This window comes from Mobula birostris, chromosome 4, assembly GCF_030028105.1.
Source record: "Mobula birostris isolate sMobBir1 chromosome 4, sMobBir1.hap1, whole genome shotgun sequence".
NCBI classification, from domain to species: domain Eukaryota; kingdom Metazoa; phylum Chordata; class Chondrichthyes; order Myliobatiformes; family Myliobatidae; genus Mobula; species Mobula birostris.
The window spans coordinates 102068435-102140523 of NC_092373.1; positions in this window are offsets into that span (position 1 = coordinate 102068435).

Below are 72089 nucleotides of genomic sequence, written 5' to 3' on the forward strand. Positions count from 1 at the left end.
AAGAAGGCCCACCAGCGCCTTTACTTCCTAAGAAAGCTGAAGAAATTAGGCTTGTTCCCTAAAACGCTCACTAATTTTTATAGATGCAGCATAGAGAGCATTCTTCTAGGGTGCATCACAACCTGGTATGGAAGTTATCCTGTCCAAGACCAGAAGAAGCTGCAGAAGATCGTGAACACAGCGCAGCGCATCACACAAACCAATCTTCCGTCCGTGGACTCACTTTACACCGCACGCTGTCGGAGCAGTGCTGCCAGGATAATCAAGGACACGACCCACCCAGCCAACACACTGTTCGTCCCTCTTCCCTCCAGGAGAATGTTCAGGAGCTTGAAGACTCGTACGGCCAGATTTGGGAACAGCTTCTTTCCAACTGTGATAAGACTGCTGAACGGATCCTGACGCGGATCTGGGACGTACACTCCAAATATCCGGACCTGCCTCTCGGTTTTTTGTACTACCTTACTTTCCCTTGTCTATTTTCTATTTATGATTTATAATTAAAATTTTTATATTTACTATCGATTTGTACTCCAGGGAGTGTGAAGCGCAAAATCAAATATCACTGTGATAATTGTACGTTCTAGTATCAATTGTTTGGTGACAATAAAGTATAAAGTAAAGTAAGTAAGTATGTTCAGGGGATATTTGTGTGGAATTCTGCATAGGTACGTACCAATGAGACAGGGAAGTTATGGTAGGGTACAGGAACCATGGTGGACAAAGGCTGCAATAAATCTAGTCAAAAAGAGAAGAAAAGTTTACAAAAGGCTCAAAGAGCTAGGTAATGTTAGAGATCTAAAAGATTATAAGGCTAACAGGAAGGAGCTTAAAAAGGAAATTAGGAGAGCCAGAAGGGGCCATAAGAAGGCCTTGGCGGGCAGGATTAAGGAAAACCCCAAGGTATTCTACAAGTATGTGAAGAGCAAGAGGATAAGACGTGAAAGAATAGGACCTATCAAGTGTGACAGTGGGAAAGTGTGTATGGAACCGCAGGAAATAGCAGAGCTACTTAATGAATACTTTACTTCAGTATTCACTATGGAAAAGGACCTTGGTGACTGTAGTGATGACTTGCAGCAGACTGAAAAGCTTGAGCATGTAGATATTAAGAAAGAGGATGTGTTGGAGCTTTTGGAAAGCATCAAGTTGGATAAGTCGCTGGGACTGGATGAGATGTACCCCAGGCTACTGTGGGAGGTGAGGGAGGAAATTACTGAGCCTCTGGCGATAATTTTTGAATCATCAATGGGGACGGGAGAAGTTCCGGAGGATTGGAGGGTTGCGAATGTTGTTCCTTTATTCAAGAAAGGGAATAGAGATTGCCCAGGAAAATATCGACCAGTGAGTCTTACTTCAGTGGTTGGTAAGTTGATGGAGAAGATTCTGAGAGGCAGGATTTATGAACATTTGGAGAGGTATAATATGATTAGGAATAGTCAGCATAGCTTTGTCAAGGGCAGGTAGTGCCTTACGAGCCTGATTAAATTTTTTGAAGATGTGACTAAACACATTGATGAGGGTAGAGCGGTAGATGGAGTGTATATGGATTTCAGCAAGGCATTTGATAAGGTACCCCATGCAAGGCTTATTAAGAAAGTAAGGTAGCATGGGATCCAAGGGAAAGTTGCTTTTTGGATCCAGAACTGACTTGCCCATAGAAGACAAAGAGCGGTTGTAGATGGGTCATATTCTGCATGGAGGTTGGTGACCAGTGGTGTGCCTCAGGGATCTGTTCTGGGACCCTTACTCTTTGTGATTTTTATAAATGACCTGGATGAGGAAGTGGAGGGATGGGTTAGTAAGTTTGCTGATGACACACAGGTTAGAGGTGTTGTGGATAGTGTGGAGGGGTGTCAGAGGTTACAGTGGAACATTGATAGGATGCAAAACAGGGCTGAGAAGTGGCAGATGGAGTTCAACCCAGATAAGTGTGAGGTGGTTCATTTTGGTAGGTCAAATATGATGGCAAAATGTAGTATTAATGGTAAGACTCTTGGCAGTGTGGAGGATCAGAGGGATCTTGGGGTCTGAGTCCACAGGACGCTCAAAGCAGCTGCACAGGTTGACTCTGATGTTAAGAAGGCATACGGCATATTGGCATTCATCAATCGTGGAATGGTATTTCGGAGCCAAGAGGTAATGTTGCAGCTATATAGGACCCTGGTCAGACCCCAGCTGCAGTACTGTGCTCAGTTCAGGTCGCCTCACTGCAGGAAGAATATGGAAGCCATAGAAGGGGTGCAGAGGAGATTTACTCTTTCAATATTTTTATTAATATTATAAATTGCATGAATACAAATACAAAATGCATAAGGATACAAGTAATACAAATTACATTACTTTTAAATGACAGTAATATGATCACAGTATCCCATATTCCAAATCAATCATGTAGAAAAAAGATTGAATTATGAAATGAAATAAAATAAAATAATTATATTTTATTTTAAAAAATCTACCCCCACAACCAAAATGAGCTGGCTGGTTAAAAAAATGAGAAGAAAAAAAAATACCTTACCTTATAATATTATAATAATAATAGCTCAGATCCATACTTTCATAACAGTTCAAACCTTATTTCAAATTCATATTATTAACAGAAGAAAAAATTGATCAAATAAGAAATATAACAGTTTTAGATTTCAGCCTTCAGAAACTTTTTTGCGTCTTCAACCAGCTTTATTCTTTTTTGCAATCTGTTCTTCAAAACAATACTCAGACGGGCGGGAAACTGAAGGGATGGTTTAAATCCTTTATTGTAAAGTTCCAACATAACTTCTTTTATATTTCATACGATCAGCCATAACTTCAGGCGAATCGTCCTCCACAAATCTGACCTTGTAACCATGGAAAGCGATCATTCCTTGTCGACGAGTATGGCGAATTAAAAGGTCCTTATTACGAAATTCATGAAAACTTAAATTGACCGACTTGGGTCTTGCTGCCGACGACAATGGCTTAAAAGTCGGCAAGTGATATGCTTGATCGAGCTTCGGCTCAGAAGTGAATGAAACAGGGAATAGCTGCTTCATAAAGTTTGCAAAGAACTTTGTAGGGTCAGTGCCTTCAATTGATTCTTCAAGACCCAGAATTCACAAATTATTTCTCCTATTTCTATTTTCTAGATTGATAATCCTTTTCATCATTTTTTGATTGGATACAGATTACTCTTTGCAGAGTTTAATTGTATCTTCAACATCCTCTTCAAGTGTCACCAGCTTTGCAGTATTTTCCTGAATTTGGTTCTCATGCTCAGTTAAAGTTTGTTGGATTATATCCAATTTGCCATTAAGTCGTTGAAACCCCTCCGAAAATTCTGATTTTTGCCGTATAAGGAAGTCACTGATTGAATCCAAAGTGACTGGGGATTCATCTTCTGTTTCCCTTTTTTTTGCAGAAGCTTTTGTTCTTTTCCCAGCCATAGTAGAGCAGTATTAAAGTATTATAATAAAGTTGCAAAAAAAAACTGGTAGGAGACAATAAAGTAAATAGGGTAGGAGCAATCTAAAATGATGTTACCCCATCAGCTGCCAACAGAGCTCTGCAGAGGAGATTTACAAGGATGTTGCCTGGATTGGGGAGCATGCCTTATGAAAGCAGGTTGAGTGAACGCGGCCTTTTCTCCTTGGAGCGACCGAGGATGAGAGGTGACCTGATCGAGGTGTATAAGATGATGAGAGGCATTGATTGTGTGGAAGTCAGAGGCTTTTTTCCAGGGTTGAAATGGTTGCCACAAGAGGACACAGGTTTAAGGTGCTGGGGAGTAGGTACAGAGGAGATGTCAGGGGTAGGTTTTTTACGCAGAGAGTGGTGAGTGCGTGGAATGGGCTGCAGGCAATGGTGGTGGAGGCGGATATGACAGGTTTTTTCAAGAGACTTTTGGATAGGTACATGGAACTTAGAAAAATAGAGGGATATGGGTAAGCCTAGTAATTTCTAAGATAGGGACGTGTTCGGTACAACTTTGTGGGCCAAAGGGCCTGTATTGTGCTGCAGGTTTTCTATGTTTCTTACGAAAGGTTCAAAAAATTAGGTAATGATAGAGATCTAGAAGATTTTCAGGCTAGCAGGAAGGAACATAAGAATGAAATTAGGAGAGCTTGAAGGCGCCATGAGAAGACCTTGGTGGACGGGATTAAGGAAAACCCCAAGGCATTCTACAAGTACGTGAAGTGCAAGAGGATCAGACGAGAGAGAATAGGACCTATCAAGTATGACAGCAGAAAAGTGTGTATGGAACCGGAGGAGATAGCACAGGTACTTAATGAATGCTTTGCTTCAGTACTCACTACAGAAGAGGACCTTGGTGATTCTAGGGACTCTGGCTGACAAACGCAACGGGCCTCAATCCGGAGCCCTGATCCTGAAACAGGATGCCCCTTAAACCCTCTCAGCTGGCATCGTGTGCAGTACATACGGCAATCGGGGGTCAGCAAAAGCCAGCACCGGCACCTGGGTCAGCGACTTAAAGGCCTCCTTACATTTTGCATCCCACCTCAGTCCAAAGGGCTCCGACGGGCTAAGATACTCTCCACCCTCCTGTCCTTCTCTCCCCATCCCTTTCTTCCCTAAGGGAGTGTAACCGCACAGAAGCTGATTCAGCAGGTGACTTACTTCCACGTTTTCTTTCACAAACCTCCGATAGTAACCATAGAACCTGAGGAATGAGCGCAGAACTCTCACAGTCTGGGGTCTTGGCCAAGTGGTAACTGTCTCGATCTTAGCTGGATCTGTACCTACTCCCCCCATGAGACTATGTGCCTAACATAGCTAACAAACCCTTGGCAAAACTGGCACTTGTCCAGGGAAAGTTTTAACTCTTCAGCTTTCAGGTGGCCCAGTACCTTTAGCAGCCTTGCTTCATGTTCGTTCAAGGAGGATCCAAATACTATGAGGTGATCCAGATAAACCAATACCTCAAGCAAGTTCATATCCCCGACCGTCTTCTCCATGACCCACTGGAAGGTTGCAGGAGCTCCCGAGATGCTCTGGGGCATCCTTTCAAACTGGAAAAGTCTCAGGGGACATATAAATGCCATTTTCTCTTTGTCGGGCTCACTCATGGGGATCTGGTAATATCCACTCCTCAAGTCCAGCACACTGAACCACTGCACCACTCAGGCACCAGCGCGTCTTCAATCCTCGGGACAGAATACTGGTCAGGGATTGTGCGCCTTTTCAGAGTCCTATAGTCCATACACTTCTGTACCTTCCCATTCTTCTATCAGGCCACTATTATTGGGGATGCATCGGGGCTTCTGGACTCAGTAATGATCCCTGCTTCCTTCAACTTACACAAGTGCTGCTGAACATCCTCCACTTCTGCAGAGGCCAGTCGCCGCAACCTTTCTCTGAACCGGGTATCCTCAATCACCCAGATAGTGTGACGAGCGCTCTTGGAACAACCCACATCAAACTTGTCAATGGAAAAGACTTCTTCCAGCGTCAACATCTTCTCTACCAAACTCCTCTTCCAACCCGCAGGAACCGGGGAGTCCCCAAAGTTGAATGACTCAGCAGTCAATTTTCCCCTTTTTCCAATAGTTTCTCCCCGGCGTGTCTCACAGGAGCACAAGACATTACTGTCACTGGGAACAAATGTGCCAGGGGCATACCCTGCTTGAAGGTGACCTCCCTCTTCGTAGTGTTCCTGACAATCACTGCCATCCTGCATTCCTGTACAACCAACGGCTTCTGCAATTCGGGCCTCACCGGTACCCCAGCAGGAAATCCCAACTCCCCCTCGTGTTCTTCTGGAGTGTCCACTAAGAGGACTTTGGCCTCAGGCAGTCCAGGAAATTTGGGTGTTCCCATCACTCTTGCTACTTCCCCAGACCGTACCACCATTTGCTTCGATTGGGTGAACTACATAGTCCCTCGTCTAAAGTCAGTATCCAGCCCAATGCAGCCACACACTTCCTCAAAAGCAACTCGAAACCCCGGGTGCAAGGACAATCTTCCCAGAAAGCACTCGCCAGCCTTCTCCTTGCAGGTCCCCACAGGCCTCTTCACAGGAGGGGTGTTGGTCCCCACCAGAATTGAAACGCCGCCCTTCTCAACGGGGTCTGGACAAACCAGCACTAATGTATCAAGGACCTCAGACACTCCCACATCGGCTTTCGCGAACTCCAACTTCACTGACAGATAAGCGTTGTATGGATAATCACCAGCACTGAGACCCCAAATCTCCAGAGCCCTGAATGGGGTCAAGGGTAAATGCTTCAGATACCAATTGTAAAACAAACGGTACAACAACGTGACCTGCAACACGGTGTCGAGTATGGCTTTAGCATAAATACCCTCTCACCGTAGCAACACACTGGAGCATGGTCCCACTAAGCCTTCAGGAATTGGGCCTTTCGCTTTTGGGGGTTCCTTGGTACCTTGCTGGGAATGTGTTCCCCCAGTGACACCAGGGCGTTCCCCCACTGGGTCTCCTCTAAGCTTCCACAGCATCTCTCTCTGCTTAGGTACCCGGGGGCTCAATTTCCTTCTGGCCTGACACCTGCTGCCAGCAGCCCTCCACATTGTTTGTCCCCTTGGGGGATCTGCCCCCCCCCATCAGCTCCATCATATGTGGGGGGGTTACACCCGCTGATAATAGTCAACATATCTCCATTCTCAACTCTGCTACAATCTCCTCTACTGCTCCCCGGGGGTAGGCTATCTGTAGTCATTTCACTGCAGGGGACTACCACCGAGGACTGTACCCTGCTGACGGAAGCCTCCTGCGTCTCCGCCGCGTTCTCCTCTTCCCGCACCTCTCTGTCCAGATCGACAAAAAATGGAGGGGACTGTGTCTTACGAGACTGTTGGAGACCCCAAGCAATCAGGTCCTGGGACTGGATGCTGCTGGCTATCTGGTCCATCCTTAACTGATCCACCTCAGTTGCCTGAATGACCCCCCTGTGCTGCAACCAATTCACCTGCCTCTCTAGCCAAAAAATATTAGCAGAAAGCTTCTGCCCCTTCTCCTGACGCATGTTCTGAAACCCCACCATCAGCTCCAGTGGGCTTCCTGTCAGCCCAAGAGCATTGTCCAGTGCTTGCATGTAATTGATAGCTGTCGCTACGGGATACCGCAACCTGACGGCTCTCATGTCAACAGCCCGCCCATTCAAACTCTCAACCAATCTCTGTCACTTTATGTCATCAGAGCACTGCCACTCATCTAACCACTGAGAGCTCTGCTCCACCCAAGTCTCATACTCCTCTTCCCCATTAGGGGTGGGTGTTATACCAGTGAATAGGCGGAGCCTGCCATAACTGGGACTTTGAATCTGATTTTTCCATTTATTCGCCAGAGAAGTAAGGGCGGATACTAACTCAGAATTCTTCCTCTTCACCGGGGGACAGGGACTAATTAGACATTTCAAAGCTGACCACTCCTTCCCCTCTCTCCTCAGAAACGATAGAACCCTGTCTTTGAAATCTCACCACCCCCCACCCCCGCCAGCTACCTCTACGTCAATGCTGGCTTGCATTAAAACGAGAGCTGTGCCCGCCACTTAAGCAAACCTCTGCCCATAATCTCAACTTGAACAGTTCTTAACAGGTGAACTGACAATTCATCCGGAGTACAAAGATCTGCCCCACTCAGGGGAATCACACAGCATCCAACAGAATCAATCCCGAACGCAGCCCCCACAATTATAACTCTCGCTTCGGCTAGCGGCTTAATATAGGGGGTGATAGCCCTCCCCCCCCAGCCTGGCCAAACTTAAGAAATCTTGTTTGGGTGGATACTACGCGATGTGTCCCCTGTTACAAATCAGTACCCCGAAATAACAAACGGTACACAATATACGATTGAGTTTTATAATTCTTAATTTGACTGTATGGTTAGTAAAAAAAAACAAAAAAAGGGAAAAGGGCCCATTCTCGTGAAATAGTCTATTGCACAATGTTGGAGCTCACTGATAAGGCTGATCGTCCACCATCGACCTCCTCCGATCGTCGCTGACCTTCGCACCCTCGCTCCAAGTCCACTCTGTCCGCCGGTCTACCAACTCTCTCCATTCGCGTCTTCTCTCTTCATCTCTCCCCAGCAAATCTAGTTTAAACCCTCCCCAATAGCATTAGCAAACCTCCCCACCAGGATATTGGTCCTCCTCGGATTCAAGTGTAACCTGTCCTTTTTGTACAGATCACACCTGCCCCAGAAGAGGTCCCAATGATCCAGAAATCTGAATCCCTGTCCCATGCTCCAATCCCTCAGCCACACATTTATCCTCCACTCACTCTATTCCTATACTCACTGGCACGTGGCACAGGCAGTAATCCCAAGATTACTACCTTTGAAGTCTTGCTTCTCAGCTTCATTCCTAACCCCCTGTAGTCTGCTTTCAGGACCTCTTCCCTTTTCCTACCTATGTCGTTGGTATCAATATGTACCACAACTTCTGGCTGTTTGCCCTCCCACTGCAGGATATTATGTATGCATTCAGAAACATCACAAACCCTGTCACCTGGGAGGGAAACTACCATGTGTGTTTCTTTTTCGTGCCCACAGAATCACCTGTCTGACTCCCTAACTATAGAGTCCCCTATCACTGCTGCCATCGTCTTACATTCTCTACCCTTCTGAGTCACAGGGACAGACTCAGTGCCAGAGACACGGCCACTGTCGCTTCCCCCAGGTAGGTCGTCGCCTCCCCCAACAGTACTCAAACAGGAGTACTTATTGTTCAGGGGGACAGCCACAGGGGTGCTCTCCGCTACCTGATGCCCTCCCTTCCCTCTCCTGACTGTTATCTGTCTCCTGTGGCCCCAGGGTGACTACCTGTCTGTAGCTCCTGTTTGTCACATCCTGACTATCCCAAACAAGCTGCAGGACATTGAGCTGCAGCTCCAGTTCCCTAGCCCAGTCTGTAAGGAGCTGCAGCCTGATGCACCTGGTGCAGATTTAGCCATCAGGGAGGCTGGAAGTCTCCCGGACATCCCACTTCTGACACCCAGAACAGAAAACTAGCCTCACAGTTACAAACACTATTCTTGTTGGAGGGGGGAACAAGTAACTTACCTCGCCTAGGCCCTGTCCTCACTGAAGCCCCAATGAACTAAAGCCCTACTACTCTGAGTTGCGCTACTCCGATGCCTGCCCTGCAGTGTCTTTCTTTTATTTCAGAGCTTTCTAAGCGTCCTTGTGCAATGATGAGCTACTGCGTCTGCACCCTTCTCCTCAACCTGTGCGAAGCTGACTTTCTCTTCAAATCGACTGGTCTGCCGCCAATGCGCCAAGCTCCACGAAACTCTCCTTTTTAAACTGTTCTCCCTGACCTGTGCGAAGCAGAATCTCCCTTTCAATTGATCGGTCCACTGTTAATGTGTGTAAGCAATACATTCACTGAAACTATCGCATGTTTTCATGTAATAACCTCAAGTGGTTTTCATTGATGTTAAATCAGGATAATGACACTTGGAGATCTGAACACCCTGGGCATGGTAAGGACCCTGTCTAAACTCCGAGGGTAGTCAATCGCCATCTGCCAACTTGGCCTGTGGGGGAAGTGTGCTCATAAGGGTGTTACAGTCCACGGGTAAATTGCCAAAACTCTGACATCTTCAATACATTGGCAGTGTTGAATTGCCAGGTTTGTAGGCCACTGAAAGTTATTCCTATGAATGCTCCTTCAGACACAGAATTCCATTTTTTTTCAGATGTTACACAGTTTTAGAATACAATTGCTCATGAGTCTAGTGAAGTAAAAGTGTGCTCAGGAACTAGGGCTTGAGTGAGTTGAAAAGGATGTGTATGCGTGTGTATGTGTGTGTGTATGTGTGTGTGTATGTGTGAGAGAGTGTGTGTATATATGAGAGTGTGCATGTCTGTGTGAGTGTGGGTGTGTATGTGTGTGTGTGCAATAGAGAGAGAGAGAGAGGGGGAGAGAGAAAGAGACTATTGGAATAATAGTAATTGCTAGCTGGGAATGTTGCTTGTCTGAGTTTGAAGCATTGAAGGTGTATTTTATCGACCAATGTGCCGGTGTACTTGTGCATTTGCTGGTCGATGAATGATCTGTTTAATGACCTTATCCATATATGTCAATATATGGATAATATATGTAAGGTCAATATAATATTGTGATGCTCTGGGGGGGGCGTGGTCGACAGCCCACCCCTGCATTTCTAATGACCAGCACTGTTTATTGTTCTTGTGTTAAAATGCTTTATGGGATTATGGTGGGAAGTTCCAGTTCATTTATGGTTACATTTTAGTTTGGGTTATACAGTTATTCGCTTGTGTATTTGTGGGTCACCCTGTTGGTAACCGGGATGTGTAATGGTCACCTCCCTGTCGGTGTGAGACTGGTTGGGTTCACTCTCCGGGTCATGGTGCCCGGTCTGTTTTGTGTTTATCACAATAAAACGGTTGTTGAGTTAACGAGCTTCATCGTCTGTCATTATGGACCAAAAGCTCGCCACATTGGTGTCAGAACTGGGATACGAGATCGACGGCGAGATTGAAGAGCTACGACGTCGGATAGAATGCCTTGAGACCCGGGGAATAAGACGAGGGACAGAGCAGTATGTCACCCCGCACCCACGGGCAGGGCTCGGGAAGACGGGATCCGGAGTGAGGGCCTGGGAACCGAGCATCGTGCCTTCCCAGGGAGCCCCGACGGAGCGAGCGTACCCCGGCTCCCCAACCCGGGGGACAGAGCGGAGCGCATCACTCGCCTCCGTCGCGACCCGCACCGGGGAACCCGAGACGCCGTAGCCACGGGAGGACAGACACCATGGCAGACGCTGCCGGAGCGAGAGGAAGATCAAAGGTTCTCGACGATTTACGCCTCAAGGTCTACCCTGAAGCTCCCCAGATACGACGGTACCGGCCGCCTGGAGCCTTACCTGGCGTAAGTCCGACTTGCCGAATGGCACAACGGGTGCAGCCCCACCGAGACGGCGGTGCACCTTCACCGGAGGGAGATGCCCTGCGGGCTCTCCTCGACCTAATACCGGTGATGCAGCGTGACTACAGGGCGCTCGTGGTGGCGCTGGAGCGGCGTTTCGAGCAGGGGCAATGAGGGAAGAATTGTGCAGCAGACGGCGCCATTTGGGAGAAAGTCTGGGGGCAATGGCTGCGGATCTCCGCCACTGTGTTCGGCGTGGCCACCCCCAGTTCCCTCCCGCGGCCCAGGAAGAGCTTGTCTCCACGCCTTTGTAAAGGCGCTGACGCCAGAGCGCCTTCGGCAGCATGTTCGCCTGTCGTCACCATCATCGCTGGCCGAGGCGGAGAGGGCAGAAGCGATCTTAGCCCCCAGGGTGTACAGCATCGCCCCGCATGCCGCGAGTCCGGGTGAGTGGAAGAGAGCCAGATCCTGAACGATCAGTTTTTCCTGATAGACAGAGGATCATACCCCTCAGCTGCCGTGCTGGAGCACCCTAACACATTAGTTTGATTTGATATATATTTGCGGTAGTTTAAGATTGTGCCCATTCTCCACTTCTTATGTGTTGCTGAGACTTAAATGAAATTCTGCGCCTTTGATTTAAGTAAAATGGTGGAGTGAAATATTCGGAAATTTCCACTGAGAGTTCATTTAACATTAATTTCTTCTTGTGCATATTGGACCTTTGACTTAAAGTCATAAATATTTCACCCTGTAAGTATAGACACTGAATGTGAAAGCTGTAGTAACTGGCACTTTCCTTTGAATCTCCCCCATTTCATGGCTGCCCCAGAAGCCCATCTTGTATGTCTCATCAGTGTATGGTTTCGAGCTGAAACCTGCTCAGTGGGAAATTGATGGCAGCAGGTGTCTCCTGGTTTAACAGCCATCCTAATTTTCCACCCTTGGGCTATTGCTCTCACCTGCCACCCTCACCACCTGTTTCATAGCTTTGCTTAGTCATTTCATCTAAGCCATTACTAGGGGACCACCTCCATATCAGGCTACTTGTGGCATTCATTTTGAATCCCTGATGCTTCTGACCTCACTTTTCATCTTAAGAAAGGGTTTTCTGTATGAGTGTGAGGGCAGTTTGTTGTTCTCGGTGCTGGATGTGGGAGGCCCTGGAGTCTCCAAGCCTCCTGGACGTCCACATCTGTACCAGGTGCGCCGAGATGCAACTCTTAAGGGACCGGGTTAGGGAGTTGGAGCTGCAGCTCGATGACCTTCGTCTGGTCAAGGAGAGTGAGGAGTTGATACTGAGGAGTTACAGGCAGGTGGTCACACTGGGGCCACGGGAGGCAGACCAGTGGGTCACGGTTAGAAGGGGGAAGGGGAAGAGTCAGGTAATAGAGAGTACCCTGGTGGCTGTGCCCCTTGACAATAGGTACTCCTGTTTGAGTACTGTTGGGGGGGACAGCTTACCCGGGGGAAGCGACAGTGGCCGTGCCTCCGGCACAGAGTCTGGCCCTGTAGCTCAGAAGGGTAGGGAAAGGAAGAGGAGGGCAGTTGTGATAGGGACTCGATAGTAAGGGGGTCAGATAGGCGATTCTGTGGACACAGTCCAGAGACCCAGATGGTAGTTTGCCTCCCTGGTGCCAGGATCCGGGATATTTCTGATTGTGTCCAAGATATCCTGAAGTGGGAGGGTGAGGAGCCAGAGGTCGTGGTACCAATGACATAGGTAGGAAAAGGGAAGAGGTCCTGAAAGGAGAATATAGGGAGCTAGGAAGGGAGTTGAGAAAAAGGACTGCAAAGGTAGTAATCTCGGGATTACTGCCTGTGCCACGCGACAGTGAGAGTAGGAATGCAATGAGGTGGAGGATAAATGCGTGGCTGAGGGATTGGAGCAGGGGGCAGGGATTCAAGTTTTTGGATCATTGGGACCTCTTTTGGCACAGGCGTGACCTGTACAAAAAAGACGGGTTACACTTGAATTCTAGGGGGACCAATATCCTGGCAGGGAGATTAGCGAGGGCTACTGAGGTGACTTTAAACTAGAATGGTTGGGGAGTGGGAATCAAATTAACGAGGCTAGGCGAGAGGAGGTTAGTTCACAACAGGGGGATGGGAACCAGTACAGAGAGACAGAGGGGTGTAAAATGAGGGTAGAAGCAAAAAGTAGTAAGGTGAAAAGTAAAAGTGGCAGGCCGACAAATCCAGGGCAAGCATCAGAAAGGGCCATTTTTCAAAATAATTGTATAAGGGCTGAGAGAGTTGTAAAAGTGCGTCTGAAGGCTTTGTGTGTCAATTAAAAGTGCAGATTGTTATTAATGAATATGATATAGTTGGGATCACAGAGACTTGGCTCCAGGGTGACCAAGGATGGGAGCTCAACATTCAGGGATATTCAATATTCAGGAGGGATAGACATGAAAGAAAAGGAGGTGGGGTGGCGTTGCTGGTTAAAGATGAGTTTAACGCCATAGAAAGGAAGGACATAAGCTGGGAGGATGTGGACTCGAAATGGGTAGAGCTGCATAACACTAAGGGGCAGAAAACGCTGGTGGGAGTTGTGTACAGGCCACCTAACAGTAGTAGTGAGGTTGGGGATGGTATTAAACAGGAAATTAGAAATGTGTGCAATAAAGGAACAGCAGTTATAATGGGTGACTTCAATCTACATGTAGATTGGGTGAACCAAATTGGTAAGGGTGCTGAGGAAGAGGATTTCTTGGAATGTATGTGGGATGGTTTTTTGAACCAACATGTCGAGGAACCAACTAGAGAGCAGGCTACTCTAGACTGGGTATTGAGCAATGAGGAAGGGTTAATTAGCAATCTTGTCGTGAGAGGCCCCTTGGGTAAGAGTGACCATAATATGGTGGAATTCTTCATTAAGATGGAGAGTGACATAGTTAATTCAGAAACAAAGGTTCTGAACTTAAAGAAGGGTAACTTTGAAGGTATGAGTCGTGAATTAGCTAAGATAGACTGGTAAATGGTGGATATGCAATGGCAAGCATTTAAAAATCGCATGGATGAACTACAACAATTGTTCATCCCAGTTTGGCAAAAGAATAAATCAAGGACGGTAGTGCACCCGTGACTGACAAGGGAAATTAGGGATAGTATCAATTCCAAAGAAGAAGCATACAAATTAGCCAGAAAAAGTGGCTCACCTGAGGACTGGGAGTAATTCAGAGTTCAGCAGAGGACGACAAAGGGCTTAATTAGGAAGGGTAAAAAAGATTATGAGAGAAAACTGGCAGGGAACATAAAAACTGACTGTAAAAGCTTTTATAGATATGTGAAAAGAAAACGATTGGTTCAGACAAATGTAGGTCCCCTACAGACAGAAACAGATGAATTGATTACGGGGAGCAAGGATATGGCAGACCAATTGAATAATTACTTTGGTTCTGTCTTCACTAAGGAGGACATAAGTAATCTTGCGGAAATAGTAGGGGACAGAGGGTCCAGTGAGATGGAGGAACTGAGGGAAATACATGTTAGTAGGGAAGGGGTGTTAGGTAAATTGAAGGGATTAAAGGCAGATAAATCCCTAGGGCCAGATGGTTTGCATCCCAGAGTGCTTAAGGAAGTAGCCCAAGAAATAGTGGATGCAGTAGTGATAATTTTTCAAAACTCGTTAGATTCTGGACTAGTTCCTGAGGATTGGAGGGTGGCTAATGTAACCCCACTTTTTGAAAAAGGAGGGAGAGAGAAAGCGGGGAATTATAGACCGGTTAGCCTAACGTCGGTGGTGGGGAAACTGCTACAGTCAGTTATCAAAGATGTGATAACAGCACATTTGGAAAGCGGTGAAAACATCGGATAAAGTCAGCATGGATTTGTGAAAGGAAAATCATGTCTGACGAATCTCATAGAATTTTTTTTAGGATGTAACTAGTAGAGTGGATAGGGGAGAACCAGTGGATGTGGTATATTTGGATTTTCGAAAGGCTTTTGACAAGGTCCCACACAGGAGATTAGTGTGCAAACTTAAAGCACATGGTATTGCGGGTAAGGTATTGATGTCGATAGAGTATTGGTTAGCAGACAGGAAGCAAAGAGTGGGAATAAACGGGACCTTTTCAGAATGGCAGGCGGTGACTAGTGGGGAACCGCAAGGCTCAGTGCTGGGACCCCAGTTGTTTACAATATATATTAATGACTTGGATGAGGGAATTAAATGCAGCATCTCCAAGTTTGCAGATGACAGGAAGCTGGGCGGCAGTGTTAGCTGTGAGGAGGATGCTAGGAGGATGCAGGGTGACTTGGATAGGTTAGGTGAGTGGGCAAATTCATGACAGATGCAATTTAATGTGGATAAATGTGAAGTTATCCACTTTGGTGGCAAAAATAGGAAAACAGATTATTATCTGAATGGTGGCCGATTAGGAAAAGGGGAGGTGCACCAAGACCTGAGAGTCATTATACAGCAGTCATTGAAACTGGGCATGCAGGTACAGCAGGCGGTGAAAAAGGCGAATGGTATGCTGACATTTATAGCAAGAGGATTCGAGTACAGGAGCAGGGAGGTACTACTGCAGTTGTACAAGGCCTTGGTGAGACCACACCTGGAGTATTGTGTGCAGTCTTGGTCCCCTAATCTGAGGAAAGACATCCTTGCCATAGAGGGAGTACAAAGAAGGTTCACCAGATTGATTCCTGGGATGGCAGGACTTTCATATGATGAAAGACTGGATGAACTAGGCTTATACTCGTTGGAATTTAGAAGATTGAGGGGGGATCTGATTGAAACGTATAAAATTCTAAAGGGATTGGACAGGCTAGATGCAGGAAGATTGTTCTCGATGTTGGGGAAGTCCAGAACGAGGGGTCACAGTTTGAGGATAAAGGGGAAGCCTTTTAGGACCCAGATGAGGTAAAACTTCTTCACACAGAGAGTGGTGAATCTGTGGAAGTCTCTGCCACAGGAAACAGTTGAGGCCAGTTCACTGGCTATATTTAAGAGGGAGTTAGATATGGCCCTTGTGGCTACGGGGATCAGGGGGTATGGAGGGAAGGCTGGTACAGGGTTCTGAGTTGGATGATCAGCCATGATCATACTGAATGGTGGTGCAGGCTCAAAGGGCCGAATGGCCTACTCCTGCACCTACTTTCTATGTTTCTATCTCCTTATTGATTATTCTCTCCCAGCAGGCTTATGCAACATTGTATGCTTTAGTACGAAGGGAAATAAAAGAGTGAGATATTGAGGCAGATTGGGGATGAGGATATTATCATCATCAATAGCTACACTTTGCAGACTTTTTAGGAAATTGCCTCTGGATACAGGGTGCATAAATCAATGAGAAGGACGTGAGAGCAACAGTGAGAGCACAGAGCAGATTTACCAGCATGTTGCTTGAATGGAGAGCTGGCGTTACTCTAGAAGGAGTATTGGGACTATTTCTTCTCATCTTGCATGTCAACAGCTTCTGACGGAATCGATGCTTTTGTACCTAAGCTTGCAGACAATAGAAAGACAGGTGGAGCGGCAGGGAGTCTGCAGAAGGACTTGGACAGATTTGGAAAATGGGTAAAAGGAATTCAGTGTAGGGAAGCAGAAGGAGTTCAGTGTAGGGAAGGGTATGGCCATGCACTATGGTAGAAGGAATAAAAGCATGGATTATTTTCCAAACGGGAAGAAAATTCAAAAGTCAGAGGTGCAAAGTGACTTGGGAGTCTTTGTGCAGGACTCCAAAATAGGTAACTTTTAGGTTGAGTTGGTGTATCGAAGGCAAATGCAATGCTAGCATTCATTTTGGGAAGATTTGAATATAAGAGCAAGGATGTGATGCTGAGGCTTTCCATTATAAGGCATTGGTCAGACCACACTTGGAGTAGTCATGAAAGGGCCCCTTATCTAAGAAAAGATCTGCAAACATTGGATAGGGGCCAGAGGAGGTTCACGAGAATGATTTCAGGAATGAAAGAGTTAAAGTCTGAGAAACGTTTCATGACTCTGGGCCTGTACTCGGTGGAGTTTAAAAGAATGAGAGGGGATACATTGAATGCTATTGAGTATTGAAAGACCGAGACAGAGTAAATATGGAGAGAATGTTTTGCATAGTGGATGTCCATTTAGAACAGAACGTGATAAATCTGTGAAATTCATTGCCATGGATGGCTGAGTAGGCCAAGTCAATGAGTATATTTAAGGAGAAAGTTGATTGGCAGGGTGTCAAAGGTTACAAGGAGAAGACAGGACAATGGGGTTGAGAAGGATAGTGAATCTGCCATGATGGAATGGTGGAGTAAACTTGATGTGCTGAGTGATTTAATTGTGCTCCTTTGTCTTATGGGCTTTGGATAGGCTGGGTTATTCTAACTGAAACATAGGAGGCTGAAGGATAACCTTACAGGGGATAATAACATTATGAGAGACTTAAATAGGAATGTTAGAATATTTTTCCCAGGACAGGGAAGCTGAGAAAGAAATGTTTAAGGTGAGAGGGGAGATTTTTTTTAATCGATCTGGGGAATAAGGTTATCAGATGGTGGTGGTTAACTGGACTGACCAGCCAGAGGAGCAGTAGAGACAGACATAACTGCAATGTCTGAAAGAAATTTGGATAGGTACTTGTTTAGGAAAGTCATGGAAGCAAGCAAATGAGATTAATATTTTTTGATAGGAATTATGGTTAGGATGGTTGAAGTGGGATGAAAGAGTCTGTTTTTGTTCTGTACAATTCTGTGATTCCTTGGCTCCAGTCCTGTCTGTCAAAACAAATGTCCTTCCCTTCAGGACCAAAAGCCATCGGATACAAACTTATCTCTCATGGGTTTGGTGCTGATGGACACCAAAAGAGAATGAACTGAGTGCTATGCTAAGGTGTCTGGATGAAATACCTGCCATGTTACGCCAGCTGGAGTTGTGGGTGTGAGGTGTGATTCTTGGAGTCGTGCTAACTGTGTGATGCTGTCCATGAATAGTGATAGAGATTGTCGCTTGGAGAATGAAGCATGTTGTGAAGCTGCTGATTCAGAAATGAAATTCTTAGATATATTAAAGTGACATTAACCTCAAGGTGAGGTCATTATCCTCTCGGTATTGCTACTTGTGGTGTTATTCCTGGCATTGACCTTATGTCTGACCTTCTCTTACTTATTCCTGAGTCAAGTCAAATTTATTGTCACATGCACAAGTACGGTGAGATACGGGTACAATGAAAAACTTGTAGCAGCATCACAGGCACACAGGTTTGTAATAAGGACTACTTCTTCATAATAGAGAGCAGTTAGGCACAGAGGTTATTGTCATTTACTGACAAGTATCTTTGTTGTCTCAACTAAAAAATGTGAATTTTCACAACTGAATACCTCTGTTACACATCAACTAAGCTTTCCTGACCCTCCATGAATAGTCAAAGAATAGAAAAGGTCAAGGAGAGGAGTCTCTGCTGGCCAGGTGTTCCTTGGTCCCAATCTCATCTCCATGTGCCCAACATGGGGTCCACCACATCTGCGATGGTAGGTCTCCAGAGAATTGTCACTGCCTGTGCTTCCAAAATCTTTCATTTTCATTCCTTTCCTTATCAGACTCTGATGTGTGAGTTTTGTTGGCTCAAGGTCATCTGACTGACCTGCATCAAGTTTCCAATGGATGTAGCCCAGAAACAATGAGCTGTATTGTTTCATGGTCTTCACCTTCAACTGAACCTAACAAGATCACAGAGTGTTTCTTCAAGCTTGTTGTTTTACACAATAAAGAGTTTACCTGAGAATAGTCTCAGGTTTAACAGATCATTAGCAGAAACTCCTTGTGTCCACATTCAATTGCTCTGATTAAGTTATTGCAGAGCAGGAATCACTTCATCAAAGAGTTCACAAAATGGTGGTTGCAAGGACAGGCTCACGAAATGGCCGCCTCCATTCCTTCTCACAGATTGTCGTTCTTTTTGGACAACAGGTTTCAACAACACGTAGAACATAACTTGTATGTAAATTGTTCAGCAATTTTAAAGGACTGTGGAGAAAAAGGCTATGCTAAACAAGATGTTAGTGTAAAAAGAAAACAAGAGATGTCCATGGTAATGCAAAATCTGGTACATAATGCTTCTTTGCTGAGGTAAAATTATTTTTATGCAGATCAGTTCAGGAACCCGATGTTTGTAAAAAAAAAAAAAAGTAGCTATTCCTGAACCTGGTAGTGTTAGACTTCAGGCTTCTGTTGCTCCTGTCTGACATTAACAGTGAGAAACGGGCATGGCCCGGAGGGTGAGGGGGTTCACGGGGATGTTCCTTAATGATAAATGCTACTTTTTTGAGGCAGTACCTCACTTAGCTGCTTTAGATGGTGGGTAGGGCTGTGCCATGACGGACCAGGCTGAAAACACTACACTCTGCAGCTTCTTGAATACTCGTACCAAGCCATGATGGGACCTGTAAGAATACTGCCTATCGTGCATCTGTTGCGATTTGTTGGAGTATTTTGTGACATGGCAAATTTTCTGCTTCTTGAGCTCCTTCACAAGGAGGCCTTTCTCCCTTCCCTACCTTCAGACCTAGGAAATAACTCCCAGCAAATGAAGTTACAGGGAATAAGATGCTCTAAACTGGCCTTCAATCGTCACCAGTTGATACTGCTCCATCTCACAGTCATACTGTGGATATCTGCTAAGATTAACAACTGCAAAGTTATAGCTGTCCAATTGGTGGGACAATGTGAGCTGTAACTTTGTATGCAGCCTGCACCTTGTTAAATGACTCGGGCTAATGACCTTTTCCAATCGCAGCACACATTTTCTAGCACAGTCCAGTCAAGACTTTCTGATGTTTAATTACATGTAGGCAAAAGGCAAGCAACTTGACATGATACTGCCTGCTATCAGGATTTTTGGTGTTTATATGGGCAATTATTTGGCTTCTTCTGAGTCTTATTACAAACTTTCTGTACATTAAATGTTGATTTTGGTCCTTGGCTTTCAAATGTTCTTTGTTCTCAATTAATCATTACTCAGATTACTCTGGAAAGGTGTTTCTGGACTGAGGTCACATTGAACTTAATAGAAATGAATACCAGGAGGTTTGAAGAACAGATTTCTAAAGCAAAAAAAAAACAACATAAAGGTTCCTTGAGCCACTAAATAAACAATGTTATTGACAAAGCTGCAAAATTGCACTGTTATTCAGCTAGGCTGAAGGAAGAGGTCAGAATTTTTGTACATATGCAGACACTTGCACCTTAGGGCATCAATGGAAGAGTCAAAGAGGATGTTTCCTAAAGATAAGTAGGTTGAAAGTGCAACGCATATTATTTGCAATAACCAGACAAATATGATATCCAAAATCCATCCTTTCTTAAGTTGATAGATGCACCAAACCTAATTTATAATTGGAATGAAATGCTAATCCTTCACTGTGAAGTGTTTCCCATAATCTGGGCATTAATATAATCTTTTGATAAGTATGAAGTTCCCAAAACTCCATTTGATATGTCTGTTTCTTAATGTTACATTTATTATGGTGCCAATTCTAACCCAACCCATCTGGCAGAAACCACACAACCCAAATTACTTGCTCAAGCACCAGCTGCCAACGCCTCACAGTCTGAAATATTAAGCTGTGCTCCCAAAGGGCAAAAGCAACAGCTGCCAGGAAGATCAAGTTAGATCTCAATGACATTATCACAAACATATGTACTTGAAAAGTATCTGACTACCCTCAGTTTGCCATCTGAATTTATTCACAGTCCTTGGTGTGCTTCAAATCTGCCATAAAAGCTGAGTGAAGAGGAATCAAATGAGTTGGAAGAGATATGGTCAACAGTTAGAATTGCACAGTTCTTGCTGAAGACCTGAATATTGTTTCTTACATGTTATTATGCCAATATTATTAAGTCCTGGGTATGACGCTAAACTGCAACCAGTGATGAGGCTCTGATTGGGAACTTTCAGAGCTTTGGGGAAAGTGGAGTTACCCCTTAGTCATTCATTGCTCCTAGGGCTGCTCTGACCCAGAACAGTAGCACTTGCAAGGGTTTCTGCTCAGGACACGAGCAAAGGCCAATGGCAGATCCAGCAGGTTCGGTAACTGAATTTATGACAGAGAAGGCGGATGAGCTAGGACCTCAAATATCAATGGCTATAGTACAGGCAGATGAACATTTGGGAAGAGAAATGGCGATTTCTTTAGTTTGCCCAATGGAAGGCAATAGCAAACCACCGTTGCTAGATACTAGGTTTCCTAGAATCTATTTGCTAAGAAAACCATGGTCAAATTCTCAAAATGTATCACACAACAGCAGCGTCAAGAGGATTTTCAAGACAATTCTGAAGATGTTTCGCTCACTAGGGTTGATTCTGGCCAGCAGGGGATCCCCGACCGTCATCAAGCTACTGCTCATAAAATTCAAGTAACACGAAAGAAAATTATTGCCACTTGGAATGTAAGAACCCTATATCAAGCAGGAAGATTGGAAAATGTGATAAATGAAATGGAAAGACTAAAGATTAACATCATGGGAATTAGCGAAGTTCATTGGATAGGTGCTGGAACACGTCAGAATAGAAATAAAACACTAATTTATTCTTGTGGAACATCCCATATTAATGGTGTAGGAATTCTTATGAATGAAAACATGACAAAAAGTGTTTTAGGACATTGGGCAATATCAGAAAGAGTGCTCCTTGTTAGATTCAGAGGACAACCATTTGATTTAGCAATTATACAGGTATATGCACCAACAACAGATGGAACAAATGAGGATATAGATAAATTCTACGAAGAGCTTGAACAAGCAAAGAATGGATGCAAATCTCAAGATATTGTTACTGTCATAGGAGATCTAAGTGCTAAAGTAGGACAAGGTGCTGATGGAAATACCATAGGAAAATTTGGACTAGGGGAAAGAAATGAAAGAGGTGAGAAATGGTGCAAGATGAATAATCAGGTCATTATGAATACCTACTTTGAAAACCACCCAAGACGCTTGTGAACCTGGAAAAGTCCAAGTGATAACACTAGAAATCAAATTGACTTTATTACTATAAACCAAAGATTTAGAAACTCAGTCACTCAATGCAAAACCTATCTAGGTGCAGACTGTAATCATGACCATAACCCAGTAGTAAGTCATGTAAAAGTAAAACTTAAACTAAAGAAGCAAAAACCTGAACAATCCCTTGACTACTCACAAATAATTAAAGAAGAAAACTTAAGACAAAAATTTACAATTGAAGTAAGGAATAGATTTCAAAGTCTAGAAATAGAATCTGTTGAAGATGATAGCAATCATATAGAAATGAAGTTTAACTCTCTAAAGGATGCCTTGGTAGAATCAGCAAAGTCAGTGATTCCTAAAAAAGAAAAAAGCACAAAGAATAAATGGATGACAGATGAAATAAAAAATCTAATGGAAGAAAGCAAGTCCTTTGATAAAAAAGTTAGAAGCTTATGTCAAAAAGCCAAAGAAGAATGGTTAAACCAGGAATGTGAGCAAATGGAAAGAATCCCTATTACTGATCAACAAATCAGGAATATCACTGGTAAGAAGCTCCTTTGTTCTTCAGGTGGATGTTTGGAAGCAAAGGACGGTACCAGTATCTTGGAAAAAGATGAGATTATGAACAGATGGACTGAGTATATTCAGGGATTGTTTGAAGACGATCGAGACGAAAAACCAGAAATTAAGAAGAACATTGAAGGTCCACGTATTTTAAAATCTGAAGTTTGTAATGTAGTAAATAAGATGAAGAAAGGAAAGGCAGCAGGTCCTGATGAATTAGTAATAGAACAAATTATCGCCCTTGAAGATTATGGAATTGAAAAACTTACTGATTTAATCAATGACATTTACGAGACTGGAATAATACCAGAAGAGATGAAAAAAATCCGTATTTATCACTCTTCCTGAGAAACCTGGAGCAATAGAATGTGAATTACATAGGACCAGAAGTTTAATGAGTCATATCACCAAGATACTTCTAAGAATTTTGATGACAAGAGCTAAAAGTAAGATACAAGCTGAAATAGGCAAAGAACAATGTGGTTTTGTGAAAGACAAAGGTACAAGAAACACAATATTGATGTTAAGGATACTATCAGAACGAGCAATTCAAGTGCAAAAAGATTTGTTTGTTTTATCGACTACACAAAAGCATTTGATAAGGTGAAGCACAATAAGTTACTTGAAATATTACAGGAAATTCTAGATCTAGATTCAAAAGACCTCCACCTAATCAGAAATCCGTACTGGGAGCAAATTGCCGCTGTAAGAATAGATGAAGAAGTGAGTCAATATACGAAAATCAAGAGAGGCGTTAGACAAGGGTGTGTTTTCTCCCCTGATTTATTTAATGTGTACAGTGAAACAATATTACAAAATATAAGAGACATCTTGGGAATCAAAGTTGGCGATGAAACCATCAATAATTTCAGATATTCAGATGCACTGTGTTATTTGCAAGTACGGAGGAAGAACTACAAAACTTAATTGATATAGTTGTTGAAGAAAGTGCAAAAATGGGTCTATCTATCAATTGCAAAGAGACAGAATGTATGGTGATATCCAAAAAGAAGGAGAATCCTATCTGCAGGCTGAGAGTAAACAGGAAAGACATAAAACAAGTAAAGAACTTTTACTACTTAGGAAGCTGGATGATATCAGATGGCAGGTGCGACATGGACATCAAAAGAAGAATAGAGATGGCAAAAGACACCTCTATGAGAATGAAGAGTATACTGACCAATACTAAACTAGGCATGACAATCTGCCTCAGAGTACTGAAATGTTGCGTTTATCCAGTTATGTTATATGGCTCAGAAAGTTGGACAATATCTAGTAACATGAAGAAATGTGTTGAAGCAACAGAAATGTGGTTTTTGAGGAGGATGCAAAGAATATCATGGACAAAACGAATATCTAACGAGGATATCATGAACAGAGCAAACAGAAAAAGAGAAATAATGTATGAGATTATGAAAAGGCAAAAATAACTTCATTGGAGATGTGAATAGGAAAGAGGATTTTGAATGCACAGTAATTATGGGAAAGATTGGAGGGAAGAAAGCAAGAGGAAGACAAAGACAAATGATGATGGAGGCAGCAGCCAGAGAACTGGAAATGAATACCAATGAACTGATCCACTTGACCTGAAACAGGAGTGTGTGGGCCATGGCAGTCAAAACTCAAACTGGGCAGGGCACCTGATGATGAAGATGATGCCAATGTTGCTAAAAGTCAATATATTGAGCCTTTAATGGTGTTACTTGACAGTGAGGTTGCACCCAGCCCAACTAACCTTGTAAAGATCCTTCCCTAAAAACATCTTGGGACTAGGGAGTAAATTGGGAGAGCAATAGTCAAGTGAGAGCCTGAGGAAGTTTTATTTACAGAATAAGTTCTGTGTTCCACCTCTGACCTAGGTGTTGAAGTCCATCGGGAATAATTGCCAGACCAGTTCTGTGGCAGGTACAAACTGAACCAACAAGGAGATTGCCAATTAATGTCTCTGCCCCGATCTCAACATGAAGATTTCAATGAGTACCAGATAATACGAGCATCTATCTATTGTTTTCCCCTGCATGGTTAGTATGTCTCACGTGCAATAATTGGTTTTGATGGCCTTACAGTATCAGCAGGGTTGAATTGTGAGCAGATATTTCTTGAAGACTGGTTATTTTAATTAATATCTGTTGTACATATAATATCATAATCCTAGAATAATCTCTAACAGGATCAAACCTAAATTAGAGTTATATGATACTCCCCTGGGGAGACAAGTCACAAGGCTTGATATTACACCTCAGCTTCATGTTTGGATTGAAGAAGGAGTTACAAGTCCCTCTCCAGACACAAAAGGATTTACAGTAAAACCTCCTTCATAAGCAGCCACTCTCTAAACCTGATGATAGTATCAGTGAAGCACAATTTATAATTGGACCAGAAACTAATTGAAACAAAAAGTGTCAATGACATAAACACAAGAGATTCTGCAGAAGCCTGTGATCCTGAGACATACAAGGCATCAATGATTATCCTTCAGATAAAAATAGTAGCAAAATGTGTTGTTTAAATGACTAAGTGTTGGCATCTTGGTATTAGGGCAGGATCCTTTTTCTAGAGATCAGAGCACATCCCTCTTAAATCATTCAGGCTGAAGAGGAAACAACAAGAGGGAGGCTGCTGCTCTGCTGATTAATCAAGCTTCCCCAGTGTCCTGTAGTTTGGAAATAATCTTCTTCCAGGCCTGTATTTATACAGTAGCTGCAGTCATGGAGATTTGAATTCAGCAGAAAATACATATAGTGCTTTTAATGTTCTGCCTATCTTAGAGTTTTATTTCAACTCTTTGGCTCTCGGCATAAGAGTGGTCCTGCTTTTCATATCTACATATAATTTAGAGTGGTTGTGCATTTGGTGGACTTTGATAATAAAGACAATGGTCTATAGGATGAGAAAAATAACAATTTATCACAACGCTGTTTAGGAAACTTGCCACTTGAAAAGGTTTGTGAGCATTTTGGGCAGTGGCAGCTTGTAGCCAGCAGTTTGTGAACATAAACTACAATATTTTATAATCCATTTCATAGGAAAATGGGTTGTCCAGCAAACACACATCATAAGCATGAGAATATCTGCAGATCCTGGAAATCCAAGCAACAGACACAAAATGCTGGAGGAACACAGAAGGCCAGGCAGAATCTATGGAAAAGTAAACAATTAACTTTTCGGGTCGAACCCCTTCTTCAGGACTGGAAAAGAAGGGGAGAAGACAGAGTAAGAATGTAGGGGGAGGGGAGGAAGAAATACAAGGTGGCAGGTGACAAGTGAAATTGGGTGGGGGGGGTGACTGATTGATCATAAGACCATAAGATATAGGAACAGAAGTAGGCCATTTAGCCCATCGAGTCTGCTCCACTATTGAATGATGGACCGATCCACTTCATCCAGTCATCCCCACTCACCTGCTTTCACCCTGTACCCTTTGATGCCCTGGCTAATGAAGAACCTATCTATCTCTGCCTTAAATGCACCCAATGACTTGGCCTCCACAGCCGCTGGTGGCAACAAATTCCACAGATTTATCACCCTCTGACTAAAGTAATTTCTCCACATCTCAGTTCTAAAAGGACGTCCTTCAATCCTGAAGTCGTGCTTTCTTGTCCTAGAATCCCCTATCATGGGAAATGACTTTGCAATATGTAAACTGTTCAGGCCTTTTAACATTCGGAATGTTTCTATGAGATCCCTCCCTCATTCTTCTGAACTCCAGGGAATACAGCCCAAGAACTGCCAGACATTCCTCAGACAGTAACCCAGCTCCTATATTCTATACCTCTAGAAATTAAGGTCAACATTGCATTCGCCTTCTTCACCACCAACTCAACTTGCAGGTTAACCATTAGGGTATCTTGCACAAGGACTCCCAAGTCTCTTTGCATCTCTGCATTTTGAATTCACTCCCCATCTAAATATTGGTGAAAGAGGTGAAGAGCTGGAGAAGGGGAAATCTGATAGGAGAGGACAGAAGACTATGGAAGAAAGGGAGGGGGAAGGAGCCCCAGAGGGAGATGATGGGCAGGAAAGGGGGGAATTACCAGAGGTTCGAGAAATTGCTGTTCATGCCATCAAGTTGGGGGCTACCCAGACGGAGTTGCTCCTCCAACCTGAGTGTGGCCTCATCGTGGCAGTAGAGGAGGCTACGGATGGGCATGTTGGAATGGGAATGGAAGTGGAATTAAAATGGGTGGTTACAGGGAGCCCCACTTCATCTGGTGGAGGGAGCATAGCTGCTTGCGAAACTGTCTCCTCATCAACACCGGATCTCACCGATATACCGGAGGCCACACTGGGAGCACCAGATACAGTAGGTGATCCTGTATTTCGGTGACATAGATTGGACATGGGGAGGATGTTTCCAATAGTAGGGGATCTTGGGACTAGAGGGCACAGTCCTAGAATACAAGGACATCCCTTAGAACAGAGCTGAGGAAGAATTAGAGTGTGGTGAATCTGTGGAATTCATTGCCACAGACAGCTGTGAAGATGTTTGGCACAGCTTTGTGGACCGAAGGACCTGTATTGTACTGTAGGTTTTCTATGTTTCTATGATCCTGTTTACAGTCACTGATAGATTTGCTAAGTATGGCACAGAAACAGAATCTCAGGGTTGTATGTGGTGAGATGTATATACTCTGATAATAAATTTTACTTTGAACTTTGAACAAACAGCCAATATGTAAAAGTTCAAGACCTTGCAGTACAGGTTCAGGAACTGTACCCCACTAACTTCTGGACGTGCAACAAGAGAAAGGGACAGTGAGGGACCAGGGAGTAAAGCTCTGCACTCTTGCTGTTGAGATAGGGTGGAACAAGAGGTCCCTCATCACTGCTTTCCAATGTGGGCTGTACACAGGAGTCAGCAAGAGATTGCAGTGGGTGATGAATAGGACAGCTTGGATGATGAATCTAGCCATTCAAATATTCATTCAGGAAGTTGAGTAGCACAGAGTGAGAACGGCCCAAGCCTTCCACTCATTCGATCACCACCTGTCCTTGTCATTGAGGACCCAGGACCATGGGCTTCAGGCATTTATTGACTCTAGGACAGCTGGGAACCTCATGGATATTGCTCAGACTCAAAGATGGGGAGTCCCCACTCAAGAATTGAGAGAGAATTGATGTCACGGCTCTGGGTGGTCAGCCTCTGGGCACCGACAGGATCCACCTTTCCACAGAACCCCTTCAACTTGTGCTCGAAGGCAACTATTGGGAACAGCTCTCCTTCTGTCTTGTTGACTCAACTGATCTGCTGCTGACCCTTGGCCTTCCCTGGCTATCTCAATACAATCCATGGATCAGTTGGTCCCTAAAGGCACTCCAAGAGTGGGGACTGGCATGCCTGTGTCCAGCTCAAACCCCTGTCAGTGTACCCCCTTCTGGGTCAACTGCTAGTTTGGACATCTCTGGTGTTCCAGCAGAATATGCAGAACTTCATGAGATCTTCAGTATGATGGCCACCTCCCTGCTCCGCACCAGCCGCACAATTTCCCCGTTGACCTCTTACCCAGTTCTAATCCACCCTGGGACCAGCTCTTTTCTCTCTCTCTCATCCGGAAACTGTAGCCATGGAAGAGTACATCAAGGAAGCATTGGCCTTGGGATTTATCCACCCAACAACCTCTGCAGCAGGAGTGGGCTTCTTCTTTGTGAGTAAGAAGGTTGGCAAGCTTTGTACTTGCATTGACTATCAGCCCTTCAACAACATCACAGTGAAGAACTGCCTACCTCTGTATTTGGATATCACCAGAACCAACTATATCTTCCAAGATACATTGCAATGCTTACAGCTTGGTGCGCACCTGAGACGGGGACAAGTGGAAGGCAGCATTCAACACCCCCACTGGGCACTGTGAGTATCTTGTGATGCCATTTGGTCTGGCCAACAACCTACTGTTTTTCAGACCCTGGTCAACAATGTGCTCTGAGACATGGTCATTTCTGTGTATTTGGATAGCATTCTTATCTATTCCTACTCTCACCAGGAACACAGACAGCATGTCCTGACGGTTCCCAAACAGCTCCTCAAGAACAGCCTTTATGCCATGCTAAAGAAGTGTGAATTTCACTCAGAGCAGGTGTTCTTCTTGAGCTACGTCCTCACCCTTTCCAGTGTTCAAGTAGACCCATGTAAATTTCAGGCAGTCACTGAGCGGCCCAAGCCACCTATGGTCAAACGTGAGACCCTTCATGGGTTGTAAACTTTATTGCTGCTTCATCAGAAACTTCAGTTCCATCACAGCTCCCATAAGTGCATTCACCAAGAGCCTGCTGCAGGATTTCAATGGACAAGTAAAGCAGACTAAACATTCTCAGGGCTAAAGTGGTACTTCACCGCTGCCCCAGTGCTGCAGCATCCTGACCTATCCATCCATTCATCGTCAACGTTGACACATCTGATATCAATGTTTACTCTCCCAATGTAATCAGCTGCACCCCTGTGCTTTTCTATTCTATCACTTGACTCCTGCAGAGTTCAACTATGATGTTGGGAACCAAGAACTTCTGGCTGTCAAGGAGGCTCTGGAGTCATTCCAAGCACTGGCTGGAAGAAGCAGAGCACACCCTTCTGGCATGAACCGATCACAAAAACCTCTCCAACGTTCATGATGTCAAGAGGCTCAACTCCCATCAACCCTGTTGGGCTCTCTTCAGCACCCTGTTTAATTTCACCCTTACCTACCATCCTAGCAGCAAGAATACCAAGGCCGATGCTTTCTCCCATCAGTTTGACATCTCGGAGAACAATGCCAATCCAAGGCCCATCCTTCACTGCACGTGTATATCTGCTCTGATGATTTGGGGCATAGAAACAGAAGTGAAGACTGCCCAACAGTCTAATCTGGACCCAAGTAGGAGACCTCCCAGCCGGACCTTCCTGCCACTGTGCACCCCAGTGTGTTGGAGTGAGGGCACTCTTCCTGTCTAGTTGGCCATCTAAGGATTTAATGGACCCTGGAATTTATGAAGAGGTGATTTTGGAGGCCATCTATGTCCCAAGGTGTCCACAACTTTGTCTCTGCTTGTCTCACTTGTGCCCAGAACAAGGTCAATGCCCTGCTGGTCTTCTTTGCACGCTGATTGTGTCTCACTGCCCCTGGTTCCACATCTCAGTGGATTTCACTGGTCTTCCTCCATTGGATGAGAATACTACTATTCTGATAGTTGTGGACTGATTCTCTCAATCAGTTGATTTCATTGCTCTCCCCAAGCTCCTGTCAGCTCATGAAACTGCCACCCTCATGGTTCAGCACGTGTTCAGGCTACACAGCTTCTCTAAGGACATAATGTCTGATCAAGGACCACAGTTCTGGAAGGCTTTCTGTTCTCTTTTGGAAGCCACAGCCAGTCTATCATTGGGTTTTCATCCCCAATCTAACGGCCAGACTGAGAGTGAATCATGAGCTGGAGACAACCCTGCACTGCCTTGTCCCTTCCAACCTGAAACTCCCCACTGGATGGGAAGTGATTGCCCACAGTAACCTCCAGCTGTCCTCCGCTGGAAAGTCCCTCTTAGAATGCCAAAAGGGATTCCAGCCACCGCTCTTCCCTAACCAAGATATTGATGAGTGGGTCCCTGCTGTTGACTATTTGGTCCAATACCATAAATGAATGTAGAGACAGGCCAGGGCTTCTCTGCTACGCGCCCGGCAGGCCTGGCGGGCCATCTATGAGACATGGCAAGCCAGAGGAAAAACTCTGCCTGGCGCTAGAGATCTTAGATCGTTGTTGAGAGCCACAAGTCGGCCCCATGCTACATGCAAACATTCATAGTGAAGGAGGCTATCAACAGAGCCTCGTACAGTCTGTGCCTACCTTCATCCATATAACCATATAACAATTACAGCACGGAAACAGGCCATCTTGGCCCTTCTAGTCTGTGCCGAACGCTTACTCTCACCTAGTTCCACTGGCCTGCACTCAGCCCGTCAGGATTCACTCAGTGTTCCATGTTTCCCAGCTCATCACATCCTACCCGCTTGTTCCAGTCAATACTCTTCCCACTTGGTGCATGGGTTGCTGGTCTATTCTGTGCAATGCCTCCTGGCATCTCACTGGGTACAGGGCAGGGTCTATTACCTCATGAATTGGGAGGGGTATGGCTCAGAGGAACATTCTTGAGTTGCAGCTCGACAGGAGATGGAAATCACACACTTTCCAGCCAATTAGGGTTTCTTGGTAACTGTGTTTAACTCCCTCCAGTCTTGTCAAGACTTGACCAAACCAGAGCAAAAGCAACGCTCCCTGCTTACCTCAGTTCACGTCCCAGGAAGAAGACTAATGCTTTAGATAGATAGTGTTAAAGAAGCAGTTTTAATTTCAGACACCATAACATCAGAAAGATTTAAGAGAGATTGCAGACATTTGCAGGTAAAATAAGGTTATGATAGTTGGTGATGTTACCTTTCCTCATATTGACTGGGACTCCCATACTGGAAGGGATAGAATTTGCCTGTTTCTTCAGGAGAGGCCTTCAAAACGCAAAAATGAAGAGTATAGTATTTGCATATTTCTTTAGGAAAAAAGGCAAGACATACTGTTTGAGGAAAGCTTGGTTTTTGAAAGACATTGAGGCCCTGGTGAAGAAGAAGAAGGAAATGCACATTAGGTATGGGTAGGTGGAGTCATACGAGATGCTTGAGGAATATAAGAAATGCAAGAGAGCAATTAAACGAGAAATCATAAGAGCTAAAAGAAGACGTGATGTTTCTCTGGCAGACATGGTAAAAGAGAATCCCAAAGACTTCTACAGATATATTAAGAACAAGGAACAGGATGTATAAGTATTTGGATGGACAGGGCCTGATGAGGGATAGTCAATGTGGCTTTGCATGTGGTATGTTGTGTCTAACAATCTTAGAATTTTTTAAGGAGATTATGAAGAAGGCTAACGAAGGAAAGTCGGTGGACCTTGTCTACATGGACTTTAGCAAGGCCTTTAACAAAGTCCCGCATGGGACACGGGTCTGGAAGGTTAAGTCACTTGTCATTAAGGACAAAGTAGTGAAATGAATTAGCAGGAGAAGACAGAGTGGTCATACATTGTTGTCTGTCTAACTGGAGGCATATGACTCGTGGAGTGCTGCAGGGATCACTGTCTTTATCATACATATGAATGATTTACATTAGTCATATCCAAAGTAGGCAATATCAACTCCCTCTGGGAATTTCTAATGGGGCAATAAAGATAAAGGGGTTAGTGCACAGAGTGCTCAGTAGCAATGGGGACAGCTGAGGGATTACAGGCTTAATTTCAGAAATTAATTAGATATTGTAAGCATTTAATCCTCAGTGCCCCATAATTGATTATAATGATCATGTAATCACCTCACCTCTTGCTAACCCACTGTCCTCTTAGACTGCTCGAAGTGCATTATAGTTGTTGAAAAGCAATGTGACACTTTCTATCATGAGAAAAATGGACTGAAGAAATTGTGATATCTCCCAGCCCGGCCACACATTATTGCTGTTCATTACTGTAGTGCAGTGTTAGCTAGTACAATTCCCATCCTCTAATCACGCAGTGATGCAACGCCTGTGAACTAGGGGTAAAGTTCAGAATCTGCCCTTTCGAATGATCTTGACCACATTGCTTGAGCCCATGGCCCAACCGAGATATCGCTGGCCCACCTTATGGACCTTCAGGCAGAGAGTTAGGTTTTGCCTGAGCTTTTATGACATCATGATTTTTCCCTTATTGATTGGAATGAACAATAGGCACTGACCATGGTTGTTAATCCATAACTAAAATGTCAGAAGCAGACCAAATGAAAAAGTGTAGACAGAATAGTGTAGTGTATCTGAACTATGGATTTATACCAGCACTAAGCAACCAACGGCAGCCAATGTATCACATGAGGCAATGAAACCGTCCAGGCTCGTTGAACATTTGAAAACAATGCACTCTGATAAAGAAAACAAGAACTTGGCTTATTTTCAGTCACTTTGTGAAAACTTTCAGAAATGTTGGTAACAAATGAAATCAAATCCTTAGAAAGAGGTGATATGGGATCAAAAAATGTAGAATCCTTGTGGGCAGAGTTAAGAAACTGCAAGGGTGAAAAAACCCTGATGGGAGTTATAAACCGGCCTCCAAACAGTATCCAGGATGTGGGCTACAAATTACAATGGGAGATCGAAAAGGCATGTCAAAAGAGCACTGTAAAAGAGGGAATTTGTAGAATGCCAACGAGGTGGCTTTTCAGAGTAGCTTGTGGTTGAGCCCACTAGGGGAACAGCAATTCTGTATTGAATGTTATGTAATGACCCAGACTTGATTAGGGAGCTTAGGATAAATGAACTCTTAGGGGGCAGCAAACATAATATGATTGCAGTTTGATTTGGAGAAGCTAAAATTGGATGTATCAGTATTACAGTGGAGTAAAGGGAATTACAGGAGCATGAGAGAGGAGCTGGCCGACATTGATTGGAAGGGGACACCACCAGGGATGACGACAGAACAGCAATGGCTGGATTTTCTCTGAGCAATTCAGGAGGCACAGGATTGATACATCCCAAAGATGAAGTCTTCTAAAGGGAGGATAGTGCAACTGTGGCTGACAAGGAAAGTCAAAGACAGCATAAAAATTAGTGGGAAAGTAGAGGATTGGGAAGCTTTAAAATTCAACAGCAGGCAACAAATAAAGCCTTAGGGAAACATGAAGGTAAGCTTGTAAATAATATAAAAGAGGATCCAAAGCATTTTTTCAGATATGTAAAGAGCAGAAGAAAGGTGAGAGTGGATATTGGCCCACTGGAAAATGATGCTGTAAGGGTAGTGATGGGGGTCAAAAAAAAATTATGGGGCCAGTCTTCGCTGTGGAAGACACTACCAGCATGCCAGAAATTCACGAATATCGTGGGACTGCAGTGAGTGTAGTCGCTATTACTAAAGAGAAGGTGCTTGGGAAGCTGAGAGGTCTGAAGGTAGGTAAGTTACCTGGACCAGATGGACTGCACCCTTGTGTTCTGAAAGAGGTAGCTGAAGAGATTATGATCGTTCAAGAATCGCTAGGTTCCAGAATGGTTCTGGAGGACTGAAAAATTACAAATGTCACTCCATTCTTTAAGAAAGAAGAGGGGCAAAATATAGGGAAAAAAAATAGGCCAGTTCACCTGACACACTTGTTGGAAGGATGTAGGAATCTATAATTAAGGATGAGTTCACAGGGTACTTGGAGGCACATGATAAAACAGGTCTAAGTCAGGATAGTTTCCTTAAGGAACTAGAATACTAAAGCAAAGATGTAATACAGAGGCTTTACAAGTCATTTATCAGACTACTTTTGGAGTATTGAGAGCAGTTTTGGGCCCCTTATCTAAGAACGGATGTGCTGGTATTGGAGAGGCTTTGGAGGAGGTCCACAAGAATGATCCCAGGAATGAACGATGAAAAGCTTAATGTATAATGTTAATGTTATTGCTCGGCATGGACTAGAAGGGCTAAGATGGCCTGTTTCCGTGCTGTAATTGTTATGTGGTATAAGGAGCACTTGATAGCTCTGAGCCTGTACTCACTGGAGTTTAAAAGAATGACAGGGGATCACACTGAAACCTTTCGAGCATTGATAAGCTTAGATAGTGGATGTGAAGAGGATGTTTCCTATAATGAGGGAGTCTAGGACCAGGAGGCACAGCCTTGGAATAGAGTAACATCCATTTAAAACAGAGATAGAGGAAAAAAATTCTTCAGCCAGAAGGCGGTGAGTCTGTGGAATTTATTTCTACAGATAGCTGTGCAGGCCAAGACATTGGATATATTTAAGGTGGAGGTTGATAGGTTCTTGATTAATCAAGGAGTCAAAGGTTATGAGGAGAAAGCAGGAGAATGGGGTTGCCAGGGAAAGTAATCCAGCCATAATGAAATGGTGGAGCAGACTCAATGGGCCGAATGAACTAATTCTGCTCCCATGTCTTATGGTTTATGGTTTCATATTTATGGAGTGTGGTTTCACTGCAGTGGCTCAACTTCTTTCAAAGCAATGAAACAGACTGCAAAAATTATCAATGTAGGGATCTGTGAATCCTTCTCTGACATTCATCCTGACGTTGAGAAGTTGATGTCACTACACCAAGCCCATCCAGCTCATTGAAAGGCAAAAAAGCAATGAAGTAATGAATAGTTAGACTACTAATGTATGCTCTAAAATTGTTTTCACTGTAATTTATTTTTACTGTAATTAAATAAAAAAATAATTTTATTTGTAACTTTAAATAGATTTAAATAGATTTTGCAGTTATTTGTCTCTGCTTTGAATTTGCAGTTCCTTTTTCCTTTCACTGAGAATCGTAAATCATAGTAAATCAAAACTCTTTATCGTTTTATGTAATGGCCGGAAAGGGGCATGGGGGTGGGCGCTGGGGATGTGGTCTGGGAGCCATGCTGGCAGTCACCAAAAAGTTTGGGAACCTCTGATTTAGATGATAATGTGGTAAACTGGATCAGCAAGCGTATAGGGCATGCTGTCCACTATGCCCAAGATTAAAGGTGTAGTGGACATCGAGGAAGGCTATCAAAGGTTACAGTATGCAGATGGAATTTAATGCAGACAAGGTGAGGAGTGGCTCTTTGGCAGGGTAAACCAGTGAATGGTAGGGCACTGAGGTGTGTGGTAGAACAAAAGGGGAATACAGATCGTTAATTCCTTAAAAGTGATGGCACAGGTTGATAGGATCATGAGGAGAGCTTTTGACACAGTGGCCTGCATAAATCATAGCACTGAGTACAGGACTTTGGATGCTATGTTGTAATTGTATAAGACATCGGTGAGGCCAGATTTGGAGTATTTTTGGTTACCTACCGCGGGAGTTAACCTTGAAAGGATGCAGAGAAAATTTACCAGGGTATAGCTGGGACTTGAGGACCTGAGTTATCAGGAAAGGTTAAATAGGTTAGGATTTTATTTCCTGGAGTGTAGGCAAATGAGGGGAGATCTCATAGAGGTATATAAATGTCATGGTCCGGATCGGGGTCTCTTTAAATTTACTTTGTTTATGTTACGATCCGGCCCGTTGACTCCTTGTTTCCCCTTGGTTCCCTGTTTTCCTGTGTCCCTCGGCCTTGGTGATTAGAGGCAATTTACTCTTGGCTAAACCGGTAGTTTATAGTCTCCGGCTTTCAGCTGTTTGGCGCGAGAGCGTCTGCAAAGTCACGGTGTGCCAATGTCATCTGGCCGGAGCAAGCCTTGTCTCCGCCCGAAGCGAGTGCCGGTAATTTGCCTTTCCTCACCGGAGCAACCCTATCAAGTTACCTCGCCAAAGCGAGCCTGCAAAGTTTCCTCACCGAGGTCAGTTAACCGGCCAGAGGGAATCAAGAACTGCTGTCTACTGTTCCTGGGCCGAGTCAAGAGCTCGCCACTACCTGGCGGCATCCAAGTTCCGAGACAAGTCCCGGCCCTGGCAGTCTGTGATTCCAGTCCTACCCCGTCCCCGTCTGAATCCCTTCTCTGCCCCTCTCGCCTCTAGCCCTCGTCTGCAGCCCTCGCCTGCACCTTGGTCTAGTTCTATCGCCGGAGCTAGATATGTACTGTCTGGTGTTCTTTGATGTTGGTCTTATCTTGTCCTCGCCTCCGTGGGGTAAGTCAGGCCGTCTTGCCATTGCCCCATGGGGGGGGGGGGTCATGTCTTGTCTTGTCTGGTCCTCGCCTCCGTGGGGTAAGTCAGGCCGTCTTGCCGTTGCACTGCGGGGGGCGGGGGGGCCAGGAATGGATTCTCAAGAGCGGGAATGGATTCTCAATATTCCAGGATTTCAGTGCTTTAAAAGGGATAGAGAGGGTGGAAAAAGGGGAGGAGGGGTGGCACTACTGGTCAGGGATACTATTACAGCTACAGAAAGGGAGGGTAATGTAGCAGGATCCTCTTTTGAGTCAATATGGGTGGAAGTCAGGAACAGGAAGGGAGCAGTTACACTATTGGGGGTATTCTATAGATCCCTTGGTAGCAGCAGAGATACAGAAGAGCAGATTGGGAGGCAGATTTTGGAAAGGTGCAAAAATAACAGGGTTGTTATCATGGGTGACTTTAACTTCCCTAATATTGATTGGCACCTGATTATTTCCAAGGGTTTAGATGGGGCAGAGTTTGTTAAGTGTGTCCAGGACGGATTCCTGTCACAGTATGTGGACAGGCCGACTAGGGGGAAATGCCATACTAGATCTAGTACTAGGTAATGAACCGGGTCAGATCACAGATTTCTCCGTGGGTGAGCATCCGGGGAACAGTGACTACCGCTCCCTGGCCTTTAGCATTATCATGGAAAAGGATAGAATCAGAGAGGACAGGAAATTTTTAATTGGGAAAAGGCAAATTATGAGACTATAAGGCTAGAACTTGCGGGTGTGAATTGGGATGATGTTTTTGCAGGGAAATGTACTATGAACATGTGGTCGATGTTTAGAGATCTCTTGCAGGATGTTAGGGATAAACTTGTCCCGGTGAGGGAGATAAAGAATGGTAGGGTGAAGGTGAAGGTAGTCAGGTGGAAGAAGGCAGCATACATGAGGTTTAGGAAGCAAGGATCAGATGGGTCTATTGAAGAATACAGGGTAGCAAGAAAGGAGCTTAAGAAGGGGCTGAGAAGAGCAAGAAGGGGGCATGAGAAGGCCTTGGCGAGTGGGGTAAAGGAAAACCCCAAGGCATTCTTCAATTATGTGAAGAAGAAAAGGATGACAGGAGTGAAGGTAGGACCGATTAGAGATAAAGGTGGGAAGATGTTCCTGGAGGCTGTGGAAGTGAGCGAGGTCCTCAATGAATACTTCTGTTCGGTATTCACCAATGAGAGGGAACTTGATGATGTTGAGGACAATATGAGTGAGGTTGATGTTCTGGAGCATGTTGATATTAAGAGAGAGGAGGTGTTGGAGTTGTTAAAATACATTAGGACAGATAAGTCCCCGGGGCCTGACAGAATATTCCCCAGGCTGCTCCACGAGGCGAGAGAAGAGATTGCTGAGCCTCTGGCTAGGATCTTTATGCCATTGTTGTCCATGGGAATGGTACCGGAGGATTGGAGGGAGGCGAATGTTGTCCCCTTGTTCAAAAAAGGTAGTAGGGATAGTCTGGGTAATTATAGACCAGTGAGCCTTACGTCTGTGGTGGGAGAGCTGTTGGAAAAGATTCTTAGAGATAGGATCTATAGGCATCTAGAGAATCATGGTCTGATCAGGGACAGTCAGCTTGGTTTTGTGAAGGGCAGATCATGTCTAACAAGCCTGATAGAGTTCTTTGAGGAGGTGACTAGGCATATAGCTGAGGGTAGTGTGGATGTGATCTATATGGATTTTAGTAAGGCATTTGACAGGGTTCCACACAGTAGGCTTATTCAGAAAGTTAGAAGGCATGGGATCCAGGGAAATTTGGCCAGGTGGATTCAGAATTGGCTTGCCTGCAGAAAGCAGAGGGTGGTGGTGGAGTGAGTACATTCAGACTAGAGGATTGTGACTAGTGGTGTCCCACAAGGATCTGTTCTAGGACCTCTACTTTTCGTGATTTTTATCAACGACCTGGATGTGGGGGTAGAAGGGTGGTTTGGCAAGTTTGCAGACGACACAAAGGTTGGTGGTGTTGTAGATAGTGTAGAGGATTGTCAAAGATTGCAGAGAGACATTGATAGGATGCAGAAGTGGGCTGAGAAGTGGCAGATGGAGTTCAACCCGGAGAAGTGTGAGGTGGTACACTTTGGAAGGACAAACTCCAAGGCAGAGTACAACGTAAACGGCAGGATACTTGGTAGTGTGGAGGAGCAGAGGGATCTCGGGGTACGTGTCCACAGATCCCTGAAATTTGCCTCACAGGTGGATAGGGTAGTTAAGAGAGCTTATGGGGTGTTAGCTTTCATAAGTTGAGGGATAGAGTTTAAGAGTCGTGATGTGATGATGCAGCTCTATAAAACTCTGGTTAGGCCACACTTGGAGTACTGTGTCCAGTTCTGGTCACCTCACTATAGGAAGGATGTGGAAGCATTGTAAAGAGTACAGAGGAGATTTACCAGGATGCTGCCTGGTTTAGAAAGTATGCATTATGATCAGAGATTAAGGGAGTTAGGGCTTTACTCTTTGGAGAGAAGGAGGATGAGAGGAGACATGATAGAGGTGTACAAGATAATGAGAGGAATAGGTAGAGTGGATATCCAGCACCTCTTCCCCAGGGCACCACTGCTCAATACAAGAGGACATGGCTTTAAGGTAAGGGGTGGGAAGTTCAAGGGGGATATTAGAGGAAGGTTTTTTACTCAGAGAGTGGTTGGTGCGTGGAATACACTGCCTGAGTCAGTGGTGGAGGCAGATACACTAGTGAAGTTGAAGAGACTACTAGACAGGTATATGGAGGAATTTAAGGTGGGGGCTTATATGGGAGGCAGGTTTTGAGGGTAGGCACAACATTGTGGGCTGAAGGGCCTGTACTGTGCTGTACTGTTCTATGTTCTATGTTCTATATGTTCTATGTCCTGTACATAGAAGGAGGGGTCCCGCCTCTGTGTTCTGTGTATGTGTCTATGGTTCCATGTACCTGCTCTCCCGAGACCGAGGCTCTGTGTTCCCATGTTCCTCCCCTCCCTAGCCCATGTCATGTCCATGCCTGGTTCTGGGGTCTGAGCCCGAGGCAAGACCCAGGTACCCTTGCCCAGTCCCTGGCTCGGAGTCCATACCCTAGCCTCTTTATGTCTCCCCTAGTTCTGGGATCCGATTCCGAGTCCTAGCCCAGACCCTTAGTCCCAGCTTAGTCGTAGTCCTGAGTCCTTGTCCAGTTCACTATTCCTGCTTCTGCTTTACTCTCCTGGTATCAAACAATAAACTCAATTTAATTAACCTCACAAGATGTGTCTTGCATTTGGGTCCACCCTTGCTCCCAATGCCCCACCATTGTGACAATAGAGTTACGAAGGCTATAGATAGGTTAAATACATGCAGGCTTTTCCCCTCGGGTTTGTGAGACTAAAGCTAGAGATTATAGGTTTAGGATGAGTGTAGATGGACTAAACAGAAAATCAGGTTGGCTGAACGGCCTGTGTCTGTGCTGTGGTACTCTATGTCTCAATGATTATCTACACTGTGGTACTCTATGTCTCAATGACTATCTACACTGTGGTAATCTACGTCTCCATAACTAATAACACTGTGGCAGTCTACGCCTCAATGACAGTCTACACTGTTGTACTCTACGCCTCAATGACGATCTACACTGTGGTACTCTACGTCTCAATGACGATCTACACTGTGGTACTCTACGTCTCAATGACGATCTACGCTGTGGTACTCTACATCAGAGGTCCCCAACCTTTTTTGCAACACGGACCAGTTTATTATTGACAATATTCTTGCAGACCAGCTGACCTGGGGGGTGGGTGGGGGTAGGGTTGCCAACGGACAAGAGTAGCAGTCAAATATGTTGTGTTTACTCAGAGAAAGACTATCATGACCATGAAGACTTGCGCGGGCACCAGTGCACATGCATGACTTGCGCATGCGTGTACGTGCCGATTTTTTTTCGACAAATCATTTTTGGCGATTCTGTTTGGGGCGGGGGGGTGTTAATCACGACCGGAATATAGGTGATAAGTGGCTAATACACTCAAATTCATTTCTAGAAGGGTTAATCTAACGAATTTAATATTAAACACACAGCGCATATTTGCCTCGCATAAATATAGTGATAAGTCAATTATTAGTAGAGGACAGGGGAGCTTGAACTAAGTGTTGAACGAACTTCCAGTAGAAGTGGTAGAGGCAGTTCGATATTATTATTTAAAGAAACATTGGATAGGTATATGGACAGGAAAGGAATGGAGGGTTATGGGCTGAGTGCAGGTCGGTGGGACTAGGTGAGAGTAGCGTTTGGCACGGACTGGAAGGGTGGCCTGTTTCCATGCTGTAATTGTTATATGGTTATATAAGTTACTTATAAGTCAATAGCATCATAACATTTTAAGTAACGTTTGGATATTAAACACACAGCACATATTTTCCCCGTATGAACATAAAAAATCATTGCAACACACCAATATCGCTGAATCAGTGAGAGCCCTGGGCTTGTTTCCCTGCAACAAGACGGTCCTATCAGGGGGTAATGGGAGACAGCAATACTCGAAGGGGGTTCCTTATGTCTAGTCTATTCTTCAATTTAGTTTTCGTTGCAGTCATTGCAGAGATATGTTGGAAATAGAAGCAACGTTTTCAGTGCTTTCGTGGCTATCTCAGGATATTTGGCCTTGACTTTGATCCAGAATGCCGGCTGAGATGTTATGTCAAACATACTTTTCAGCCCGCCGTCATTTGCAAGCTCGAGGTGTTGAACTCCTTCCCCCGTTGACATGGATGACATGGTAATGACCTCACGTGCGTTCAAGTCCAACAGTGGGCATGGCAGGGAATGAGGAAAGGTGCAGCTGACTCATATCGCAAATCATATCGTTTCCTCGTGGCCCGGTAGCACATGCTTTGCGGCCCGGTACTGGTCCGCGGCCCGGTGGTTGGGGACCACTGCTCTACGTCTCAATGTCTATCTAAATTGTGGTACTCTACATCTCAATGACTATCTACACTGTGGTACTCTACGTCTCAATGACGATCTACATTGTGGTACTCTACGCCTCAATGGCAGTCTGCGTTGTGGTACTCTACGCCTGAATGACTATCTACATTGTGGTACTCTACGCCTCAATGGCAGTCTACATTGTGGTACTCTACGCCTGAATGACTATCTACACTATGGTACTCTACGCTTCAATGACGGTCTACACTGTGGTACTCTACGTCTCAATGACTGTCTACACTGTGGTGCTCTACGTCTCAATGACGGTCTACACTGTTGTACTCTATGTCTCAATGACTATCTACACTGAGGTACTCTACGCCTCAATGACTATCTACACTGTGGTGCTCTACGTCTCAATGACTGTCTACACTGTGGTACTCTACGTCTCAATGACGGTCTACACTGTTGTACTCTACGTCTCAAGGACGATCTACACTGTGATGCTCTACGTCTCAATGACGATCTACATTGTGGCACTCTACGCCTCAATGACTATCTACACTGTGGTGCTCTACGTCTCAATGACGGTCTACACTGTTGTACTCTACGTCTCAATGACGATCTACACTGTTGTACTCTACGTCTCAATGATGATCTACACTGTGGTACTCTACGTCTCAATGACAATCTACACTGTGGTACTCTACGTCTCAGAAGAGGATGAGGAGATGGCAGTGCCAGTCTGAGTTTGAGGAGCTGTCAGATGAAGGGATGACATGGGGTGTTTTTTTTAACCTTTTGGAGTGTGGCCACCATTTATTAGCAATGTTATGGATCCTGCACATATCATTGGACTGTTTTAATGATTGTACACTTAGCTCCAATTTCTAGAATTCTCCCTGGAAGTCCTGATGCCTTTCCACTCTTTGGTCCCAAAGGAAGCTCCACAAAAGTGACCTCTTTGGCCAAGCACCCAATGAATCACTGTGCATTTTAGCCAGTGTTTGCCTGGGAAGTAGCATTGACAGTTACAGGTCGGATGATAGATGTGTGACTGGGTGAAGTTCGTGTGAATGACGGCAAAATCCATCAATGAAACAATGTGATTGAGTCACTCAGGTTACGGAGTGGCAAATGCCCTCAACTACATTTGGACTGTTCTCTCCCCTTACTCGTCCTCTCTATTATCATTTCTGGAGACGGGCTACTTACTGACATTTACTGCAAACCCGCAGTCATCTGGACAGCTCCCTCTACTTTGTATCTTGTAAGGACTCCATCTGCCAGTCAACCCCTTCTCAATTGGATTCACCTCTTGCCTAGCTGCTTCTCCCTATACTGACTGTTTTCAGCTCAGAACTATTTACTGTAAACTGTCTGTGTTTAATGGTTTGTAAAATAGATTGAAGTTAGATTTAGAAAGTACTTTTAGTTATTTTACATAAAATTTATTATCTATTGCTTATCTTCATTTCAACTGAAGAACTTAGTTCCTGATGTTTATTGCTGTAGCACTTCATGCTAAGAATTCAAGCAGCCATTTTACAGTAAAGTTCTGCAACAGTTTTGAAACAGACCAGAAGACATGATGTGCTAAGTGTAGCCACCTTGGTCATATCAGGTAACTCTTGACCCATGAGTCTACCTTTGGGAGTTTCCTTACCTTACATTTGAGCTTGTCACAGATTAATTGATGGAGATTAACGTTTAAATGTGATTGGAATGGATCACGTTGGGTCTGGTCTTTCTTTGTCAAGCAGCCATTCATCCAACTTCTCTGGGCAAGAGGAGATATAGAACAAGAGAAGTGAACTGTCCAACAAGTTCAGAATCAATGTTGAGATGTCTTTTCCATATTCTTTCACTAGCAATGTCTACACGTTCACCTACAGTGTAGAGTTTGCCTTAGACGTGTAGGAATAGCACCTAGGTTATTAGGAAGAACTGTGTTTATTCCCCCATCAGGTGCAGCCTTTGCATTGAAAAATTAACAGTGAGATTGGGTACATTGGCAATTACATTCATCTGTGTTTGAATGTAACATGACAGGTAATACTGTTCAGGCCAATTCAGTCACTGAGCCTTATTAAACTTTTCATATTATTCTTTCCTATCAATATAAAAGGAGGACATCGGCCCAATGCAATTGTGCTGGCTTTCAAAAATATGCCATCAATCCCATTCTCCCAGTACTTTTTGTAACCTGACTTCTCTCCCATATATTTATGAATACCCTCTTGATTCTGCATCATGCATCTACAGCAGGCAACCAACCTACCTACCAGATGATTAGAGAGTCATGTGGCACTGAAGCATACCTTTTGGTCCTGCCAACCATCATCTATCCACTGACACCAATCCTGCACTCATCCCATTTTGTTCTCCCTATATTGTCGTTGGCTAATTCCAATGTTTAATCAGTCTCATTAGGACAATTTATAGTGTCCAACTAACCTACCAACTTGCATGCTTTTGGGATGTGGAAGGGAGCTGGAGCACCCGGTATGTGAGCATCAAACAAAAGAGACTGTGAAATTGTTCTCCCCTGATATTGCGGTTATTTTCATTCACCTAAATAAAAGATGTTTTCTCATTGAAATTAATGTTGTTATGCTTATTATGAAAGAGAAATCAATAGGTGGTTTACCGTGAGAGAGCAAGTTGGAATGAAGCATTATTGACCTGAAGCATTATCTGATAATGACTGATCTGCTGAGTGCCAGCAGTATTTTGTTTCAGCCATTTAACATTTGCAGTATTCTATTTTCATGCTGTGATGGTTTTGTTTGTGTGATAATTCCTTTGCTTTTAACTTTAATAAGGTTGAGCCCATGAACTACTACATTAAGGAGGCATAAATCTGTTCCTAGTTACCAGTAATATGACAGTACCGTGCTGTAATGTTCTACTCTGAGACTGCAGTCCCCGGTTCTAAATTCTTCCACTATCCTCTCTATGTCCACTCTATCTCGATCAATATTCAGTCAGTTTCAGTGAGATCCCCCCTCTAAACTCCAGCGAGTACAAGCCCAGAGCCACGAAACACTCAGACATTAAGCCTTTCATTCCCAATATTATTCTTGTAAGCATCCTCCAAGACCCTCTTCATATCACCAGACTCAAGGACAGTTTCTGTCGTACTGTTATAACACTCTTGAACAGATCCCTTGCATGCTGAAGATGAACTTCTGATCTCCCAGTCTTCTTGGCATGCCTCTTGTGCCTTGTTTACCTGCACTGCATTTTCTCTGTGGCCGCGACACTGTATTCAGCTTTGTGTTTTCCTTTTACTGCCTCACGGTATGCTGTGATTGACCTGGGTGGCACACCAGCAAAAATGTTTTCACTATACCTTGGTACACAGGACAATAATAAACCAGTGACTGTAATTGTATTCAGTTTGAAAATGGTCATGGAGAAGGGTACAATTGGTTTATGAGTCAGGGGCCCGAATTGGTGCAGAGCAAGTTAAATAGACCAAGTAAATGTGAGATATTGCATTTTGAGATGGGTAGTATTTGCATAGGGAATGGTCGGTCCTTGGGGAATGTTATATGACGGAGGGATTTACAAGTACAAATGCACAGTTCCCTGAAAGCAGCGTCACAGGTCGGGTGGTGAAGGGGATTGGTGGGCTGCCTTCGTCAGTCAGCCACTGAGTACAGGAGTTGGGAAGTTACATTGTGGTTAGACATGATATTGGTGAGGCCACATTTGTTGCATTGTGCACAGTTTTTGTCACCCTGCTGTAGAAAAAATATTACTAAACGAGAATATGTGCAGAAAAGATTTACCAGGACTTTGCCTGGACTTGTGGGCATGAGTTACAAGGAGAGGGTGTGTATTCTTGGGGAAAGTTAGATTGAGGGATGATCTGATAGAGGTATTGAAGATTATGAAGGATGTAGGCACAGTGAAATCAAAGTCTTTTTCCTAGGGAGAAGGTGCTAAATACAAGAAGACATAGGTTTAAGATCAAAGGTGAGAGATTTAAAAGGGATATCAGTGGTAGCTCCTTCATGCAGAGAGTGGTGAATGATCTGCATGAAGATCTTGGAATGATCTGCCTGAAATAGTAGTTGAGGTGGACACATCAGCAACATTTAAAAGATTTCTAGGTTAGTAGTTGGATAGGAGAAGCTTAGAGGGTTATGGGTCAAAATTTGAAAGGACTGACTAGCTCGCCAGGCAACGCAGTCAGCAGGAACAGGTCAGGCTGAAGGACTTGTTTCCATGTGGTGTGACACAATGCCACTACAGTAGCCCAAGGTCTGTGCTTTGAGCAGCAGGAAGGTCTGGAACCAGAGCACATTAATTGGCAGAGAGAGATCCAGAAGATGAAAGAACACTGATAGCAGATTCAACAGTAAAGCCAAACATGCATTGCAAGGCATCTTTCACATCCCCGTTGGGAGCTCCCATCCCAGTGAGGTGTTGCAGTTGAAGAGGTCATGGGTCTTTAAGGGCACTGATCTACAACTGGATCTTTGGCTCCAGGTCCATAGCCTGCTGAGTGTGATGTACGAGTAGATAGGATGGTCAAAGGGCCACGTGGCACACTTGCCTTCATCAGCAGGGTTACTGAGTATAAACATCAGAAAGTGATGCTGCAACTCCAGAAAACTTTGGTTAAACCATATTTTGAGTCGATGTACTACAGGAAGAGTGCAGAGCTTTTGGACAGGGTGTAGAAGTTGCTTGGATTTTAGTCAGAGAATGGTGAATTTGTGTAATTCATTGTCACTGATGTCTGTGAAGGCCAAGTTATTGCGTATATTTAAAGCAGAGGTTGATAGGTTCTTGATTAGTAAGGAGGTTAGGAATTAAACGGAGAGGGAAGGAGAATGGGGTTGAGCGGGAAAGTGAATCAGATATGATGAATGATGAAGCAGGGTTGCTGAGCTGAACAGTCTAACTCTATTCCTATATCTTATGGTTTTAGGGACTATATCTGACAAATCTGCTGTTAGCTGAGAGAGGCCCAGTGTCAGTATGTGTACGGCGGGTGTGTGTGCGTGTGTGTGTGTCTGTGTGTCTGTTTCACATTCCTTCTCCGTATTGCCATCATGCTTTCAAGAACTTGCTGTTCACTTTAATCTGCTCTGGAATTATTTGTACAGGCAAGGATTTCATGTGTTCAGCATTATCAAACAGCTTCCATTCATAATGTTAACTTATCTCCAAAACCCATTAAATATAGACTTATAATGTCATGCAGTCAAAGAGTCATAGAAAACTACAGTACAGAAACAGGCCCTTCGGTCCATCTAGTCCACCATAAACCTATTCCCATCAACCCACACAAGGACCATAGCCTTCCATTCCCCTCCCATCTATGTATCTCTCCAAACTTCTCTTAAATATTGAAATCAAAATCACATCCACAATTTGTGCTGGTACTATGTTCAACCCGCTGAATGAAGAGGTTTCCCCTCATGTTCCCCTGAAATATTTCACCTTTCACCCTTAACCCATAATCTCTAGTTGTAGTCTCATCTAACCTCAGTGCTTGCATTTGCCCCATCTATACCACTTGTAATTTTATATACCTCTATCAAATCTTCACTCAGTCTTCTATGTTTTAGGGAATGAAGTTCTAACCTGTTCAATCTTTCCTTATAACTCAGGTCCCCAAGACTTGGCAACATTCTTGTAAACTTTTTTGTACTCTTTTCAATCTTATTTACATATTTCCTGTAGGGAGATGACTGAAACTGCACACAATACTCTTAAGTAGGCCTTATACAACTTCAACATAACATCCCAACTCCTGTACCCAGTACTTTGATCTATAAAGGCCAATGTGCCAAAAGCTTTCTTTATGACCCTGTCTACCTTAGAAACAAACACGATAAATTCTGCAGATGCTGGTAATCAAAGTAACACACACAGAATGCTGGAGGAACTCAGCAGGTCAGGCAGCATTTATGGAAAAGAGTAAAGAGTCGACGTTTTGGGCCGAGACCCTTCATCGTGACTGGGAGAAAAGATGAAAGTCAGCGGAAGAAGGTGGGGAGGGAAGGAAGATGTACAAGGTGGTGGGTGATAGGTGAAACTGGGTGAGGACGGTTGAAGTAAAGAGCTGGGAAGCTGATTGGTGAAACACATAAGGAAGAAGGGGGAATCTGATAGAGAGGGTAGAAGACATGGAAGAAAGGGAAGGGGGAGGAGCACCAGAAGGAGCTGCAGAGCAGGTAAGGAGTTGAGGTTATGGGCAGGTAAGGAGATAAGGTGAGTGAGGGTCACGGGAATGAGGGAATTGTGGAGGGAGCAATTACTAGACGTTCGAGAAATCGATGTTCATGCCATCAGGTTGGAGGCTACCCAGAAAGGATATAAGGTGTTGCTCCTCCAATCTGAGTGTGACCTCATCGTGATAGTAGACAAGGCATGAACTGACATATGGGAATTGGAAGTAAAATTGAAATGGGTGGTGACAGAGAGATCCCGCTTTTTCCAGTGGACAGAGCTAGGAGCTTGGCGAAGCAGTCTGCTAGTCTACTTTGGGTCTCACTGATATACATGAGGCCACACTCAGAGCACTGGATACAGTAGATTACCCCTGCAGACTCACAGGTGAAGTGTCGCCTCACCTGGAAGGATTGTTTGGGGCCCTGAATGGTGGTGACAAGGGAGTCACATAGGGAGCGATTCCTGCAGAAAGCAGAAATTCCTCCACCATCAATGCAACCTTCACCCACATCTCTTCTATTTCATGCACGTCATCCTTACCCCATCTTCCTGCCACCCCTCTCCAGGGATAGGGTTCCTCTTGTCCTCACTTAACAACCCACTAGCCTCCACGTCCAGCACATAATTCTCTGAAACCACCGCCATCCTCAGTGGGGTCCCACCACCAAGTACACCTTGCCTCCACCCCACTTTTTGCTTTCTGCAGGGGTTGCTCCCTTTGTGACTCCCTTGTCCATTTGTCCTTCTGTCCTGGTACTTATCCTTGCAAGCAGAATGAGTGCTACACTTGCCGCTACACCTTCTTCCTCACTACCATTCAGGGCCCCAAACGGTCCTTCCAAGTGAGGCAACACTTCACCCGTGAGTCTGTTGGGGTCCTCTACTGTGTCCAGAGTTCCCAATGTGGCCTCTTGTATCAGGGTTAGAGGTAGGGTTAGCTTTCCTACCAGGAGGATTAACCCTAAGTCTCTTGTCCACCAGAAAAAGTGAGATCTCCTTTTGTCCATCCATTTCAATTCTACATCCCATTCCCATTCTGACATGTCAGTCCATGGCCTCCTCTACTGCCATGATGAGGCCACACTCAGGGTGGAGGAGCAACGCCTTATATTCTGTCAGGGTAGCCTCCAACCTGATGGTATGAACATCGATTTCTCAAATTTCTGATAATTGCTCCACCCCTTGACAAATCCCCCATTCTCATTTCTGTCTCTCACCTTAGCTGCTTTTCTGCCCATCACCTCTCTCTGGTTCTCCTCCCCCTTCCCTTTTTGCCATGGCCTTCTGCCCTCTCTGATCAGATTCTCCCTTCTCCAGCCCATTTCTCTTTCACCAATCAACTTCCCAGATCTTTACTTCACTTCTCGCCCTCTCCTGGTTTCACCTATCACCTACAACTTGCACTTCTTGCTCCCCTCCCTCTGACTCCTGCCCCCTTCCTTTCCAGTCCCTATCCTTTGCACACCCAACACATCTTCATGGTAAGACACGGAAAGAAACCAAGCCACGACAGAGATGGACAAAATGGATTGAGGAGAGAGTGGACTTTGTGGCATTGACATGAGGCGTCACCTATGAAAATATGAATTATGGAGAAGACAAAGGACAGAAAAATCTTAATATCTTACTCCTATTTTCTATGTTTTTTGCATATGTTGAGGTAAACGGAAGACAGAGGACTGCTTCAAGGATGCTCTCAAATCCTCCTTCCAAAAGTGTAACACCTTCAGTTATTCACAGGAATCACGGAGCCATTGCCAGTTTGACTGTATGAGCATTCAGAATGAACTGATAACCTAATCCATTTTTGGGAAGGCTTGCACAAATGCAGAAGGATCGTCCCATCTCGTAAACTACTCAACCACCCACCTCATCAGCCATTTCTTGATCCATCAGTGTCAGAGAATGCAGGTCTCATATTACTCTCATCAGCTCCTCAGAACGCACAGAACTGGAGTAGAAGCAAGTCATCCTGAATCCCATCGGACTGCGGAAGGAGCATTTTCACAGCCAGACATGGAATGAGAAATATGAAATTATTTTTCAAGTCTTGTGCTGTTTTATACAAATTAACTTTTGGCAAATGGATGGAATGGAATAACTGCAGAATTTTATGAAGCTAGCGCTGAAAGTAAAGATCAATGCTCTAGTTCCAAGGGTTACGATGTTGGAAATGAAGAGCTACATGACGGATATTCTGCAAATGGCCAGAATTATAGAATATTGACGCTCCCACAGAGATAACGTTCCAGAGAAATAGTATAAAGGCAACTTCAATAATCAGATACTGCAGGCAATGAGGCAACCAAAATCTCTTCCAATCTATAACAATAACCTTTCTCCAGCAGCTCTGTGTGTGTGTGTGTGTGTGTGTGTGTGTGTGTGTCTCTCCCGCTCCTCCTCTGTGTGTGTGTGTGTGTGTGTGTGTGTGTGTGTGTGTGTGTGTGTGTGTGTATACGCACGCACCAATATCAGCATCAAATATTTCCAAATCATGTTCTTTCATTAAAGAAATATCCAGGAGATAATCCAAGAAACAGGAAGATAATGGTTCATTTCTTAAGTGGGTACACTGGAATAATTTCTTTTGAAGAGAAGATGATAAAATCCAGTGTATGACAGAAGCAAAAAATAAATCTTGGGAAGAATCTTGGTCAAAGCAATATAAGTAACAAATGGTAATGGAGATAATATGGGATCCAAAATAAATAACGTCAGAAGTGAATGGTTTCTACCCCAGGAAATAAAACCAGGTGAGGAAAATGAATAGACATTCAGTTTATAATTCTCTTACTTAGAGCAGAATATAGAGAACAGCGGTGACTCTATTTTCTCAGGAGTTTGTGAAGTTTTGTCACGTTATCTAAAACTTTAACAAACTTTTATAGATGTGTGGTGGAGAGTATATTAACTGGCTGGATCACAGCCCGGTATGGAAACACAAATGCCCTTGAACAGAAAATCCTACAAAAAGTAGTGGATACGGCCCAGACCATCACGGGTAAAGCCCTTCCCACCAATATGGAGCATTATTGCAGGAAAGCAACATCCATCAACAGGGAGCCCCACAACCTAGGTCATGCTGTCTTCCCGATGTTGTCATCAGGAAGAAGGTACAGGAGTCTCAGGACTCACACCAGCAGATTCAGGAACAGCTATTATCCTTCAGTCATCAGGCTCTTGGATTGGAGGGAATAGTTTCACTTAATTTAACTTGCCCCATCACTGAACTGTACCCAAAACCTATGGACTCATTTTCAAGAAATTTTCATCTGATGTTCTTGACAATTATTACTTATCTATTATTAATCTTGTGCATTTGCCAAAATTGTTGTCTTTTACACATTGATTTTTCACCCAGTTGCTGTGGTCTTTCATTGATTCTATTATGGTTATTGGATTTGCTGAGAATTTACTTTGAACTTTGAAGTGTATTGATGTCCACCCACTGTTTAAGAAGAGGAAGGGACAAAAATCAAATAATTACAAGGCTACTGAATTTTTAACAATTGAGAAGTTACTAGAATCTTCCTTTAAGAAATGGGTATTCAGGGAGAGTCTATGAGGCTTTGTTGAGATGAAGTCATGTCTGAATTTAGTGATGAGAGTGCAGATCCCCCCACTGATCACCCTCCTGGTCTGTGGCTGTTTCCTGTGCAGACTCCAAACATGCAGCACAATACTCAGCTAGCAGAGCTCTGCTGAGCGGTTCCTGCACCGCAGGTTCAATCCTGACCTCAGATGATTGCTGTATGGAGTTTGAATGTTCTCCCTGTGACCATATGAGTTTCTCCTGGTACTCCTGTTTTGTCCCACATCCCAAAGACATTTGGCCAACCCTGCTGTGCGAAGTGTGCAGGTGAATGATAAAAGGGAGTTGGAAATGTGGAGAGAAATAAGCTGCTGCTGGATTTGTGTAAAAATGACTGCTGATAGTTGTTGTCAACTCAATGGCAAAGGGCGTGTTTCCACGCTGTACTTCGGCATAAGACTCTGCGAAAACTCTCATGAACGAGACTCTGCAAAAAGCCCCATGAACGAGACTCTGTGAAAAGCCCCATGTATGAGGCTCTGCAAAAATCCTCATGCACGAGATGCTGTGAAAATCACCATGTACGAGGCTCTGCAAAAACCCTCATGCACGAGACTCTGTGAAAAGCCCCGTGAACGAGACTCTGTGAAAAGCCCCATGTATGAGGCTCGGTGAAAACTCTCATGCACAAGGCTCTGTGAAAACCCTCATGCACGAGACTCTGAGAAAAGCCCCATGCACGAGGCTCCGTGAAAAGCCCCATGAATGAGACTCTGTGAAAACTCTCATGCATGAGATGCTGTGAAAGGCCCCACGTACGAGACTCTGTGAAAAGCCCCATGAACGAGACTCTGTGAAAATATCCATGCACGAGACTCTGTGAAAAGCCCCATGAACGAGACTCTGTGAAAACTCTCATAAACGAGACCCTGTGAAAAGCCCCATGAACGAGACTCTGTGAAAAGCCCCATGTACGAGGCTCTGCAAAAACCCTCATGCACGAGACTCTGTGAACGGCCCCATGTATGAGGCTCGGTGAAAACTCCCATAAGTGAAACTCTGTGAAAAGCCTCATGCACGAGACTCTGTGAAAACTGTCATAAAAGAGACTCTGTGAAAAGCCCCATGCACAAGACCCTGTGAAAAACCCCATGCACAAGATTGTGAAAAGCCCAAGCACGAGACTCTGTGAAAACTGTCATAAAAGAGACTCTGTGAATATCCCCATGTACGAGACTCTGTGAAAAGCTCCATGTACAAGACTGTGAAAATCCCCATGCATGAGACTCTGTGAATATCCCCATGTACAAGGCTCTGTGAAAAACCCCACGTACAAGACTGCAAAAATCCCCATGTACGAGACTGTGAAAAGCCCCATGCACGAGACTCTGTGAAAAGCCCCATGCACAAGACTCTGTGAAAACCCTCATGCACGAGACTCTGTGAAAATTCTCATAAACAAGACTCTGTGAAAAGCCCCATGTACGAGACTCTGTGAAAAGCCCCATATATGAGTTTCTGTGAATACCCTCATGCACGAGACTCTGTGAAAACCCTCATGTACGAGACTCTACGAAAAGCCTCATCAAGTCAAGTTTATTGTCATTTTGACCACAAGCTGCTGGTACAGTACACAGTAAAAACGAAACAACATTCCTCCAGGACTATGGTGCTACATGAAACAACACAAAACTACTCTAGTCTAAGTGAGACAACACAAGGCTACACTAGACTATGTAAAACAACATAAGAAAAACTGCACTAGACTACAGACCTGCACAGGACTACATAAAGCGCACAAAACAGTGCAGGGCAGTACAATAAATAACAAACAAGATGATAGGCACAGTAGAGGACAAATTACAATATAATAAATGATGTAGATGTCAGTCTGGACTCTTGATTATTGAGGGGTCTGATGACTTGGGGGAAGAAAATGTTGCACAGTCTGGTCGTGACAGCCCGAATGCTTCGGTACCTTTTGCCAGATGGCAGGAGGGAGAAGAGAATGTCTGAAGTTTGTGTGGGGTCCTTCACAATACTGTTTGCTTTGCAGATGCAGAGTGTGGTGTAACTATCCGTAATGGCAGGAAGAGAGACCCCGATGATCTTCTCAGTTGACCTCACTATCGGCTGCAGGGTCTTACGATCTGAGATGGTGCAATTTCTAAACCAGGCAGTGATGCAGCTGCTCAGGATGCTCTCAATACAACCTCTGTAGAATGTGGTGAGGATGGGTGGTGGGAGATGGACTTTTCTCAGCCTTCGCAGAAAGTAGAGACGCTGTTAGGCTTTCTTGGCTATGGAGCTGGTGTTGAGGGACTAGGTGAGATTTTTTGCCAGGTGAACACCAAGAACTTTGGTGCTCTTAATAATCTCTATGGAGGAGTTGTCGATGTTCAGCAGAGAGTGATCACTCCGTGCTCTCCTGAAGTCAACAGCCATCTCTTTTGTTTTGTTCACATTCAGAGACAGGTTGTTGGCTCTGCACCAGTCCGTTAGCCGCTGCACCTCCTCTCTGTATGCTGACTCATCATTCTTGCTGATGAGACCCACCACGGTCGTGTCATCGGTGAACTTGATGATGTGGTTCGAGCTGTGTGTTGCAGCCCAGTCGTGGGTCAGCAGAGTGAACAGCAGTGGACTGAGCACACAGCCCTGGGGGGCCCCCGTGCTCAGTGTGATGGTGTTGGAGATGCTGCTTCCAATCCGGACTGACTGAGGTCTCCCAGTCAGGAAGTCTAGGATCCAGTTGCAGAGGGAGGTGTTCAGGCATAGCAGTTTCAGCTTTCCAATCAGGTGCTGAGGAATGATTGTGTTGAATGCTGAACTGAAGTCTATGAACAGTATTTGAATGTATGTGTTTTTTTTGTCCAGGTGGGTGAGGGCCAGGTGGAGGGTGGTGGTGATGGCGCCAAAACTATGTGAAAAACTCATGCACAAAACTGTGAGAAAAGCTCCATCCACGAGACTCTGTGAAAACCCTCATGTACAAGACTCTGTGAAAACCCTCATGCACGAGACTCTGAAAAGCCCCATGTACAAGGTTCTGTGAAAACTCTCATGCACGAGACTCTGCAAAAACCCTCATGTACGAGACTCTGAAAAGCCCCATGCACGAGACTCTGTGAAAAACCTCATGCATGAAACTCTGTGAAAAACCTCATGCACGAGACTCTGTGAAAACCCTCATGTACAAGACTCTGTGAAAACTCTCATGCACGAGACTCTGAAAACCCTCATGTACAAGATTCTGTGAAAACTCTCATGCAAGGCTGTCTGTGAAATATGAGCCTTTTTAGTCTGGGACTCAGAGTGGAAATGAAAACATTGTTCTCACATTCACAGAGACGGACAAATAGTTATCCCCACAGATGCGTTCTGATTTCTCACTTCTTCACTCTATGCATCATTGCAATCAATGAAGAAACGGAGATGTATATGTGCAAGCTATATAGTTTCTTTTAATGAGTACAGTAAATAGTACAGGTGTACAGGTGGGAATAGGGATTTCTTCAGGTATGAAAGGTAAGTGGAAAACACATGGCATTGTAGGAAGATCTAAAGCTATCACTATTAAAACTTAAAAAAAGGAGTAGTTGTGAGAAATTAGGGACTGCAGTGAACAAAGCGCTTTTGTGGACCAAATTTCTGAGCACGCTGTATATCAACATTTTAAACATTAAGTAAAATGTTCTAATTTGTCTCAAGGGAAACGATCCCACCACCGTGCAGATATTTCCCTCCCACCCCGCAAAATTTCTGCCTTCCATGGGGATCGTCCCCAACGCAACTCCTTTCTCCATTCATCCCTTCCCATTGATCTCCTACCTGGCACTTATTCTTGCAAGCCAAACAAGTGTTACACCTGCCCCTACACCTCCTCCCTCACTACCATTCAGAGACTCAATCAGTTCTTCCAGGTGAGGTGACACTTCAGCTGTGAGTCTGTTGGGGTCATCTACTGTATCCGGTGCTCCTGGTGTGGCCTCTTGTATATCAGTGAGGCCTGATGTAGATTGGGAGACTGCTTTGCCGAGCACCTATGCTCCTTCTGCCTGATAAACCAGGATCTCCCAGTGACCACCCATTTTAATTCTAATTTCCATTTCCATTCCGACATGTCAGTTCATGGCCTCCTCTACTGTCACAATGAGGCCACAATCAGGTTGCAGGAGCAACACCTTGTATTCTTTCTGGGTAGCCTCCAACCTAATAGCATGAACATAGATTTCTCAAACTTCCAGTAATTGCTTCTCCTTCACCATTCCCCATTTCTGTTTTGCTTTCTCACCTCATCTTCCCTTACCTGCCCATCACCTCCCTCTGGTTCTCCACCCCCTTCCCTTTCTTCCATGGCCTTCTACCCTCTCCTACCAGATTCCTCCTCCTCTAGCCCCTTATCTCTTTCACTAATCAACTTCCCAGCTCTTTACTTCACTCCTCTCCTCTTCCAGTTTCACCTATCACCTACCACTTTGTACTTCTTCATCCCCTTCCCCCAGCTTCTTACACTGACTTCTCATCTTTATTTTCCAGTCCTGTTGAAGAGTCTCAGCCCAAAACATTGACTGTTTACTCTTTTTCATAGACACTGCCTGACTTGCTGAGTTCCTCCTGCATTTCATGTGTAAATTGAATGATTATACTGTTACTTGTATTCAGTGCCAGGATGTCAGATAAAGGGAAGGTACATTATGGTTTACTATAGCATCTTATCACTTTCTAACAAGTGATCGCCAGTAAGCTAACAGTGTTATCACCACCAGACACAGGTTTTAGATATTTGGCTACGTAGCCAAAGTAGAGATGAGGATAGTATTTTCTCATTCAGAATTGGACTACACTGTCTGAAGATGATTCAGTTGTGACATTCAGAATGTCCAAGTGACATACTGCAAAATGTCAAAGAGAAGTTGCTTTTGACTATCGTGAGTTCCGGTATCACTTCTATATATTCTGAACAGAACCACAACTTTGTAGCCAAGGAACAAACTCACAAATATCCTCCAACTCTTGATAGTCATATCTCCGTAATGCACCATAGGAGCAACAAACCTAACTGGGTATTAAAAACGACATTGCAGTGTGAAAAGGAGACACACTGACCCACACAATCACTCACATAGATACTCCCTCACTCACTCTCCCACTCACAGACACACTCACTCATTTGTTACTCACACAAAATATGCTCACTCACTCAATTATTCACCTGCACGTATTTACCCCTTTACATACACACACTGTCTCTCAGATCGGTCACACACAAGCACAGAGGCTCAGGAGAGTGTTCTGCTCATTCTGGTCTCTAACTTATCCTGCAGCTGAAGGACTCTCTCAGTGTAGAATGTCCATTAGTATCTAGTGTTGTAAATGTGCTTCTTCCCATTGCTGAGTGTGGCCTGACCAGGTCTAGCCCAGATACTGGCACTGAACAGGTGAATAGGCTAGATCAAAAGTCTAGGGAGAGACACCAGTCACCAGCTTATGCAGTTAAGTAAAAGAGAAGCTGATGAGACAGGGAGATAGTTTATCTCAGTTCTGCCTAAATGAAAACATTATTGGTTGCAAATGTGATGTTTGGTGCATTGTCTGCCTAAGGGATGTCATGGAGCAGAGAAAATCTATTTCAAGTCACTTGGAGGTTGTCATTTCATGCCAGGAGTGCTTCAGTCTGAGTGCAAAAGCTATGTGCTCCTCAGCACCAGTGGGGAGATGGGGCAGATGGAGTAGTTTTCCTTTCTAGCCAAAGTCCTTGTGCCTCGGCAGAGAGTCAGGAGTTTCCACTCAGAGCTCTGCTTGCTGTCACCCTGGGGTTATCACTGTTCTATGAAGAGTCAGCTGTTATCTAACAGTGAGGCCTTGCAAGCAGACAGCCCGCAGTCATCGGTCCCACAGAAATGGTCTGACAATCCTGAATCCAAGCCTCCTGCCAAATGAACCAGCTCGATATTTGTGGATATTTCATTTTGCACAAACTATTTAAATGTTGTGAATAAATCTTAAACAAATACTCAAAGCAGAAATTAATAAATAGTAAGTTCAAAGCAATTCAATGTATTTTAATTAACACAACCCATTCAGAAAATGTAAACAGCCCTGTCTACTCATGTTGCCACTTTGAAGGAGCTATGTTCTTGCCACGTAGACAGAAGAATGTAGAGTGACAAGGTGCAGAGCAGTAAGATGTGCCTGGAGGGTCAGCCCACTCCCAGAAATGATAAAAGAGAAAAAATGGGCAAAAATCAAACAACCTCATGTGTTTATGCTCCTGCAATTTGAAGGAGGTGGTCATCTGTTTGAATTTAAAAATCACAATAAACTGGATTATCTTGGCACTATCATATTCTGAGTATAATACATCACTGGGAGCTAATGGACATCCTTGGGACATGCCTAAGATGGTATATTGATAAAAACCATTTTTCCTTTGATCTAACAATCTTCACTAACCACATCTCCCAAACCTGTGGCCTCTCACACCTAGAGGCAATAGCACCACAGGATCTCCATCAACTCTGTTCCCTATGCAACCACACATTGCTGACGTGGAAAGTCAGTGCTGTCCTTTGATTGCTACTCAGTGGAGGCCTGGAACACCCACAAGGAAATGCTGAATCACAGAGTTGGAGCCACTCAGTTTCTGACCTCTTCACCTCCTTGGTGCAAACATGGACCGAAGTGCTAAATACCAGAGGTGAGGTGAGAGTGATAGCCTTCGACATCAAGACAGCATTTGACCGAGTATGGCATCAAGGTGCCCCTGCTAAAATGGAGTCAATGGGAATTAGGGGGAAAACTCTCTGCTGGTTGGAATCGTACCTGACACAAAGGAAGATGGTTGAGGTGGTTGGAGGTCAACCATCTCATCCTCAGGACATCACTGCAGGAGTTCCTCAGGGAAGAGTCCTAGGACCAATCATCTTCAGCTGCTTCAACAATGATCTTCCTTCCGTCATAAGGTCAGAAGTGGGGATGTCTGCAGATGACTGCTTGATATTCTTCACCATTCGTGACTCCTCAGATAGTGAAGCAGTTCATACCTAAATGCAGCAGGACCTGGACAATATCCAGGCTTGGGCTGACAAGTGGCAAGTAACATTTATGCCAGGCAACAACCATCTCCAACAAGAGAGGCTCCAACCATCGTCCCTTGACATTCAGTGGAATCACCATTACTGAATCCCCTACTATCAACATCCTGGGGGTTACCATTGACAGGAAACTGAACTGGTCTAGCCACATAAACACTGGTTACCAGAGCAGGTCAAAGGCTAGGAATCCTGCGGGATACAACTCACCTCCCAACTCCCCGAAGCCTGTCCACCATCTACAAGGCTCAGGTCAAGGGTGTAATGGAATACTCGCCTGGACGAGTGCAGCTCCATCAACACTCAGGAAGCTTGACAGCATCCAGTAGATTGATACCCCTTCCACAAGCATCCAATCTCTGCACCATCGATGAACCGTTGCAGCAGTGTGTACTATCCAAGACACACTGCAACAACACGCAGCTCCGAAAGCAGCACCTTCCAGACCCACGACCACCACCATCTAGAAGGACAAGAGCAGCAGATACCTGGGATCAAAAACACTTGGAAATCCCCCTCCAAGTCACTCACAATCCTGAGTTGGAAACATATCGTTGTTCCTTGCCGCTGCTTCAAAATCATGGAATTCCTCCCCCCCACCCCCCGCAACAGCACTGTAAGTTTACCTACACCTCAGGGACTACAGCGGTTCAAGAAGGCAGCTCATCACCACCTTCTCAAGGGCAGCTAGGGATGGGCAATAAATGCTGGCTTAGCTGGTGATGCCCGCATCCCATAAATGAATTTTAAAAAGTTACAGAACAGAAGTATTCGTGGCACAGTTCCAGATGACCCAGGTTTGATCCTGGCCTTCGGTGCTGTCTGTGTGAAGTTTGCATGTTCTTTGGGTGCTCCACTTTCCTCCCTCATCTCAGTATGTGAAGGTTTTTAAAGCCTAGTGGTTTGAATGGGAATGTGGGAAAATAAAACTGGGATTAATATGAGATTAGTAAATGGGTGGTTGATGGTTGGTATAGACTCGATGGGGTGAAGGGCCTATTTCTATGCTGTATGATTCTGATTGAATTCAGCTCATTGAAACCATGAGCAATCTACCTAGTTGCACTAACCCACCGTCTCCCCATTGTCCTGTAAATCTTTGCTATTAGACAGTGATGCAGTGCCTTGTAGACACTGGCGTTGTTCACCACCACCATCTCTGGCAGCTTATTCCAAGCACTCATTGCGTAGTAAAAGATTTTTCTCAGAACTCTTTCATTCTAGGTCCCTGAGGTCTTGACCTCTTCAGCCAGCTGAAATCGTTTCCCTGATCTCTTGTGGTTTTATATTCTTCGAACAGATCCCCTCATAACCTCCTCTGTCCAGGGAGAATGACCATAGCATCTGCACAGAGCTATATCATCTAATCCCTGGAATCATTCATCAGATATACTGCACTATTTCAAGAAGACAGTTCAACGTTCTGATTGGGATGCAGTCAAGTTTAGTCAGTAGTTACTGCCTTTGCTGACAAAGTTAACATCCACTGAAAAATCACAAGTGTCTATTTGATTCATACTGCACAGCATTCAACCCCCGTCTGACTTTACATCTACTGTGACTTTACACCTCACCCAATTTTACTTTTAACACTAGGCATCTAGCTCAGTGAGTTTGAAACCACAGCTGTCTGCACATTGTAGGAAGCAAAATCTGTAGACTTTGATGTTTATTGACTAGAGTTTGAAGATTACCAATGTGTCTGAAGATTCAGGAAGCCAAAGTTAAAGTCACCGCAATTTTATTGCTTTTGGTCACAAAGGAATAAAAATATGGAACAAATCATTGAACTGAAATGAGTCAACGACAGTGGAAATAGACTACCCAAGAGTCTTTGTTCTCACCACGTGGTGGAAAAAATGGAGGTTGCCATTTTGTGAGTCAGATCTACTACTTCCATTTTGTAAACTGGCTTGTGAACTGGTTTTGCTCAGGAATAACGGGATCAAAGCGTTTAGCAGTGGACACAATGAGGCCCCTACTGATAATCTGCTGACCTGAAGATAATTTCCAAGCAAGAAGTTGTTTGTTAGATGTTATTTGGTAAGGTAGAAGATGCACATTTATGAATAGGTTTGTATGTGCCTGAGACCTGAGGTAAGCTGAGCCTAGCAAATGGCTGATGTAGCTAAACTAGTTTGAACAGGTCTGACTCAGGAAGGGCAAAGAAAGAGGTTTTAATCAGAAGTCATTACTTGTGAGAAGGGTAATGTTGCCTTGGACTAGAGCCGATGAAAGGCTGACACATGTTTGCCAGATGGGTCAGGGCAAGTGAGATCAAAACACAACACTTTGTACTGCTAAGGAAAAGAGTATGTATAGGGGCTTTGAGTGCAAAGCAGGGAGAACTCTATAGACCATCTATCACAAAGAACATCGCCTTCCATGTCAGGTGCATGGATACGAAGGATCAACTGGTGGCCAATGGGAGATTCTCTATTTCAGTGTTATTATTTGGAGAAGTGATCTGCCTGAGCATTGTACAAATGGAATAATAGCAACCATGATGGAAATTGTTGGCCCTCCTTAATACTTGTGTAGACAATGAAGTGCAAGCTTTGAATTAATTAAAAATTGTGTAGTGGGTTGCCTAGTCTAGGTCAGTTTGTGATAGGTCATTATCATATATAAGGACATGTATGCCCAGATACAATTAAAAACTTAACTTGCAGCAGTATCACAGGCACATAGCATCATAGAAGCAGCTTTCACAAAAAAGCATAAATTAAACATAAATTATACACATTTTACAAGAAAGAACGCAACTAGAACAAAAATGTCAAGTCCATTGTAGTACCAAGTGGTTATGGTGGTGCTATACTGAGATTAGTTTTATACAGATGGGTCAAGAACCAAATGGTTGAATGGGAACCTCTGTTCTTGATGTGCAGGACCTTAGACTTCTGTGCCTTCTGCCCAATGGTAGCTGCAAAAGCAATGGCATGTCCGATGGTGGGGAACTTCAATGATAGACCTTTCCTTCTGGAGGCTGTACCTGCTAGAAGTACCACCGATGGAGGAAGGATGTGCCTGTGATGTATTGGCCAGAGAGTCCTCTACTCTCTGCAGTTCCTTACATCCCTGTGAATTGGAGTGACTCTCACACACCATGAGAAGATTAGAAAGTTTTTGACAAGAACAGGCTGTTCAGCCCAACAAGCCTGCCAAATTCCTAATCACATCGTGTGCTGAAATAACTATTGAGTTTAGATTTGAAAGTCTGTAAGGTACTACACTCAACTACACAACTAGGTAGTTTGCCCCATGTGTCCACAACTGACTATGTAGAGAAATGCTTCCTGATGTTAGTCAGAAATCTCCCTTGAACCAGTCTCCACCCGTGTCCTCATTGATGGAGTAATTTTGAAGGAGCAGCTGGCATCCACTTTACTTATACCCTCAATGATTTTGAACACTTCTTCTATCATGTCTCCTCTCATTCTACGTCTATTCAGGCTAAGAAGATTTAATTACTTCAATCTTTCTTCACAGCTCATACCCTGTAGACCTGGAATGAGTCTCATCACCCTTCTCTGGACAGTCTCCAATGCCTTCACATCCCTCACACAATATGGAGACCGAAATTATACCCAGTACTCAAGGTGTGGCCTCACAAGCGCATTATACAGCTTAAGGAGAACATCTCTAGACTTGAACTCCACTGGGTGGATTACATACCCAACACTCTGTCAGCCTTCCTAATCGCTTATGTGCATTGTCTAGATGTTGATAGTGATGAATCTACCAGGAAGTCCAAATCTTTCTCATGCAGTGCACTTTCTAACTCAAGACCCCCAGTGTATATCTATATCTAATATTGATACTTCCTTATGTAATATTTTACATTTACTTACATTAAATTTCATCTGTTGTTTATCTGCCTACACTTGGATTTTGTTAGGTCGAACTGTATTGATTCTGCGCCTGAATGTTATCAACCAGTCCCTCTAATTTTGTGTCATCGGCAAACTTCACTGGTTTATTTGTTATGTGTGTATCCAGATTACTAATGGAAATTAAAAACAGCAGTGGCCCCAAAACCGATCCTCGTGGAACCCCAATTTTTACATCTTCTGATCACCTGTGAGCTGTCCAACAAGAGCAGTGTCATCAGTGAATCTGCATGTGACAGTGGAGCAGTGTACATACGTGTACTGAGAGTAGAGCAGGCTTTAAACATTCAACACACACAAAAAGTGCTGGTGAACGCAGCAGGCCAGGCAGCCTCTATAGGAAGAGGTACAGTCGACATTTCAGGCTGGGACCCTTCGTCAGGACTAACTGAAAGAAGAGATAGTAAGAGATTTGAAAGTGGGAGGGGGAGGGGGAGATCTAAAATGATAGGAGAAGACAGGAGGGGAGGGGTGGATCTAGGAGCTGGAAAGTTGATTGGCAAAAAGGATCCCAGGCTGGAGAAGGGAGAGGATCATGGGACGGGAAGCCTGGGAGAAAGAGAAGCGGGGAGGGGAGACTGGAGGGTGGAGAGCAGGCACGGAGTTATAGTGAGAGGGACAGAGGGAGAAAAAAGAGAGAGAGAAAAAAGAGGGGGAAAAATAAAAAATATATTAAATAAATAAATAAGGGATGGTGTGTGAAGGGGAGGAGGGGCATTAACGGAAGTTAGAGAAGTCGATGTTCATGCCATCAGGTTGGAGGCTACCCAGACGGAATATAAGGTGTTGTTCCGCTGACCTGAGTGCTCTTACCAATCCAGTTGCAGAGGTGCGGGTCTCAAAGGTTGACGATAAGTTTGGATGCGATGATTGTGTTAAACATTGGGCAAAGGTTGGCCGCTGGTTTCAAGTTCATGTGTAAGTTTACTTGTTATTCAACTATGCATGAATACCCATGAATACAGCCAAATGAAACAAATGAAACTCTGGGGCCAAGGTGCAAAATACAGTACCTAAATTCATACACAGCACAAAGCACATATACAGTCACACAAAAAATATACAGTATATAGTCCAATTCACTTGCTCCATGAATGTTACAGCAGTTTGCAGTCGAACACAATACAGCTCGTCTTCTGCTGAGTGAACACCAGGGGGCAGCACTGACTCCAGCCTGGGCACCGCACCACACCGCTCCCAGCACTCTGGTGGAACGCCTGACACTGACGCCTCCCCATGGGTGGCTACAACAGGTGACACTGCTGCTTAAGGCCTGGTCTTACTACAACTGAGGCTATGTGGCTACCCCACTGTTCACCAATAAACCAAGGAACTAGACTTGCATCATTCCACAACGCACATGTCCAACAGGACTTGGGGATCACGAGAAAAGTGGCTAACGTGAGAAAGTCTGCGGATGCCGGAAATCCAAAGCAACACACACAAAATGCTGGAGGAACTCAGGAGGTCAGGCAGCATCTATGGAAATGAATAAACAGTCAATGTTTTGAGCTGAGACCCTTTTTCAGGATGGTTAGACTGCATACCCCGTTTGTAATGCCTCTCTGTCACAGGCAGCATCTCAGTCCACACCAAGTCCAGCTCCTTCATCTTCTTCATCAATGAGCAACTCGCTAATGAGGTGGACATGCAGTATTTTAAGTTCTTAATGTCCAGCAGGGTCTTGTGATTTTAAAATAATACACTAAAAAAAGACAATAACACCTTTAGTTGAGCCCATAGGAGCAGCTGCATCCCAGTGCACCACCATCTTACGAGTGGATTGGCTGCCAAAGAAGGTGTGTTGTATTCATTGTTGGGTGTTGATGGGAAGTCATATTGCAGCTGCTAAAATTATGGTTAGGTTTCAGTTGGAGTATCGTACACCACATTACAATAAAGTTACGGAAGGTTTGGAACACTCCACTACTCTACTGCCTGGATCAGAGAGGATAAGCGCAAAAGCAGCTAAACACCAAAGGCTGGGGGGTGACCTGTTGGATCTGTATAAAATATGAGAGGCAATGAGATATGATCTCCTTCCAAGAATGGAAATATCAGTTTTTTCTAATATATTTCTATTTTATCTTAATATACTGTGCAGAACAGGCCCTTCGGCCCAACAAGCTATGCAACCCACCTATCCAGCCCGATCACAGGGCCTATTTACAATGAGCAATTCAGCTACTAACTGGTATATCTTTAGACTGTGAGAGAAAATCAGGGCACTCAGAGGAAACTCACATGGTCACAGGGGGGGACGTACAAAATCCTTACAGACAGCAGCGGAACTGAACTGCAAACTACAAGCTCCGATTATACCGTGAAGCAACTGTCATACCCCCGAATACTGGAGAAATTGTGTGAGCAGAGTTTCAGGGTGATTGATGAGGGAAGTTTTTTTTTACACAGAGAATGGTAAGGAGCTGCTCGGGAAGAGGCTGGAAGCATATATGACACAGGGTTATGAGGTATTTAGACAGACAGTTAAACAGGTAGTGAATGGAAAGAGTTGGACCTAGTGCAGGCAGATGGAATTAGTTTAATGTGGCATCATCATCAGCACAGATATGATGGGCTGTGGGACCTGTTCAATGTCCCTCTCACCTTATTTGTTCTATTTGCCCCTCACCACTCCCGTATCCAGTTCTATATACCATCTTCCTTATTTATCAGATTCCAGCATCTGCAAACTCGATTCTACTTATCACCTTTCACCTCCTGTCTCTACCTCCACCTTCCCCTCACCTGGCTCCATCTGCTTTGTTTTATCTCTTTCCTTATTTGTATTGACCTATCATCCAGGAGCCACCGTTTCTCAGCCTCACCGCTGTCCCTCCCCCACCTGTAAATCAACCTCCCCTTCACCTGGTTCCACCTATTGCCTGCCAACCTCTGAATTACCCCTCCCCCTTGCTTTATACTCCCGCGCTACACTCTAAATCCTGATGTAGGGTCTTGATCCAAAAGATTAGCTACCCTTCTGCCTCCAAAGATACTGAGTTCATCCAGTTTCTAAAATCTGCTGTCTCTTGTGCATTTCTAATATCCCTCTCCCCAGGCAAGGCAGTGAGCATTTTTGGACATTGAGGGATTCAGGAAAATGTGCTGGGGCTTGGTAAAGGATGCTGACGGAAGAGATCAGTCATAATCTTAATGAAGGACCAGCAACTCCTGCGTGGTCCACTCCGACACTTAAATCATGTTTTTCTGTAACATTCCCTCCCTGAGTAACCCCGCTTCTGTCTTCACTGCTACTGTACTTCTCCTTTGCTATGCTTAATGTGAGGTTTCACACACATTGTGGATTAAACTGATCGGCAAGAATTACTGGTTGGAAACGGATTTCACATCAAAGCTTCAATTATAGATAACATATTCCTATATTTGATTGTTGCTGTCTGCTGTAAAGTGTAAGATGAAAACTGAGTGAGCTGTTGGTATGATTTATGATTTAAATACACAGCACTAAAATATTTATTTAGTACTTGCCAGCAATGAAATGGAGCTGAAGAGATGTCCCGCAAAGAATTTCGAGGCAGATCTTTCAGGTGTTTATCACTCCCTGCCAGTGGGTAATTTAATGTGATCGCCCAGGAGAGACCCTTCCATACCCTCCTGTTGTGGGTGTGAACTGGGAATGTGCGGTCGTGATGGACAGAATTGGCTCATCTGCCCCTGCTGCTGAAATTACTCTCTAGTAAGTGCCATGAAACATGAACTGAGTTCAGAATCAGGTTCAGCATCACCAGCATGTCGTAAAATTTGTTGTCTTTGCGGCAGAAGTACAATAGAGAATAATAGCAGGGAAAAACTGGGAACTGCAGAAAATACTGACGTGTATTTATATATAAGATCGTTGAATTAAATAAGTAGTGCAAAGCTAAAAATGAAGACGCAGTGAGGCTGAGTTCCTTAGTTCAATGTCCATTGAGAAATTGGATGACAGAGGGGAAGAAGCTGTAAATATGCAGCAGACATTGTCCTCGGGAATGTAAGGGAGCAGCACTATGTATTCAAAATGAAACCGGAAATTGAATTTCTAATTTCGATTTATAATTTTAATTTGGAGAAATAAGTAGTATTATACAACAGCCAATCTCCATACCTAATGCTCCTGAAATCGAATGCTTTTATCTAGGTCCGTACATGTTGTCTCTTCTAGTGATTTAAGTATTTGTGGTTTGACGCATAAGGCTGAGTTGAATGAAGGAGCTTATCAAAAACCACCACTGCTCATTTATCTGGATGAAAGTCATTACCAGAAATATCCTGAAAACACAAAATTTCTCTCATTTATCATTGCTGATGTGTGGGATTCTGGTGTGCACAAATTAGCCACTGTGTCCCCCTCATTATTGCTTAAAAAAAGCAGAGCATTTCATTGTTTGTAATCCTTTGGGATGTTCTCTGAGGTCACACAGGAGCTTGATACACATACACATTGTTTGTAAAGCTCTTCCCCTCAACTGGTACATTATCTTATTATGCAGTAATTTATTAGAAGTATTTTTACCTGCCCCACACTGTCTGAAAAATAACTTCAGATAATGAGCACCATATTCAAATAAACTCATCAAATCAGCTCAACTTTTATCATCCTTTGCATTTCTGCTCTGCTGCCCATAAATTTAATTTTCATACGTGTTAAAAATAAAAAAAATAGCTCAGACTGCAGCTGCTTGCAATAAAGCTCTGGCACCACCTCCTCAAGGGGCTTTTACCAATGGGCAATAAATGTTGTCTTTGCCAGTGAGAGACACATCAGCTGAGTGAATCTAAAACTAAACGTACTATCAACTATTAACTCACTGATGATAAATAAAGTTATGCAACCTACAGCTTAGATTTTGCAAGACCTTTGATGTTCTGGAAGGATTGCTATCCATTAACTCGATCTACATAAATGGCTACTAATTAAATGTTGGAGAATAGGAATTCAGGCTAAAAACAGGATCCGATCATAGTGCCTCGCATGGGAGACCTTCTCAGTGGTATCTATGCAGACTTTCTGTAGGAATAAAACATAAAGCAGTACAGCATAGGAACAGGCCTTTCAGCCCACAGTCTCTGTGCTGGCCATGATGCCAATCCAAATTAAACCCATCTGCCTGAATGGGGTCGACATCCCTCCATTCCGACATGCTCGTGAGCCTATCTAAATGCCTTTTCAGTCTGAGGATTTAAGAGTGAATATCCCCAATAACATGTCCTTGGCCAATCTCATTGATATCACAACAGGAAACCTTAGCAACACCTCTACTTCCTCTGGAGGCTACATAAACTTGGCTTGGCTCCATCCACCTTGACCAATTTTTATTATTGCACCTTAGAGAGCATCCTGTCTGGATGCACAATGGCTTGTTGTGGCAATCATCATGCAGATATCCAGAAAAAAAAACTGTAGAGAGTTGTGGCCACAGCTCAGCATATCAAGGAAACCAGCCTCCCTTCTATGGACTCAATCTATACCTCACTGCCTCAGTAAAGAATGCACTGTGTAACGATTTGATCTGTGTGAACAGTTTGCAAGACAAGATTTCTACTGTATCTTGGAACATACGACAATAGTGAACCAATAACTGAACACGGTCCGAGCAGTTACAGAGTGAGCAAAGCCAGTGACCCAGGTTCATTCCTGACCTCTGGTGCTATCTGGATGAAGCTTTTATGTTCTCCCTGTGACTATGTGGGATTCCTCTAGCTGCTCCAGTTTCCTCAACATCCCAAAGACATGTCAATTGATAGGTTAATAGGCCTCACTAATTGCCCCAAGAGCGTAGGTAAGTGGTAGACTTTGGGGGAGCTGCTGGGAATGTAGGAAGAACAGAATAAGGTGTTAGTATGGAACCAAAGGTCTTGTCTCTGTGCTGTGTAACTCTGAAACTCTATGACGGGTTATTAATTGTAGAATATCGCTTGTGCTGCTGTCTGTTTGTCCAGAGAGGTGAACAACATATTGTTATGGATTTTGCAGAGTGTGACTTCCCTTATGCACTCATTATTCAGGCACCCGATAGTGAAACACTGTACACCTCAAAAGGAGAGCTCACTAGAGGAAAGCCTCCAGGGTCTGACTAGCGAGATCCTGCAAAGCTTCAAGGTCTTGAGACACATAACTGGAATATATGAGTGGGACCTAACAACCCACGCCTACAAAGCTGCGGAGGGAACCTTTGACAGATGGCAAATCTACAGTCTAAGTTTGGCCATCTGTCGAAACTGGCACTCCATCAAAGTTCTGAAATTTACTGATATGCAATTGCATTCAAAAACAATTAAAAATGAAATAACAATTCACAAAGGTGTAAAATATTCTTACATTTGAACGACAATTAACATCAAATTGTCCTTAATGCATTTATTTTTAAAGATCCAGGCGTTGCAGGCAACGCCAGCATTTATTGCTCATGCCTATTTGCTCTTGAAAAATTGATGGCCAGCCACCTTCCCAAACCACTGTAGTCCTTCTAGTCAAGTTCTGCTGGGGAGGGGAGATGGAAGACTGCTGCTGATGAATGATGCACGGCACAGAGAGGAAGCTGTAGGTGGTGATGGTAGAGTCATACAGCATGGACACAAGACCTTCAGCCCACTGGTTATCATGGACCTATCCATACTACTTACACCTTCAACTCTACCTCTCTCGGTTATTCCACCATTCTCACTTTATTTTCTGCACTAGTTCAGATGGCACCACAATCATTACATTATTCTGCCGCTGGGCACTGGTTGTGGTATTTACTATCAACAATTCTAGTTTAAACTCTTCCCAGTAGCCTTAGCAAATCTCCCTGCCAGGATATTGGTCTCCCTGGGATTCAAGGATTTCCGAAGCGGAGGCATTTTACTACTTGGGGTAAAGGGAGGCAAGACTGCGCAGGCACGTGACATCAGCCAGTAGAGCAGGAAAAGTTTTAAAAGAAGACAGGCTTATCCAGCGGGCAGCATTCGGAGTGAGGGAGTAGCAGGGTGAGAGGGCTTTGGTGGTAATGAGGCGAGGCGAGGTACCTGTGTTAATTGCGGAAAGGAAGTATGTGAGTGAGGCCGGTGTACTGTGCTCGGTGTCAGATGTGGGAAGTCCTGGAGTCTCCGAGCCTCTCGGACGGCCATATCTGCACCTTGTGTGTCGAGCTCCAGCTCCTAAGGGACCATGTTAGGGAACTGGAGATGCAGTTGGATCACCTTCGTCTGGTCAGGGAGGTGATAGAAAGGAGTTATAGGCAGGTGGTCACACCGGGGCCATGGGAGACAGAGAAGTGGGTCACAGTCAGGAGAGGGAAGGGGAAGAGTCAGGTACCAGAGAGTACCCCTGTGGCTGTCCCCCTGAACAATAAGTACTCCTGTTTGAGTACCGTTCCCCCCAACGGTACAGCCTACCTGCGGGAAGGAACAGAAATGGTGATGCTGGCTGAGAGAAGGTGAGGAAGGCTAGTTAATCTGAGCCGATCTCTCTGGAGGAGGCACACATAAAAGGTGATGAATAAGTAGATTTTTATTTTATCCTTATTTGTTTAGAAATACAGTGTAGAATCTGCTTCTCAACTTCCTTCTGGCACAGAGTCTGTCCCTGTGGCTCAGAAGGGTAGGGAAAGAAAGAGAAAGGCCATACTGATAGGGGACTCCATAGTTAGGGGGTCAGACAGGCGATTCTGTGGATGCAGGAAAGAAACTCGGATGGTAGTTTGCCTCCCAGGTGTCAGGGTCTGGGATGTTTCAGATCACGTCCACGATATCTTGAAGTGGCAGGAGAACAGCCAGAGGTCATGGTACATATTGGTACCAACGGCATAGGTAGGAAAAGGGAAGAAATCCTGAAAACAGACTACAGGGAGTTAGGAGGGAAGTTGAGAAGCAGGACCTCAAAGGTAGTGATCTCGGGATTACTGCCTGTGCCACATGACAGTGAGTAGAGGGATAGAATGAGGTGGAGGATAAATGTGTGGCTGAGGGATTGGAGCAGGGGGCAGGGATTCAGATTTCTAGATCATTGGGACCTCTTTTGGGGCAGATGTGACCTGTACAAAAAGGACGGGTTGCACCTGAATCCCAGGCAGACCAATATCCTGGTGGGGAGGTTTGCTAAGGCTACTGGGGAGAGTTTAAACTAGAATTGTTGGGGCGTGGGAACCAAACTGAAGAGACCGGGGAAGAGGCGGTTGGCTCACAAATAGAGAAAGCTTGTAGGCATTGCAAGAGGGAGGATAGGCAGGTGATAGAGAAGGGACGCATTCAGACCGATGGTTTGAGATGTGTCTATTTTAACGCAAGGAGTATTGTGAACAAAGCGGATGAGCTTAGAGCGTGGATCAGTACTTGGAGCTATAATGTTGTGGCCATTACAGAGACTTGGATGGCTCAGGGGCAGGAATAGTTACTTCAAATGCCGGGTTTTAGATGTTTCGGAAAGGACAGGGAGGGAGGCAAAAGAGGTGGGGGCATGGCACTGTTGATCAGAGATAGAATCACGGCTGCAGAAAAGGTGGATGTCACGGAGGGATTGTCTACGGAGTCTCTGTGTGGAGGTTAGGAACAGGAAGGGATCAATAACTCTACTGGGTGTTTTTTATAGGCTGCCCAATAGTAACAGGGATATCGAGGAACAGATAGGGAAACTGATCCTGGAAAGGTGTAATATTAACAGAGTTGTCGTGGTGGGAGATTTTAATTTCCCAAGTATTGATTGGCATCTCCCTAGAGCAAGGGGTTTAGATGGGGTGGAGTTCGTTAGGTGTGTCCAAGAAGCTTTCTTGACACAATATGTAGATAAGCCTACAAGAGGAGAGGCTGTACCTGATCTGGTATTGAGAAATGAACCTGGTCAGGTGTCAGATCTCTCAGTGGGAAAGCATTTTGGAGATAGTGATTACAATTCTATCTCCTTTACCATAGAATTGAAGAGGGATAGGAACAGACAAGTTAGGAAATTGTTTAATTGGAGTAAGCGCAAATATAAAGGTATCGGGCAGGAACCTGGAAGCATAAATTGGGAAAGGATGTTCTCGGGCAAATGTACGACAGAAATGTGGCAAATGTTCAGGAGATATTTGCATGGAGTTCTGCATAAGTACGTTCCAATGAGACAGGGAAAGGGTGGTAGGGTGCAGGAACCGTGGTGTACAAAGGCTGTTGAAAATCTAGTCAAGAAAAAAATAAAAGCTTACAAAAGGTTCAAAAAACTAGGTACTAGAGATTATAAGACTAGCAGGAAGGAGCTTAAGAATGAAATTAGGAGAGCCAGAAGGGGCGATGAGAAGGCTTTGGCGAGAAGGATTAAGGAAAACCCGAAAGGCGGTCTACAAGTATGTGAAGAGCAAGAGGATAAGATGTGAGGGAATAGGACCTATCAAGTGTGACAGTGGAAAAGTGTGTATGGAATCAGAGGAGATAGCGGGGGTACTTAATGAATACTTTGCTTCAGTAATACTACAGAAAAGAATCTTGGTGACTGTTGGGATGATTTACAGCAGATTGAAAAGCTTGATCATATAGACATTAGGAAAGAAGATGTGCTGGAGCTTTTAGAAAGCATCAAGTTGGATAAGTCTCCAGGACTGGATGAGATGTACTCCAGGCTACTGTGAGAGGTGAGGGAGGAGATTGCTGAGCTTCTGGAAATGATCTTTGCATCAGCAATGGCACGAGAGAGGTTCCGGAGGATTGGAGGGTTGCAGATGTTGTTCCCTTATTCAAGAAGGGGAGTAGAGAAAATCCAGGAAATTATAGACCAAAGATTTTTACTTCTATGGTTGCTAAGTTGATGGAAAAGATCCTGAGAGGCAGGACTTATGAACGTTTTGAAGAGGCATACTATGATTAGGAATAGTCAGCATGACTTTGTCAAAAGCAGGTCGTACCTTACAAGCAACACACATCAAAGTTGCTGGTGAACGCAGCAGGCCAGGCAGCATCTCTAGGAAGAGGTACAGTCGACGTTTCAGGCCAAGACCCTTCGTCAGGACTAACTGAAGGAAGAGTGAGTAAGGGATTTGAAAGTGGGAGGGGGAGGGGGAGATCTAAAATGATAGGAGAAGACAGGAGGGGGAGGGATGGATCCAAGAGCTGGACAGGTGATTGGCAAAAGGGATACGAGAGGATCATGAGACAGGAGGTCTAGGAAGAAAGATGGGGGGGGAGGGGGAACCCAGAGGATGGGCCTGATTGAATTTTTTGAGGATGTGACTGAACATGTTATTGAAGTTAGAGTAGTAGATGGAGTGTATATGGATTGCAGCAAGGCATTTGATAAGGTACCCCATGCGAGGCTTATTGAGAAAGTAAGGAGGCATGGGATCCAAGGGGGCATTGCTTTGTGGATCCAGAATTGGCTTGCCCACAGAAGACAAAGAGTGGTTGTAGACAGGTTATATTCTGCATGGAGGTTGGTGACCAGTGGTGTGCCTCGGGGATCTGTTCTGGGACCCTTTCTCTTCATGATTTTTATAAATGACCTGGATGAGGAAGTGGAGGGATGGGTTAGTAAATTTGCTGATGACGCAATGGTCGAGGGTGCTGTGGATAGTGTGGATGGCTGTCAGAGGTTACAGCGGGATGTCG